The sequence below is a fragment of the Abramis brama genome, assembly GCF_963993115.1.
Source record: "Abramis brama genome assembly, chromosome: 13".
NCBI lineage: Eukaryota > Metazoa > Chordata > Actinopteri > Cypriniformes > Leuciscidae > Abramis > Abramis brama.
In genome coordinates, this window is record NC_139975.1 from 30,027,663 (window position 1) to 30,098,274 (window position 70,612).

General features: G+C 39.0%; 2 protein-coding genes across 4 annotated transcripts; one reads left to right on the forward strand and one right to left on the reverse strand.

The window, feature by feature from the left end:
* The first annotated feature begins 4,218 nt into the window (after nt 1-4,218).
* On the forward strand, nt 4,219-18,164 carry hdac3 (histone deacetylase 3). The gene is made up of 15 exons (XM_084133309.1): nt 4,219-4,429; nt 6,538-6,620; nt 6,722-6,864; nt 7,324-7,405; nt 8,047-8,103; nt 8,253-8,308; nt 8,913-9,046; nt 10,776-10,856; nt 11,172-11,245; nt 11,321-11,385; nt 11,486-11,575; nt 13,316-13,374; nt 15,639-15,718; nt 16,267-16,424; nt 17,718-18,164. The coding sequence occupies exons 1-15, from the start codon at nt 4,375-4,377 to the stop codon at nt 17,785-17,787; spliced, it is 1,287 nt and encodes a 428-aa protein (XP_083989435.1). The 5' UTR covers nt 4,219-4,374; the 3' UTR covers nt 17,788-18,164.
* Nucleotides 18,165-18,347: 183 nt separating this feature from the next.
* myot (myotilin) lies at nt 18,348-52,640 on the reverse strand. Of its 3 annotated transcripts, none has more exons than XM_084133308.1 (17): nt 52,502-52,640; nt 49,563-49,615; nt 47,838-47,985; nt 46,171-46,227; nt 45,937-46,078; nt 45,409-45,432; nt 45,175-45,294; nt 44,254-44,410; nt 30,841-31,584; nt 30,350-30,494; nt 30,161-30,253; nt 27,002-27,039; nt 25,599-25,728; nt 25,128-25,335; nt 24,342-24,507; nt 23,283-23,416; nt 18,348-19,053 (listed from the first exon to the last, which is right to left on the reverse strand). In XM_084133308.1, the coding sequence occupies exons 2-17, from the start codon at nt 49,568-49,570 to the stop codon at nt 18,932-18,934; spliced, it is 2,436 nt and encodes an 811-aa protein (XP_083989434.1). In that variant the 5' UTR covers nt 49,571-49,615; nt 52,502-52,640; the 3' UTR covers nt 18,348-18,931. The 3 variants fall into 3 exon arrangements, with proteins under 3 accessions (XP_083989434.1, XP_083989432.1, XP_083989433.1); XM_084133306.1 differs by having other exon boundaries at nt 30,161-30,256; XM_084133307.1 differs by having other exon boundaries at nt 30,161-30,256; nt 52,421-52,523.
* Nucleotides 52,641-70,612: the final 17,972 nt, after the last annotated feature.

Here is a 70,612-nt window from a genome sequence, read left to right on the forward strand (position 1 = left end):
TGCAGAGTCCTTGTAATCACTCTCTGAATCCCAAGAGAGTTATCATCAAAAGGCCTCTGGCTGTGAGCACAACCCAAGGGCACACTTTGGAATGCACCTACAAGAAAATGGTTAAACACTTACAGAGACTATATGGATACATGGATATACTTGATTATTGAACTTTTTAATAAGAATAAAGTAATCATTTAAAAGGATATATATATATATATATATATATATATATATATATATATATATATATATATATATATATATATTTAAATTGAAGAGGCAAGGGATTCTGACCCCAACCCTTCAACTCAAAATATTGTCTGTGTAATGATGCTTGTCTGAATGTACATTTATAGGAATTACGAAGCATGTTGAGAACATTTGCAAGTTGAAAGACTAATAAAATATGGAAGTGGATGCGCAGCATTAAAAACCACATATATTACTGCGGCATTTTCAATCACTGGGCCTGAAAGAATGGCTTAATGGACCTCGATTCTAATCCATGTCCAGGACAAACATACACATGAGGATCCAAATTTTCCAGCTTGTCTACATGCTCAAAGGAAAAGCAGAGACAGGAGCAAATGTCTAACTGCCGGTATGATATCTGGAAAAGGTTTGAGCTAATTATCAACATGAGTAAACAAAAGCTTTCAAGCTTTCCCCTTTTGTTGTCGGAAAATCCGAAGCACAAGCTGTAAAGGCCCCACCCTCTTCTGGAAAGGGGACGGGGAGCAGCAGCTCATTTGGATTTGAAGGGACACACACAAAAACGGCTTTTTGCTCACACCCAAATGGGGGCAAATTGGACATGCTATAATAAATGATCCGTGGGGTATTTTGAGCTGAAATTTCACAGACACATTCTTGGTACACCAGAGACTTCTATTACATCTTAGGTCCCCTTTAAGGCTTTAATGCTGGCTTTCAGAACTACCACTGGAACTGCATCTCCCTACCACAGTTCTCCCCTAAAAGTTTACACTCCCTCCTGCCTGCAAAGTTTACTGAATGAGCTGGAGGAGAGATGTCCTAGACAACGACAAACAGGATGAGGAGCAGGGATGAGGAGGAGGGAGGGTCGAGCTAGCCTCGTTTTGTTTGACAATGAACGTCAACAAGAAGTGACTTCACCCAACATCGCTTAAAGCACCTTTAACCACCCCACACACTAAAACCAATGCAATTACACACACACACACACACACACACACACACACACACACACAAACAAACAAATAAAAAAAATCTGCATTTCTTCTCTAGCTTGCTTACTTGTTGTATTTAAATGCAGCAGTATACATTCACAGGAGAATATAAAATGCAGGAGAGAAACAACCATTAACCCAAAGACAAGAAATGACAACTGAGAACACAAACTGAGGGCTATAAATACACTGACCAACCAAGGGAGAAAACTATAAAAAGGTGTGCAACTAAATCAGTAACCATGGTAAGAAAGTGGGGAAACAGGAACAGAACACAGGAAAACAAGTTGATGCAACCTAAAAGTCCAAGAAAACAGAACATAAACCTGAAATTACTCCCTTCATGTCTCAGTTTTCATCTCCTCTCCGCCTGCATGTAGCAACTCTAGCTGATCGGTTTCATCCAGCCGATGTCAAACCCACCTGAGGTCTTGATGTGGGCAAAGCCAGAGATACCAGAGGAAAGCCCAAACTGACCAATCAGCAGATTAAAGCTTCCCCCACCGTACTAAAGGTGTGACAAGCAGACCCTCGTTGTACACACATCTTGGCCTACAGGCCTGGATCACCTCTGTGCCTTTAAGAATAACAAATTCTTTCTTTCTTTCTTTCTTTCTTTCTTTCTTTCTTTCTTTCTTATTCTAGTTTAATACAACACAGGTTACCCAAAGTGCTTTACAATTACAAACATCAATACATAAAGAAGAGGAAAATAAATATATATATATATATGGGAGGCATGATTTGTAAAGACACACAGTGTCAGCTGAAAATGCATAGCAAAAATCAAACAATGAGAGCAAAAGAACCAGCATCAGAAACAGGATTGTGTTGAGGCACAGATCTCAGGAAGGCTACAAAAAACAAGAGTCCTAAGAGGCAAGTCAAGTCAAGTCACATTTATTTATATAGCGCTTTTTACAATACAGCTTAAGTAAGTTCAGTGATGTTTCATTTTTGTTGTAAAAAAGTTATTAATTTAGTTCATTTATATATATATAATTACTCCGCTCTGGAGTAAACCGTGATGTCATCGTCCAGCTCAGTTCAGTTCTCATATAACGGTGTCAATGCAGGCAGATCAATAATACTGTTGAATATTAAATTAAATGTTAAATTGAATGTCCCCAACTAAGCAAGCCAAAAGCCAATGGCAACAAAGGCGAAAAAGGCGACAGTGGCAAGGAACCAAAACTCCATCAGTGACAGAATGGAGAAAAAAAGTTCTCCTCTGGCCAACAGTGTATGATTATGATTCAGGCAGCGTTACAGGTCAGATGTCAGATTGGATGGGAACAATCAGAATATTATCCAGAGCATTAAGAGCACAGTGGCCTTTTTCTAATTCTTAAATGGAAGAAGTTTGGAAGAACCAGGGCCCTTCATAAAGCTGGTTGTCACTGTGGTTGACATCAAGAGATCATAAGTGGAAATGGGAGAAACTCAGGGCAACAAGTGATGATAATAAAATCACTTCTTCACAGATCTAAGGTTTCTGGCAGAGTTGCCAGACTCAAGCCTCTCCTCAGTAAAGACACACGAACACCTGCTGGAAATCTGAAGAAAAAGCACCTAAAAGACCCTCAGACTGTGATAAACAAGATTCTCTGGTCTGATGAACCTCATGTCTGGAGGAAACCAGAGACTGCTCATCACCAACGCTGACAGTCACCAGATTACGGTATGTCACTTCTCAGACATTCCACGACCTGACAAAGGGCAATTCAACATGTTCAATCAACGAAAACCAGAGCTGAACAATGCAGACATGTAGGGGTAACACACTGATTCAACAAAACCAAAAAGTATCTGTTGCCTTCTGTGGGTGTAGTTTGAATTGGCCTTAAAACATTAAAAAAGAGACGTTTTGAACATTCAGAGATAATGTTTCCATAACTTAACGGGAAAATTAGCTAAATGTTTTTAACCTATTTTTGTTAGTTGGGATCAGGGCTATCGATAGAGGAGAAACCTGAAAATGTCTGTCCACTGACGGGATCTGTAGAGAAGAATGGCAGAAAATCCCCACATCCTATTCAAATTATATTCTTTTTTTTTAACTAATCAGTTTGATCACTGAAAGAGGTTTTATTTGGTTCTTGTAAAGACTGAACCCAAGTGTGAAAATCCTTAAAAAGTATTTCCATTATCATTGCCATTGTCGTCAGAGTGTGGCCTCTTTTTGATTAAATGTATATCAAATAGCAACTGCAATTTATGACAAAACAGTCACAATATTTGGGGTGCCAAATCTTGCAGACATATAAATCAATAAAATAAAAACATCTAATAAAATCGAAATAAAGTGCAAATATTGGTAACACTTTACAATACGGTTTCATTAGTTAACATTAGTTAACATGAACTAAGAATTAACAATTCTTCTACGCCATTTATTAATCTTTGTTTATGTAAATTTCAACATTTACCAATACATTATCAAAATCAAAAGTTGTATTTGTTAACATTTGTTATTGCACTGTGAACTAACATGAACAAACAGAACAGCTGTATTTTTTATTATTAACTAATGTTAACAAAGATTAACAAATACAGCAACAAATGTATTGCTCACGATTTCATGTTAGTAAATACATTAACTAATGAAGCGTTAGCCTATAACCAAATTATTATTATTTTTAATTGAAAAATGTATTTACCTGCATGGCATAACCATTCCACAAGAAAACCATAAACATATGTTGTTAAATTATAGAAATGTTGACTTAAAGTCTCAGGAGTTGGCTACCTAAATAATTATGTGTTTAGGTAATTATGTATGTTTCGATACTGGACCGACTGGACCATTCTAGCCAGCCAAAACTTCACCCTTTGATCAATATTAATAAATAATAATAATGATAATGATAATAATAATAATTGTTATTATTGTTATTATTATTCACAGTTTTAAAATGTCCTTTGTTATGCTACTGCTAGTGCTACTGTAACGAAATTAAATGTGTATTTGCTTTACTAGTTGTCAGGTGGCGCTGTGCTCCGTAATCTCCTCATAGCAGCAGCGGCAGGAGCCACGAAGAAGACTGAGTGAGTTCTTCCGGTTCTGTAATGAAGATGGCGACAGTTAGGTGCAGAAAGTAAATAAATAATAAAAAAACAATATTCCATTGTGCTAGAAACCGGCTTTTTGTTTAGACTCTGCGACGAAATGTCGACCCGAACGGCATATTTCTACGACCCAGACGTGGGGAATTTTCACTATGGTAAGAGATGTATCTGTGTCTGTGTTAGCAGATGGCTAATCAATGCACACACTGCAAATGCTCACTGTTTACTTTTATAAGAGACGTTTGATAGATTTGATCTTAAACTGGTATGCCAGAAAATCACGCTATATATGTATTGCACATGTGTGCACTCTACAGAGTAGGAACCAAAAGTCTGGAAAAAAAGCTTTTATTGTGCATTTCATTCATTTAATACAGCATTAGAATTTGCATTAACGCGCATATGTCGCTGCAACACTAAATCTGACATTAAAAACCTGGTGATCCTGTTCAGATAATCTTGATCGGACAATATTCAAAAGTTTTCAAATATTCAAAACATCTTTGCGACATTAGTTTACAGTCATTGATAAGTAACGTTATAGTCATGGAGGACTTTTAGAAAAATTATATTAAGTTGAAATGCAGTTGTTCAAAGTAATGTAAGAAATATTGTATGTGATACTATTTGTGATTCATTGTTAAAGCCTGTTTTAAGCCTATAGTGTCTTGTAGGACATGTAATATATTGCTTATAAGAGGAATGTAAGAATTAATAACTATGATCTTTATCACAGAATTTGACAACAGTAAATCAAATCCGGTCTCACTTTATATTAGGTGTCTTTAACAACTATGTACTAACATTTGCCTGCGTGAAATTACAGCTGTAATTAATTTCTGTAATTACATCTATAATTGGGTGAAAATGGGTTTTCAAGCATCAATACCTCTTTAAATGTTATCTCTTTTTTTTCTGTAAATTAGAATGTGTTGAATAAAAAAATAAATAATATCTACCATACATTTTTTTACCACAGTTTACAGAAGACAGCCACAGAAATGTCATTCAGTTTAAAATAGTTTATTTACAAAATTTTTTTTTTTTTTTTTGCTAAAAAGAATTTAGAAAAACAATAATTTAAAGACATCACAAATACTAATTAATTGTATCACACTTTATTCTTTGCTAATATCCTTCAAACTACTAGGTTTTACCCATTTGTCAGCAAGAAGTTTAAGAGGGAATAAAAATCATGTAAAATCTAATTTAATTCAGTAGGTCCACATATTCTTAATTTATTATTTTACAAATAATTTAATAAGTACGGCTGAGAATAAGTGCGTTATTTAATTTTTACATAAATATCTCTGTTACACCGAATGATCATGGTTTGTTTCTCTGAATGACGTTTTGTCAAAACTCGTATTGTCATTGTTTCCATTATTGCAATGTTTTTAGTATTAAGTCTGTATCATTAAATCAGGTCTAATAATATTCCTTAGATTTTTTTTGACTGTCGAATGATCCGTTTTGTTAACACTTTATTTTAAGATGACGTAGTTACATGTTACTCCGTGTATTTACTATACTAATAATAGTAAATAATGCACAATTACGAGTAACTAACCATAACTCTATAATAGAGTTCGTGTTAGTTACTCGTAATTATGCATAATTTACTATTATTACTAGTAAATACATGTAATAATGTAGTTAGTTAATATTACTCAGTGCTTAGTACTCAGTAACTACGTCACCTTAAAATAAAGTGTAACCTCAGTTTTTTATAAATGGCTTCTTGATCCTGTTACTCTGAATAACCTCTGACAAACTGCATATTCGGGATAAAAGTCTCCTGGTTATTTCAATACTTAAGAAAAACAATAAGACGTAGTCCTTTTAATAAATCACAGCCAACACTTGTTTGAGCATGCAAAGAAAACATAGTTTTTTTTAACTTGGTATTTTGTCTGTTTATTTAAAGATGTAATGTAAAATCAAAGTTCGGACCGTTACACTAAATGACAATTTTGCAGTTTGGTACATTATTTCACCCATATTTTGGGATTTTAGTATAACAAAAGTTATTTGAAACATGGAAGTAGACACTTTACTTGTACTTTACATGTAATAGGTTAGCAGTTATTTATTTTCATGTAAAGGACACCAAATAAGATGAGTGTAAGTACAAAGTGAAAGCATGCTAATAGACAACACCATTGTGATGAATGTGATATTTAGGGGCAGAACAGAAGGTGAACTACAGAAAGCACTTTTTTATTATTCTCATCTCTGTTTTTTGTGTGTTTTTTTGCTCCAGGTGCAGGACACCCAATGAAGCCTCACCGCCTGTCCCTCACACACAGTCTTGTCCTGCATTATGGACTCTACAAGAAGATGATGGTATGATCAGTCTGTTCAGCACTTGTTTAGTCCAATCACATTTCTCTGATAAGAAGCGGTTCACATCAGATGCTCATGAGCAAAGCTCTCTCTCTGTACAGGTTTTCAAACCATACAAGGCATCCCAGCATGACATGTGCCGGTTCCACTCGGAAGATTACATCGACTTCCTGCAGAAGGTCAGTCCAAACAACATGCAGGGCTTCACCAAGAGTCTCAACGCCTTCAACGTAGGAGATGACTGGTGAGTTTTCCCATGTGAATATGCCTTTAAAATTAACTTTTTTTTTTTTTTTTTGTTAACAACTGTTTATTGAGTTTAAAAAAATTCAAAGTAAAAAGCAACTATACAAATCTAGAACCCACCCTTGGTAGACTTCAAGAAAATAAAAATAAAATACAAACATAGAATGTAGACCCCCCCAAAAAAATAAATAAATTACATAGATGTTAAAAAAGTTGACACAATATCAAAAGCAGCATGCCATAAATTCACAGTAAAATGAACTATTTTAAAATCATTTCATTGTTAAAGTCTTTATAAAAAGTTTGGCTTAAGATTTTAAAGTTTTAGGTTACGAACAAAATGTATTTTAATGAATGTGAAAGTAAGTAGCAACTCTGCTTGGTATAATATAGGTCTTCTTTTAAAAGTTTAATTAAATAAGACTTTTCTAATAATTTGTCCTTTTTTTGTTCTTAGTCCTGTCTTTCCAGGTCTGTTTGAGTTTTGTTCGAGATACACCGGAGCCTCCTTGCAAGGAGCGACTCAGTTAAACCACAAGGTCAGAAATGTTGCGCTTACACATGAATTGTACATTGGAAATCCTTCTTCTTCTTTTTTTTACCTGAAATGTTTGGAAATGGATTTTTCCTTCTGACACACTACATCAAAATAAATAAATAACTGGCTTAAAACCATTTTTTGTGTGAAAACATTAAAGATAAAATTAAGACTTTTGCACAGCACTATATATTTATATATTTATGTATTTATTCAATACATATAAATAATCATTTATAATTTTATTTCAGTCCTTTTCTTAAATATGGTTCTTAAAAAAAGGCTGAAATGTGAGGTTTATCATTTGATTAAACTTTGTTTTTGTCCACCCTGTATTTGAACTGTAAAGCGGTTTGTTTTTACAGTCATTTTATGGTTCAATATGTTACCATAGACGTTGCTCTACCCGCTTATACGGTATTCATTTTATTTCTGCAGGCCTTAAAAAGGTTTTGATTTCAAAACCCTGCAAATAACCTGTATTCAAAATCTAAAAAGAGTATTTTTACATTTAAAAATGTAACAAAACAAAAAAAGAAAGAAAAGAAAACATGATTCGTGGTTCAGATTAGTACAGATCTTGAACTCTTTGAATTCCTGCATTGTTTTTGATGAAGACTAATTCAGTTGTTCACTGTATAGATATGTGACATTGCCATAAACTGGGCTGGAGGTTTACATCATGCAAAAAAGTTTGAGGTAAGCATCTGATTTCTCTTCACATCTTTCATACAAAGATGAAGGGGGACATACATACATATTATATAAAACATACAATTACCTGCACCTTGGAAGAACATCATAAATGATTTTACATGATTCTACATGATTTTCTTTTCTTTTTCCAGGCGTCTGGATTTTGCTATGTGAATGACATTGTCATCAGTATTCTTGAACTCCTGAAGTAAGTGAGAGATGGGCAGGAAGTGACATCACACCAAATAACGAGATACTCCTGATGTTTTGCATTTTAATTAGATTATTTTTGCTGTTCACTTACACCCGCGATTAATTCTTATTTTAAAGATTCTGAGACTATTTATGAAAGTATAAGGCGAACTTTTAATCTCTCTTTAGGTTTTTTGAAATGAACTTAAATATGAAATAAATTCATAAAAATACAGATATCTCATGTAGTTTCTCAATTGTTTTGTAGCGAATAAAAATGAAGTGTAATTTCTGCACTTTTGGAGTATCAAACGAAACTGCAACCTGTTTGTTTTGTAGCGAATAGGGCAGACATAATAACATCGGCTCAACCAATGACATGAGTTTGAGGTTGAAGTGCCTGTGTGTTTGACCAGTGCTAGTGCCTGAAACTTATTACAATTATTTTTGGTGATGATAGTGGTGTGGAAATGACACACTTTTAATATGACCTTGTAAAAACTGCATCCGTAATGATAGAATTAGCTAAATGCTTTATGAAACAGTTAATATGGAGTAAAGCATGAACACGTGGGCTCCTGCTCATCTCTACACATCTTTCCTGTTTCTGTCTCTGATAGGTATCATCCACGTGTGCTCTACATTGACATTGATATTCATCATGGTGACGGTGTACAGGAAGCATTTTATCTCACAGACAGGGTCATGACTGTATCCTTCCACAAATATGGGAACTACTTTTTCCCAGGAACTGGTATGATGTTCTTTCTGATACAGTGTCGTGCTCATTGTTTTAGCCAGGGCTTAAAAACGGGGGAAGAAAATCAGTCGGTTCTCTCCGAGCAGAATCAGTATTTTAACGTTTCTGTCATTGAATTCCTAATTGAAATCCAAAACGATTTGCTTAGAATAAATACCCGGTGATAAAAATAAAATAACAATATTTTTGCCTATACTTTATAGAAGAGCTGGAATGTTAAAATGTTAATATAATGACACATGCAAGTGTCTGAGTAAAGACATAAAGTCATAATACTAATTTGTTTATTATTATTATTATTAGGGCTGCACGATTTGGGGAAAAAGTCATATTGCGATTGCGATATGCGATATAATAAACAAATGGTTTATGAGTCAACTTGCTTGGTTCTCAAGGAAAATAAATGCACACACAGATTAGTGATAATCTGCCTAAAGAAAAAAGTTCTTTAGTCAAGAGCAGTGAGTGTTTTTCTCTGTTCCCTTTGTTCTTTGATTAACTTTAGCGACAGATATAATTAGTGGCTGCTGTGTACCTTCCCTTTAAGAGCAGCCGCTGCTGTCAGAGACGCGGATCTCACACGCCTCATTCTCTCACGAGTCACAACTCTTCACGTTCATAATAAGACTACTCTTATGTTATGAAGATACTCGACAAAAAGACATTTTGGCATAATTGTGTGTGTTATTGTTCGTTCAAGCTTGAAAGAGAACTGTATTCTGGCATGCTGTTCTGTGCGCACGCACGATATTAGCGCGAGTCTTTCTGTGTGTCACAGTCAGGACATGTGTTGTTCGTTCTACAGCGAAAGAGAACTTGATACTGGCGGGCGTCTATCTGTGGGTCGTGTGTATATGTGTGTGTGTGTGTCAGAGGACATTCACTGACAGCGCGTTCTTTTTTGTCTTATCGCGCATGAATGATTTAAAAGCATTTGCATGAATAAGAGCGGGATCATAACACTAGCCAAAGGATGGCAAAAATTAACAGATGCGGCGTTATTTGCGTTAACAGCGCTAATTTGTTTATTTAATATAAAATCACAGCATTTTGCGTCAAATAATCGCGTAGGCTTGACATCGCGATTGCGATACGATTAATCGTGCAGCACTAATTATTATTATTATTATTATTATTATTATTTTTATTTCCTTAATACCAGCGGTTCTACACTAACCTGCAATTTTGGCTGGTTTCAAAGCACACCATGCTGGATGTAATCTGCCATTTATTTTCACTTTAATGTAATTGCTTCAACGGTTGGTGACATATCGTCGGAGAAACTCCTGAGATCCAAAAGCTAAAGCCAGCGACTTATCTATGATGACTTTTCACTCACAGTTCACTCACGTCTGTGTCAACGTCACATTTGCATAGGCCGTACTATTTGAATTCATGATTGGTTGACTGCCAAATTAAAATATTAAATAGAGCGATAAAATCACGTCATTGTATATAACCGGTTAATGGTCATTTCAAATAAGCATTTCTGTTCAGATTGATTAAACTTGATTGTTTTTGTTTATGTTCCTATTAAAATTTCGCTCGTCTCCGGTTTTTGTCTTCGTATCTTGAACCGGTTCAGAGCCCTGGTTTTAGCTGTTAATCACACACTCATATGGACAGATGAATTCATGCAAACAGCTTAATCTTCACAAACACACAGACTGCGATTGAATCACTGTACTAATAACACACTGTTTTTGTTGTTGTGTGTGTTAAGGTGATATGTATGAGGTGGGAGCTGAGAGCGGGCGCTACTACTGCCTCAATGTCCCACTGAGAGACGGTATTGATGACCAGAGTGAGTTGATTTATGCTCTAATATTCACATTTGAGTCTTTATACAATTAAACGTACAGGTCTGAAAAAGCGTAGTTTCACTCAGATCATGTAGTTGTAATAGCAAAGACTGCTGTTTTACTGGCTGATATATGGACAAAAGTATCATATATTCAACCACCTTCACAGACTGAATAAAGAAACTGTGTTTTGGGCAGGTAGTAAAGAAAAAGCAGCCGTATGTGTGAAAACACACTAGTTTGTGGGTAAAACGGCTACCTAATATTGATTTCATGCAAACATAGAGCAAGAAGATTTATTTCTTTTGTATTCTCAGGCTATAGACAGCTGTTTCAGCCAGTCATCAAGCAGGTGGTGGACTTCTATCAGCCGACCTGTATCGTTCTTCAGGTGAGAGCACGATCTCTGTCAGTCTTAATAGTGTGCTGTTGTATTGGTTGCTCATCTCTCTCGTCTCGTCTGCAGTGTGGAGCGGATTCTTTGGGATGTGATCGATTAGGATGCTTCAATCTCAGCATACGAGGCCATGGGTAAGAGACTCCATACCCTCACATCGAACTACACACAGTGTTTTGAAAGCTTGAACGTAAAACTCCTTGATAATCTCATTCAAAACGCTTGTATTTGTAGAGAATGTGTGGAGTTTGTGAAGGGCTTCAAAATCCCGCTGCTTGTGCTGGGTGGAGGAGGCTACACGGTGCGAAACGTTGCTAGATGTTGGTGCGTTCATTATTTTATTATTTCATCTACATTTAGTATAAATCATCAAAAGAGAAAAGAGAAAAAAGTTCATTTTAAAGGGGTCATATTATACTCACACTCTCTCTCTCTCTCTCTCTCTCTCTCTCTCTCTCTCTCTCTCTCTCTCTCTCTCTCTCTCTCTCTCTCTCTCTCTCTCTCTCTCTCTCTCTCTCTCTCTCTCTCTCTCTCTCTCTCTCTCTCTCTCGCTCGCTCGCTCGCTCGCGCTCTCTCTCTCTCTCTCATATTATACCAAAGTCTTTTTGCTGCTGCGTCTTTAAAATGTAAAAGTAAAAATAAATTGTACACACCTGATATAGTTTTACTATAATTGTTTCTCGCCACAAAAATAGCCACAGAAGCTGGCATGGCATTAAAAACAAACAAAAACAAGCACACAGGCTCTGGGTTTGCTGTCAAGTCCAATAACATTTTGAACTTCCTGTTTAATAATAGCATGATTGAAAAGTCTGAATAACCAAAGTGAAAATTCATTGCCATGGGCATATACATTTTATTACTTTGCATCACTTGCCACTGTTACCTCTAGTTTGCTCATATTAAAGTGTTGACTCTCTCCCTCTTTAAACTACTAGAGGTGGGCAAAATTAGTCATTTAGAAGATTTCGTAATTAGAAAATTAGTAATTTTTAAGCAAAATCTTTACCATGATATCAGTAATTTTCAATCACAGTAAGGAGCACCGTCACAATATAGTAATTCTGCATGGAACCAGAGATGATACTTATTAAATACGCTATTTCGCAATATCGTTGCTTAAATGACTGCAAATTTAATGTTGAAAACGTTAAACTCTCATCAGACTCTGACAACCAGCTATGTTTCACTTAAGACAACTGAATTGTATCTTCATTGATCTTTTCTGAGAATTGTTTACTCTCACTTACAACAAAACCGACCATTATCTAAATCCCTTAATTACTTGTTAACACTGTTAGCATCAGACTTCTCGCCTCAAACAGCGGTCATGTTTTTATCCACACTTTTTGATAATCGCTTACTCTCGCTTAGAACAAAACCAACCAATGTTTAAATCTCTAAATAGAACAATACTGACTAATTTTTAGATCTCTTAATTAGTGCTGTCAATCGATAAAAGAAAAATCAACTAATTAATTGCACATTTTCTGTAATTACTCATGATTAATCATACCTAACATTAACATTTTTTGATATATTTTCATATTGTAATAATTTCACATTTAATCTCCAAAATGAATGTAGAAACAACAGTAGCCTATATTTTAAATATTTGTTTAATGGCATGTTTTTATGAAAGAAGGCATCGCCAATACCAATACTGCTACTGCTACTCTCTTTGAAATAGATTTTTTTCCCCTCAATTTTTGCCATTAAATATATATAAAAATGTATCTTTTATTTCACTTATTGCATGTTAAAAAAAGTGTTTTAAAAACAGCCCAGAGAGCAAACGTTTCAGACATAGATTTCTCTGAAGAACGGCACGAGATGAAACGTCTGTTTTTAATTTTAACGTATAACTGAAACGTTTGCTCTTTTTTTTTTTTTTTTTTTTTTTTTTTTTTTTTACATTTTGTTTGATTTTTAGTTTTCATAGTACATAAAGGTTTTTCAATTAAAAAAATATGACCCCTTTAATCTCTTGAGTATATGATATCTTTGCTGACTGACTGTTATCTTCTGATATGTTCATTAATGCATCATAGCTTTCATTTTTAGGACATTTGAAACATCCTTGCTAGTTGACGAGTCCATAAGTGATGAACTACCATATAGTGGTAAGACAGCAACGCTGAAGAAAAGATATCTAGAATTATTCCATGTTTCTGTTCTTCTGTTACATATTATCTAGTGGTTGTGTGAATTAGTGTCCTCTAGGTCAGGGGTTCACAAACTTTTTGGGGCCCGGGATCCCTCAATGGGTGGACAATTTTTTATTTATTACAGAGTTCATAATTATAAGTTAATGTGGATGGGAGTTATGGAAACAATATGCTTGTTTTATTGGCGCAAAATCTGTAAATATGGACGTTTTAATAATACAGCAACACCAGGTCACACTTAAGTTGTTGAAAAAAAACCTTAAAAAAATAATGTAAAATACCTGTAAATAAAACTCGTTTACAAACATTATTATATACAAGTATTTTATTCCCTCATGTTTATTTTATAAAATAAACATAAATTATAGTGGCATTCATTAAGGTTATTTTATTCATTAAATTCAGCCTAAACTAATTTATTTAAACTGAAACTGGCGTTGGACTCCTCTCTCATTCAGCACAAATACAAATGTTTCCATATTCACATGTATTTGGAGGCTAAACTATTATTTATCATGGCAATAATAAGGGCTGGGTATTGACACAAATTTCAAAAGATTCAATTCGATTTCGATTCACAAGCTTGCGATCTGAAATAGGTTGTTTTGGATATATATCAGGGACAGTACATGGAAAATGTTCTCAAGGGAAAAAAATCTCTATAATGCTGTGAACTATACATGGAGTCAGTTGGTACTACATTACTATAATATTGAAGGTTAAAATTAACTGATTTGTATACAAACACTTCATACACTCAAGGAAGTTTTTATAATAATACTAGCATTACAATTACATAATTATATTTCTACTCCAATTCTTTTTTTGAAATATTAACATTTAAATGATGGCTGTCATAAAAAATGTATGGATTTATTCAAACATGCATTATTGAAGAACATTAAAAATTATAATGAATATGTAATATGGTTCATATATTTAGCAAAATGCTCGTCGAGAATACATTTTTCCAGCTGACTAATGAGTTTATGGTCACTGAATATGGTTTTTCTGAGGTAAAGTGACGTTATGTGACCAGCTGTCTTTCCGCATTTGAAACACTGGTTGAGCTGACATGAGACACATGGATTTTGATAAGTTATACTGTATCTTTTAACATACCTTCTGATGTTCATTAATGTTTGCTTGTTGCTGTAACTGGTATTAATGTGGAGGAGATGCTTCTCTTGAACCGAGGCGCTACAGCGATCTGTCACGGCACATTAAACAGCGCCAAAATGGTTCTTTTTTTGAATTTCGTAATAAAATGGACTTAATTTGAAATCTGAGACTTTGTTTCATATCAAAAGTGTAAAAACACAAAGCTTTTTGCAATTTTTTGGATGGGAGGTGCGCTTCATTCATCAACTGAAAACAGGAGAGACTAATCGATTCTTGGGATTAAAGAATCGATATTGGTTCATAAAAGTAAGAATCGATTGAAATGGAGAAATCAATATCTTTTACCCAGCCCTATAAATGATGCTTTGTACTTCACTCATGTTCCAATATCCCAATAAAACGCCATTCTTCACATGCGCAAAAAATATGTTTGAATAACACCAGTGCGACGGGAAAGTGGTTGTCACGCTGACAAATTGAGCCAAATTTATTTATATTTTTGGCTGACTGGATTTTTAGTTTGATGATGAATAGTTGATGATTTTTATTTATTTATTTTTTTAAAAAAAATACGTATAGCAGCAGAAAACATATTTATGAGCATTCAGAGAGTAATTCAAATCATTCATTATTCAAAACTGTAAAGGGTCTATTTTGTACTTTTAAAAATATGTACATTCAAAATAACAGAACATTTTGCTTTTGTAAAATAAAGAAAACAAAAGGATGCACTTTCTGCCGTTTCAGGCTCTTGGTCTCCTTGGACTGTTTAAAGGAGCGTGTCACAAAAACGAACCGAAACTCCGGGTATACTTGAGAATTACATCTGTAAAAACCTTTAAGTGTCTACGTTTTCCTACATTAAACGCATTAAATAAATCACTATGGGAATATAATTCGCAGCACGTTTCAGACGATAAAAAACGCAACCTATTGTCTGTAAAATACGGTTTCACGGACCGGCTATTGGTTGCGCACCCTGCTTTGAGAACCCCTGATCTAGGTTACGACGCACTGCTTTAAAACTGCCCCATGTTACTTTTGTTTGTTGATGTTTGTAAAATATGTTCTCATCTCTGTATTTGTCCTCTGCACAGAATACTTTGAATATTTTGCTCCAGACTTCACACTTCACCCAGATGTCAGCACAAGGATAGAAAACCAAAACTCTAGACAAGTATGCATTATTTTCCTCATTTGTATGTGTCTACAAACAAGTCTTTACATTTACATATGTCTTGACATATACAGTAGGGTCCGAAGGTCTCAGACTCTTTATAACCTGGAAATAAACAAGTTGAGGATCTTAATGTAAAACCAATAATAATGAAAGATCAATTAAAAATGTTTTGGATTCAGATGCAGCACAAGATGATGTTTGGAAGAGACTGTACTGCTGTCAATTAAGCAAAAAACCAAACCAAATACTAAACTATTCTCAATTTTTTTTAATTAAACTTTGAATTTTTGTATTAAATGATAGTAATGCATAACAGAAGCATTTCCGCAAGTTTACGTTAACATAAATCTGGCATTTGAATATTTTCAAGGCCAGGCTCACCCAAATGGGGTTTGTTTCTGATTTCATATGCAGAAATACTTCTAAAGGTTGGAGTATTTGTTTGAAACCTCAGGTGGTGCTTCAGGTGAACGTTTCATTGGTGTTCGGGAGACCGTCTTCAGCGCTGTGGCCACTAACCAGTACTTTATTACCTCTTTTTGCAGTATTTGGAGCAGATTCGTCAAACTGTGTTCGAGAACTTGAAGATGTTGAATCATGCACCAAGTGTTCAGATCCATGACGTTCCCTCTGATTTGCTGAGTTATGAGCGGCCGGATGAGGCGGATCCCGATGAGAGAGGATCAGAAGAGAACTTCTCTAGGTGATTATAAGACTAACACTATTCTTCTGAAGTCTTCTGCTCACCAAGGCTGCATTTATTTGAACAAAAATACAGTAAGAACAGTCATATTGTGAAATATTATTATTACAATTTAACTGAAAATAATTATTTTCTATTGTAATATATTTTAAAATGTAGTTCATCCTGTGATGGCATTAATCCTGTCATTACTCCAGTCTTTAGTGTCACATGATCCTTCAGAAATCATTCATTCAGAATTCTGAACAATTCTGTTTAATTGTTTTTGAAAGTATTAAATCCTTTTTTCAGGATTCTTTGATGAATAGAAAGTTACAACATAAAGATTATTTATTTAAAAATAGAATTTTATTTGAAATAAATGTACTTATTTGAAATAGATTTTTTGGGAACAATGTAAAAGTCTTTACTTTCAGTTTAATGCATTCTTGGTGAATTTTTTATTTTATTTAATTTTTTTATCAAAATAATAATAATAATTGACCCCAAACTTATACTATTGGATAAAAATATTGTAATTTTGATTATTTATTTGCAGAAAATGACAACTGTTTTTAGACCTTAAATAATGCAAAGAAAGCAAGTTTAAATCAATATTTGGTGGAATAACCCTGATTTCCAATCCCAGCTTTCATGTGTTGGCATGTTCTCCATCAGTCGCTCACATTGCTGACGGTTAGCCACATTTGCTGTATGCCACTCCTGGTGAAAAACATCACGCAGTTTGTCTTTAATGGCTGGTGAAGCTCTTGATCGCGTTCCTGAGGTGTTCAGTGGTTCAGGTCTGGAGATTGTGTTGGCCATGACAGGGTCTCGATCTGGTGCTCCTCCAACATCAGCTCGATTGTCCTGGCTGTGGATTGGAGCTTTGTCCTGCGGGAAAAACCAATCCTTCCAGTTGGGGAACATTGTCAGAGCAGAAGGAAGAAATTTTTTGACCGACTGATGGAGAACATGCCATGACACATCGGAAATCATGGTTATTCCACCAAATATTGATTTCTGAACTAGTATTGTGTTGTTTAAACATGAATATAAACTTGTTTTCTTTGCATTATTTGATTTTCTGCAAATAAATGCTCTAAATGACAATGTTTTTACTTGAAATTTGGAAGAAATGTTGTCAGTAGTGATTAAAATAAAACTTTTAAAAAATTTTTTTACTCAAACACATGGATATAAATAGTAAATCCAAAGAAACCTCTAATTTTGCATTGGTCTCTAATTTTGACAACTGTCAGCTGCTTGACTGCATATTGAAAATCCTGACCATCCACGTCTGTTTCCTCACAGGCCTGAAGCTGCGAATGAATTTTATGATGGTGACCATGATAATGATAAAGAAAGTGATGTGGAGATCTGATGAAGAATGGACCTGACTTGGGTCTTTAGCTATGAAGATGTCCATTCCTTGCCATATCTATAGTACTTAACTGCATTGTGATGAGTGTGTGAAAGCCAATTCAAATTGTTTTTCTTCATACGCACTGTAATTGTAGTTTTTCCTGTGTAGAACTTTTTATTGTCACAACAGTATTTCCTTTTTATCAAAGTTTAGCTATAAAAGGGAACTTCACACTGAGTCCTGTACGACAGATACTGTATTTGTATTGAAAAGGATCAGAAATCATGTGATGAATGAGTGTATATCCAAGTGCTTATGATTAACTGAATATTTTTGTCTTGGCTTTTTCATAATTTGTTTATAGAATGTTTCTGTAATAAATCTGTTGGAAAAGAGCCTTTCTAACTTCTTCAACGTCCATCTACTCAGTCTAACCTGAACAACTGCCCATAAGTGTGCTAGATCCTCCTCAATGACAGTAGTTCAGTTGATTATGTTGTTTTTGTATTGTATTATCTCATCATCGTTGCAGTTTTTTGACGTGATAGTCATAAAAAAAACACCTCAGAGATAAATTTATAGTATTCTCACAAAGAAGTTTACTCAAATGATCATGTCACATGTATAACACAAATTATATCTGTGTTCTGGACTGTAATCAATATATTTTATCATATCCTTTGTTCTAGTAGCAAAAATTTCCTTTTCAAAACATATAACATCATAGTGTAGGTCAGAGTGTATCAGTGACGACGCTGCACACATACTATATTCAGCTTCCACGGCTGAGAAACATTACATCAACAACACACATTACAGATGATAAAGAAATCAAGGCATTATTCTAATTTATGTAAAACTGAAACAAAAAAAATTATGAGATACATGTTTCCTTGTATGGGGGTTCATAAATATGTAGCTTTACATAAAACTGGTCATCATCCATTTTTCTAACCAGGCAAACAGAACTAGTGTGGCAGTATGTGTTGGGATGAGGCTATTGATTCCACTGGAATAGTAAACTTTTTCCAATCATTCCTTGGGAAAACATCAGAGGCACTGGCTAAAGTGAATTTGACTGATTGAAGGAGCAACTACACTAACTGGGTCATTTACAGAGAAATATCCCACATAATGTCTCCAGATGCCCATCTGCACGAGTCTACAGTTCCTCACTCTCGTACAGAGGGGCGGTGTGGCGAGGACGCGGCTCGGTGCTCAACCTGGAGAACTGGCTTACGATGGGAAACGATCTGGCAGGAGGGGTAGTCTTGTTCATTCGAGCTAGAGGAAAATAGGCATTGCTATTTAGGGCTGAGAGACAAAGCAATAAACTGGCAAATTCAGGTTAAAAGAAAATAATTCAATATTTGAGTAGATAACATGCTATTCAGTGATATCACTGTCCTGCGGTATGCATCTAAAAATATTTGAAACAACATTTTACTCATTTTAAACATGCAATCTTATGAGATCACATTAAAGGTGCAGTAAGCGATTTCTGAGAGGTGCTGTAAAAAAACTGAAATCAACACTCAATTTTTTTTGCTAGATGTCTGTTCTGTGTGTGTGCTGAAAAAATATTGTGTTTGTACACAGACCTGGCTGTGTAAATAATAGGAGAAAAACCAGTGGCTTGGACCGAGTACCAAAACAATATTGTAGCCTATCAGCAGTAGGGGGTGTGTACACACGATGGGGGAGGAGAGAGAGTGAGCCAATCTGCAGTAGGGGCTCATGATGGAGGAGAGAAAGTGAGCCAATCAGCAGTAGGGGCTCATGATGGAGGAGAGAAAGTGAGCCAATCAGCAGTAGGGGCTCATGATGGAGGAGAGAAAGTGAGCCAGAAAGTGAGCCAATCAGCTAACTAAAGCTAGCTCTCCTCATGATGGAGGAGAGAAAGTGAGCCAATCAGCAGTAGGGGCTCATGATGGAGGAAAGAAAGTGAGCCAATCAGCAGTAGGGGGCTCATGATGGATGAGAGAAAGTGAGCCAATCAGCAGTAGGGGCTCATGATGGAGGAGAGAAAGTGAGCCAATCAGCAGTAGGGGCTCATGATGGAGGAAAGAAAGTGAGCCAATCAGCAGTAGGGGGCTCATGATGGATGAGAGAAAGTGAGCCAATCTGCAGTAGGGGCTCATGATGGAGGAAAGAAAGTGAGCCAATCAGCAGTAGGGGGCTCATGATGGATGAGAGAAAGTGAGCCAATCTGCAGTAGGGGCTCATGATGGAGGAGAGAAAGTGAGCCAATCTGCAGTAGGGGCTCATGATGGAGGAGAGAAAGGGAGCCAATCTGCAGTAGGGGCTCATGATGGAGGAGAGAAAGGGAGCCAATCTGCAGTAGGGGCTCATGATGGAGGAGAGAAAGTGAGCCAATCAGCAGTAGGGGCTCATGATGGAGGAGAGAAAGTGAGCCAATCAGCAGTAGGGGCTCATGATGCAGGAGAGAAAGTGAGCCAGAAAGTGAGCCAATCAGCTAACTAAAGCTAGCTCTCCTCATGATGGAGGAGAGAAAGTGAGCCAATCAGCAGTAGGGGCTCATGATGGAGGAGAGAAAGTGAGCCAATCAGCAGTAGGGGCTCATGATGCAGGAGAGAAAGTGAGCCAGAAAGTGAGCCAATCAGCTAACTAAAGCTAGCTCTCCTCATGATGGAGGAGAGAAAGTGAGCCAATCAGCAGTAGGGGCTCATGATGGAGGAGAGAAAGTGAGCCAATCTGCAGTAGGGGCTCATGATGGAGGAGAGAAAGTGAGCCAATCAGCAGTAGGGGCTCATGATGCAGGAGAGAAAGTAAGCCAGAAAGTGAGCCAATCAGCTAACTAAAGCTAGCTCTCCTCATGATGGAGGAGAGAAAGTGAGCCAATCAGCAGTAGGGGCTCATGATGGAGGAGAGAAAGTGAGCCAATCAGCAGTAGGGGCTCATGATGGAGGAGAGAAAGTGAGCCAGTCTGCAGTAGGGGCTCATGATGGATGAGAGAAAGTGAGCCAATCTGCAGTAGGGGCTCATGATGGAGGAGAGAAAGTGAGCCAATCTGCAGTAGGGGCTCATGATGGAGGAGAGAAAGTGAGCCAATCAGCAGTAGGGGCTCATGATGGAGGAGAGAAAGTGAGCCAATCAGAAGTAGGGGGTCATGATGGAGGAGAGAAAGTGAGCCAATCTGCAGTAGGGGCTCATGATGGAGGAGAGAAAGTGAGCCAATCAGCAGTAGAGGGTGTGTCCAATGATGGGGGAGGAGAGAGAGTGAGCAAGCGGGACATTTGTAGAAAGACTGTTGAAAGATCGCTGAGATATTACCAAAAAGGAATAGGTCAGAGAAAAATAATTGTTATGAGGCAAGAACTAGAACCTGCATTAATATTGGAAAAGATACCAAATATTGAAAGAGACCTAAGCGGGAAGGCCTGCAAACGGACGCCAAAGTTGCTCTGGTTCTGCTTGATACGTGAGTAACTTTGGTTTTGCTACGTTTCACATCAACCAAGATATGCTGTTGTTGTTGTTGTTGTTGCACTGCAAAACTCTGTCTCCTCTCAGTGCTGCTGACAGCGCTAAAATGCCTCCGCCTGGAGACAGGGAAAGCTGAAGGTCAGAGTAATGGGCGTGCAGAAAGGTGAATTACTACAACAGAAACGGACCCCTAACCCTTCCCCACACCCTGACAGACAGCTTTCCCCAATGATAAAGACCTTTCGCCATCTTTTTCAGCACGCCCCAAACTTTGTGAACTCCGAAACAGGATTCCCGTTTATATCTTGGTTAGATGGTGAGGAACCAGAGCTTCAAATTTGGGGGGACGAGAGGTCCCTTCGGCCCTGTCCGAACGCCACCGGCCACATGCTCCAGGACCCCACTCTCACTGAGCTATTGCCCTCCTAAAGATGAAAGTTTGATCGGTTATATGTCGATAAAAAATTTAAATATTTTTATTTATACCAGCATATTTATTTATATATCATGTTTTATAACAGTATTTAACATATGCCTAAATTTTACGTAGGATTAATCTTTCAGCAAAAAACAGTGTTTAATTTATGGACTTTTATTTTGAAATGTAATTTCATTCGGTGGAAGTGAAAGTCTTTGCATATGGAGACTCTGGCCCTTTTTCGAGTTGACGCCCTGTTGGTCCGTGCACATAATTTATGTCAGTTTTTGTCATCAGGTGTGTTGTGGATGTCCACACACACCATCCGCATGCAGCCCAATTTTTGTGTTCTCGCGAATAGTGCGCTTACAACAGCACATGTGCGAGTGACTTGAGCACTTGAAAACAAAGTCCACTAGATAGTGTCCACTAGATAAGAACTGTGCGTGTAAACCTCACTCCCCTGATCTCAAGAGGCGCACCAGCAACTGACGCTAGAGGTTGCGGTCTTTAGCCTCCTTGATAGAGCGCCCGCCTCCCACGACAGAGTCCACAGTTCGAATCCCGCTCGGAGCGGTTGAGTAAGAACGGTTACACGCACACGCCTAACACGTTTTTCGAGAGGCTGTTCACTACAGAGCCAATGGGTGTCACTTGATGTCCAGCTCCCCCTTGCTGGACGTAATGGGTGGAGCTACATGGTCCCACCATTTTTTAACCCTACCCATAACCCTATCGCTAAACATAATTCCACCCATTAGATCCACAGAGACAGAGCTGGACTAGGTCAAGCTCCAACCATTACATATTGAGAGGGGGACTGGATGTCATTTGGCTCTGCAGTGAACACCACACGTCTTTCCACACTCACGGCCAAAGAAGTTCACTTTTAAAAGGAGGGGAATGCAGAAAATGAAGTATACTCCGGCCTTTGTTGATCGCTGCTTGTGTTGCATAGCATGTTCGTTATTTCAGGGCCGGAGCAATGAAGGGAGGGGTGTGTTTCTTATGGGTAGGGGTATGTTTATTTGGGTGTCGATTTCAAATGAAGGTTTATGTAACAAAGTTCGGGAGGAGCACGGCCAGATAATCAACCAATCAGCACAAGAGGATGCCGGTATAAATATAGCCTTCCCTCACGATGTCCCATGACAGTTTCACAGCATCCCGCCACCACCCCATCACCTCACTCTTGGCTGGTTTTCTATCCCAGTCAAGGAGGGGGAGCACTCGGTTCGGGCCAAATTTCCGCCGGACAGCACGCCAAATAAGCATAAATTTACTATATCTGATTTCATGTACGTGTGAACTCAATATCAAATATCATAGTGTTTCTCAGAAATCACTTACTGCGCCTTTAATTGAAAGACAACTTGGAATGTTTGTACTTTTATAAATTCATTTGTCAACAGGGCTATAATATAAAATGTGATTAAAAATGGAAAAGAAATGGTGACCATTTACAGCACCTTCCTACACAATTTACAAATCCTTATGCATTCATTTACTTTTTAACTTTATCAATAAAAAATGCCAATGCCAATGCAAAGCGTCTAAGCAAAAGTTCAGAAAAAAGCTAAATAATACTCACTCACAAACTTTCGCACAAGTCTCAAGATAAAAAGGTAAATAGAGGACGTGCACTTACTGGCCACATCCAGCCTGGCATTGCATATGGACATTCCCGCTTCATTAATGGCGGATACAGTGTACCAGCCTGCGTCAGACTTTATCACCGGATCGATGATCAGGCACTGCTTTCCTGAACTGTCCTGAGAAAGACTGACATACCAAACATGCAAATGTCAACAGAGACTGCTTTCATCTAAACTATCATTTCCTGTACAGACAATTAGGCTAAATTCTCATGGAAGAATCTCTAACATCTGCAATTAAAATCTATGGGAATATCTTTTAAAAGTTCAGAATCAGGTCATTGTCTTGATTTCTGTCTGATTTCAGTAAATGCTTTCTGAATATATATATTTTTTGCACTAGACTGGAGGAAAATTCAAGAAAGATCATAATTATATTACATAAAATAAGTAATTTTGCTGCATATATTGAGTACCATTCAGTGTAGGTGAATGGAGATGGTCAGCTCTAAGACATTATTAACAGATTAAGCATTCATGTGACAGATGAGTGGATGTGAATGCAAATGAGATTTGAGAGGAGGAGGAGGGGACGATTGTTAGTGAATACGGATTTAAATGTTGTCCTGTTCCTCACACAAAGCTTTAAACTTTAAAATACTGGGAACGTAGCACTTGAGTCAGATGGACTTAATTTATGGTGCTTTTGTTTTGTCTTTGTACAGTTAAATAACTTTATAAAATAGCGTTTGTGTTCACAATGTGAAAGAAAGTCATAGGTGTGTAATGACTCTTTTTCATTCTTTGTGTGAATGTTTTCTTTAAGCAGTTGTCCCAAAAGCACACAAAAATGGATCAAAAATAGTCATTTAAGTGTATAAAACTGTGTCAGACTGTAATGTGTAGTAGCTGAAAAAGGGTCTCAGAAAGAACAGTATTTAATCACAGTTCTCAGGAAATTAATCAACGACCACACAAATGACAGGTGCAAATATTGTAGGAACAAATGAGGACATATTCAGAAACGAAGGAAACAGGGCAGGGATACTGCATATGAACTAAGGAAAACAAAACAGAATGTCAAAATAAGTGTCCATAATGGTGACACAGACCTCATTCTCATAGGGTCAATCCGCAACATTTCCTTGTCTTTCTTCCAGTACAGCTGAGGGGTTGGAGACGCAGTCACCTTACACTCGAACCTGACGCCGTCTCCCTCCAGAGCTCGAGAGTTCCTCATCTTCACCACAAACGTGGGAGGACACAACTGTTCGTGAGCTGAGGAGAGACAGTCAACAGTTACATGTATTTTCACAATCATCGTGTCATATAATGTCTGTGGAACGGTGGCCACTAATGTATTGTGTTGCATGTAATTATGTTGTATTAGGTAAGACAGCGGTTATTGTTTAATATGCAGGGTAGTTACCAATGCACAAATGCAGTGGAAAAACAAATCATGATCAAAATGATCAAACATTCCACCATCTGATAAAATGACTGGAAACTGTTTGCCTTGCAAAGTATTTTTTCCCCTTGTTTTTTCCACATTTTTCTTCTATAATGCTTTAAATGTAATTATTTTTATTTTTTTTTACATCAAACTACAGTCTATAACCCAAAATGACAAAGCAAAAATCTGATTTGTGATAACATTGCAAATTCAGTAAAAAATAAAATATTGCATAAGCATTCAAACCCTTTTCTGTGGCACTTGAAACGTCACAACATGATTGGACATGATTTGGAAAGACAGTGTTTGCTATTTAATGAATCTATGATGTATGCATATTTATGTGAAATAAATAAAGAAATAAAAAAAATGACAACACAAGCACACTATTAGAGAAGATATAACTTTACTCTTAATGTTATACAGGTGAGAAAAGACGGCTCACCAATCACATCCAAGCGCACGGTGAAGTGGCTTTCTCCAGCACGGTTCTTTGCTACACATTCATAAACACCAGCATGATGAATGGTCACTATCTCAATAATGAAGGAGTGGACACTTTTCTCACACACCAGCATCTTATGGTAATCATCAGGTCGGATGGGTTTCCCATCCAGATACCAAGAAATATCTGGGGTTGGCAAACCAACAACCTGCAGGAAAAAAGAAGGAAAAGCTAAATGTTGGTGTACAAATGCTGCGTTCACACCATGTTGTAATGACCGTGGTCTCGAGATGACAATACGTAACGTTCTGTTCAGAGCCGTTCATGGTGCAAGCAGGAGATCTCAGAAAATTCCCATTTTACAAGCTGTAATTATAATCTCTATGAGGACGTGAACGCTTTTTTACAAGATGAAATCACATGAAATTTTTTTATCATGGTTTATCGCCACACCGGTAACTGCATCCCTACCTTAAAATCAATCCTGCAGAATCGTCCCTCTTCAACAGTAAAATCTTGTGGCACTTGTATAAAACGAGGAGCAAAACACTTCTCTTGGGTGGTCTCTGTACTGTCCCCTCCAGAACGATTTCTTCTGGACCTGCACAAAAAATGGTGGAAATTTAGGGAGCCCCTAAAGGGACATAGTGAAAAATATGAGATGGGAGGGAAAAGAATAAGAATTTTGCGTTCGCTCGCAAAACCTTTGCGTTTACTCGAGAAACTTTGCATTCACTCGCAAAATGTTTCGAGCTCTTTGCGAGCGAACGCAAAGTTTCTCGAAGGAATGCAATATATTTGTGAGAGAAAGCAAAAGCATTGACAAATAATTTTACCAATAATTTTTTTCAATCCAACTGTCTCCATTGACTTTGTATTGCATGAAGCTGCCTCCTTTATAACAAAAAACAAACAAACCCAGAACTAAGTTTTTATCAGCTGTCGACACAAGCGTTTAAGGACACAAAAGTGGATACAGGCAATAAGACGTGAAGCATCAGCTGGAACGAATGGGTACATTGTGGGATCCTGACACTCAGTATGCACTAAAAATACACTACGTGTGCAGTAAACATTTTGTCACTGGTAAGCCAAATATTCAAAAGTCAGTTTTATTTATTATATTTCTGTAAGCTAAGCTATCCCTGTCGCCGATTACGTTCCCCTCCAGTAGGCGTAAGTTAGTTCTCAGAGTAATATGACACCTTGCGCCCCGTTGCAATTGCCTGTATCCACTTTTGTCAGAAAGTCAGAAATGACAAGAAGGCAGCTTCACGCAACACAAAGTCAATGGAGGTTGGACTGATCCATATAAATATAGGAGATCTTAAATATATAAATATAAAAAGACATTCACACATTGCAAAGTTAAGTTTATCTGGAAAAACAACAGTAGCATAGTAACACAGTCTGCGCATGTCTCGGCTTGTGTCAGAAAAGTCATTCAGGTTACTCTTTGATCATTTTGATGGTCCCCATAAGACATTCTGTAATGTTGCTCCACATGTAAACTAACTCTCATTAGAGTATTAGTAGACTGTTAGATTAGGGTTAGTAAAATAAGTTGACATGATGTACTTGCAAAGTTACTTGTAGTCAGCAGAATGTCTTAAGGGGAGCATCAAAATAAATTTATAGCAGATATTAAGCAGACCGTCTACTGATAATCTAGTGAGAGTTAGTTGACTTATAGGTACTTCTAGTCAACAGAATGTCTAAAGGGAACCATCAAGTGTTACTGCCATTCAATATTTATTGCATTCACAAATGTCAGCCAGTATTCATTCAGGTGTCAGAACTGTTAGGTGTACATGCACTCATGAACTTCAGATGCAAACTCCAAACTGATACTCCTAATGCAAAATGACATTTACCATATTCCTCCAGGGTGGTGATCTTCTGGAGACCCTGGCTGTTAGAATAGTGCATATAATAATATATTTTGAATAACATTAAACATAAGATAGACAGACAAACTAAGGGAATTGAGGCCTTATAGTGTATGTACACGTGTGGTATTATAATAATAGCATCATGATGAACAGGATAGCTGAAGAGAACATGGATTGTACACATGCTATTTTTGGCCCACGAGAGGCTGTTATCTATTTGCTCTGGCTTAGAAAATTCCTGCTTTAGACAACTAGAGTGATGGTAACAAATGGTAACAAAGTATAGCTGCATAAACTGCCACTCTTGAGTACCAGGTGTTTTAGCTTTGCTTGTGGCATTATTTAAGTATACTGTAAGATTAATAATGTAACATGGATTCTATATAAGACACAAGATCATGAGCACTGAGGATATAAAGCCATTGTCACTGCATAGCATTTCGTCTTTTGAAGGCACATGTTACAGTGTTGTTTGGATTGATCTGCTTGTCTTTAAGTCTTTACTGAGTCTTTGAGTCCTAGAATATTGCGTTGATTATTGGATTGAGTTTGGACTTAGTTCTATTTATGAATGTAATAAACTTTGCAAATGGTTCCAAAAACGGTTTACGACACTGACTCTTTACTGTGCGCATCCATCCATTCTCAGTCAATTGAGTATGAAAGCAGCGCAAATTATTGAACATGAAAAATGAAATAAACCCAGGCCTTTATACTTTATACTTTGCCTTAATCCTGCCCACTTTAATCAGGTGATTGATCTGTTTTCCTGGTCTCCTTTCAATGAGGAAGCCAAAGTAGAGGTCAATCGGCCAACACCGAGAGAGGTTAAGTCACAATGACTATGTTTACATGTGCACAAATAATGCAATTATTCTCAATAATCAGAGTAAGGACTTAATAGCAGTAAGATAGAGCAAACCTCTTCACTCTCATATACATGCATTTTTCATTATTCTGATTATGCTAAGAATTGGAAGGTCCTTCAGGGTGTCGTGGAGGGGTGAGGTGTCCAAGTCGCAACATCTAGCTATTTGTGTGCCTCAGGGCTCAGTGCTTGGACCACTTCTCTTCATCTACATGTCATCACTAGGATCTGTCATTCGCTGTCAAGTATGGCTGCCGTTGCATCATTCAGGTGGTGCTGCACATTGGTGGTGGTTGAGGAGATTCCCCCCTTCTATGTAAAGCGCTTTGAGTGCCCCCTATAAAGCACTTTGAGTGCTGAGAAAAGCACTATATAAATGTAATGAATTATTACTATTATTATTATTATTCAGAAACATGGATTTTCCTATATGCTGTTGACACACAACTCTACCTCTCATTCCAACCAGAGGATCCAACGGTAGCTGATCGTATCTCAGCCTGCCTGACAGACATTTCTGGCTGTATGAAGGACCACCACCTTTCAACTAAACCTTGCGAAGACAGAGTTGCTTGTGGTCTCAGCCAACCCAACACTACATCACAACTTCTCCATTCAGCTAGGTTTATCAACCATAACTCCATACAGGACATCCAGGAACCCTGGAGTTGTGATTGATGGTCAGTTAAACTTCACAGACCACATTGCAAGAACTGCCCTGTCCTGCAGTTTTACCATATACAACATTAGGAAGATCAGACCCTTCCTATCAGAGCATATGTTTCACAACTTCTTGTCCAAGCGCTTGTTCTATCCAGACTGGACTATTGTATTGCTCTCCTGGCTGGTCTTCCAGCTTGCACTGTCAAACCTCTGCAACTGATCCAGAATGCTGCAGCTAGAGTGGTCTTTAACGAGTCGAAGAGAGACACACATCACACCTCTCCTTACAAAATTGCACTGGTTGCCAGTTGCCGCTCGCATCAAATTCAAGGCACTGACATTTGTCTACAGAACAACCACTGGCTCTGCACCCCTATAGCTAAACTCATAACTTCAGACCTACGTGCCATCCAGAAACTTGAGTTCTGCAAGTGAACGGCGCCTTGTGATGTCAATCCAAAGAGGCACAAAATCACTTTCACAAAATGAACTTTACCCAGACTGTTCCCTGCTGGTGGAGTGACCTGCCTAACTCAACCCGAGCTGCCATTTTCAAGAAAATGCTGAAGACATATCTTTTTCGTCAACACTTGTCTGATTAATCCCAACATTTACTATTCAGTGTCTTTTTTTTTTTAACTCGCTACATGTACTGTGCTAGACTGACTGGGACTAGTCACAGTACTTGTACTGTATATTGTTGCCCTATTGTTGGTTCAATTGCTTCTATTGCTCTCCTCAGTTGTAAGTCGCCTTGGATAAAAGCGTCTGCTAAATGATTAAATGTATGTGTGGTCATTTTTACTGCCATTATTTGCATACCCCACAGCACCAATGATGCATACAGTAGTTATCTTACTGGTCAATGTTTTCATCAAATGCAAAGCACTTTTCTATGGACGTTTTGGATATTATTCAGAGCTGTGATGAACATAGCAATGCCCCTGTAACTGGAAATGTCTATGCTGTCGTCACATTTTTCGCACAATCTCTGGGTGAAGATAAGGAGCAGGGACTGCGCAGCCAGTTGTGTTCAGTGATTCGGAGCAGAGGGAAAACTTCAGAATAATGTCACAGAGTTCACTCATGAAGATGTGAACAACACATGGCATTCATGTGCATCTGAGCACATGCGCGCCTTGGTCAGAGTGGTAATAATGCAATTAATTAAAATTGGCGTACGCCACTTAGTTTACTGCGATTATGGTTACTAGGATTACGAGCTTAATCGTAGTAGTTCGATTGGTGTATTTTGTTTACATGAGGTAAAGTTACAATATGATACATTTACATTATGAGTGTACATGTAAACATACTCAATGACATATATTGAAAGAAAAAAATAGCTGTAAAGTTGCAGGTCCATTCATAAAGAATTGATCAAATTAACTGAAAAGACTCTTGAAGACTTGAGGGAGTCTCTTCAGTTATATGATGTGGTTGTCAATCTCTTTCCTAATCCAACTGTCTGTGTATAAACACAGTACTAATAATGATACAAACATGATGCTGTGTGAATATAGCCATAGCCATAGAGCAGTCATCTTGGATTGCACAGAGACTTAGTTTGGCAATTACATTAAACATCCAATAACTGAAAACGACAATACCTCTGCAGGCTGTGAGTTTTCAAGATCAAATACTGAGGCAGCACTATCTGCACCCAACAATCTTCTAGCCATCCGTTCCTCATAAGACATCTTCTGCTGTGGGGACAAAAATGCACTTATTCTTAGATTTTCAGTGCAGCACTTTTTTACCAATAGACAGATCAGAAACTCAGGAAAATCTTTAGATACCTGACTGTTCCTTTGTTGAGGAACTTTGTTTCGTAGCTTCTTTTCAAGGTCTTGGATAAGAGCATCTTTTGAGCCCTGAATGTCTTCATCTGTGGCACGAGACGCTGGTCGGGAAACAGTCTTCTTCAAGATCGGCTTTGGCAAGCTATGAAAAAACAACACATGGGAAATTTGCATTGCTTAAAGTCTGCTCTTTTAAAGCTCTGAGATTTTAGTTATATTTCCTATTTCAAAGTATCAACTTTATCAAAATTTCTCAGATGTTTCTCTTAAAGCCCTTTAAGTAAAATAAAAACAAATTTTGACAGAGAGCTACAAATTGTATGTGGATTACATCACTCAGACAATTTGGTCTTGAAAGTTCTGGATGAGAATTGTTTGAATTTTGATTACATATCTTGGCATATCTGAGCACATTTTGAAATATAGTTAAACTTTCAAAAATCCTCAATGCAATTCAAATTTCAGAGAATTTCTGTGATAACACTTACATGTTGGGTGTGTAGGTAATCTGAGACACAGGTGGGGGCTGTTGAGGTGGAGCAGGTGCTTTCAGGGAATTTGGAGATATCCGAGGCTGGACAGTTGAAGGAGCGGGATTCAGTGACCGACTTAAAGGAGACAGGGGTTGTTCCTGGGCCTTTGGCGATGGGCTGTGTGATCGAGGGGAACGCCTGGGAGAGGGCGATTGAGGTATGGAAATGCATTTTGCCTGGGAGCTCGGCAGTGAAGGCAGGACAGATGACAGGAAAGCTGCTGGCGACAGATTCTCACTGTTCGGAGTAGCCCGTGCTTTAGGAATCAAAGTCATGCTGGAGCACATTGATGTGCGAGTGGCTGCAGGCGGAGTCGGGCTCACCGACGGCGCAGTGGTTGAAGCTGGGCAGCTGAAATTGTTCGGCTTGTTGATCTCATTGTCGGGTGTGTGATAACTGGGCAGGGACTGGATGAAATGACGAGGACGCTCATAATTAAAGGCGCTGGGGGGGTAAAGTGATGGCGAGAAGGTGGGCAGGTCAGCCACATTCATGGCACTGGCTCTGGGTTCCACTGGTTTACTCAGCTTGCTGGTGGAAAGGAATGGATGTGGAACACTGTTTTTAACCCCTGTCGGTGGAGGATCAAGTTTGATCATTGAGGAGAGCTGTGTAGCTTCAGTCACCTGACTGGCAGAACTCTGTTTGCCTTCTGTGTCTGCAGGAGACTCAACCTTTTCGATGACAGACTCCAGTACCCTGTTTGGAATTAAATATTTGACGGGTTACTCAGGAAAAAAAAAAATGGACACACACATACTGATGATTTGCAGCCTAATTCAAACAAAAGTGACATGAGCGACATTAGACCATGGTATAGCAAAGTTTAGTATAGTTTAACTTTATGTAAATGAACAGTGTTGCCATGTAGGGATATTCACACATATGAAATTATTACTGAATTAATGTTACCATGGAATCAAAATGGACAATCCTTGTTTTTTTTTGTTTTTTTGTGGGACATGTATTTTTTATAATTATTATTTTATCTGTGCACATCATGATTTTTTTTTTTTTTTTAATTCATGTGCACTCATAATCTTTAATAAAAAAAAGACTGGATGACCTGTCACTCACACGTGATCGACCAATAGCAAACCACAACCATCCAATCAATTCACCATGGAAAAAATGAAGCCCCACCCTACATTTGTTCTTGTTCCAGCCATTTTACACGGATATACCTTACAATAGGGAAAAAAAGACGATCGCAACTTCCATTTAATGCTGAGTTTAACCTAAACTACAAATAAAAATAAATATAATTTACATTATATAATCTTTTTTACCCTTGAATGAACATGACAGTGGTTCATAACATTGTATTCTGCTGGTGCTGGTGTGTCCCTGTGAGGAAGCCATGTGGCTAAAAAAAGTGTTATGAGGCAGCGACTGACAGACATGGCAGGTGCAGTTCATTTACAGCTACACTGGCACTCAGTTACCCTGTTTGGAGGTCATTGTGAATAAGGGTCTAAGTGCACTAAATGACATTTACTAATAATTTAGAACAATGTATAAATGTGACATGGTGAAATCACTGCTCAATTTAAAAGCAGGTTTATATTCATATTATTTTATTTCCAAGGAAGGTTTAAATATATAATAATAATCAAGCAAAATATTTATTAAATAAAATAGACATTTTAACGTTAACAGCTGTACCATTCTGATCAACAATGAACGTGTTTCATTGTGGTTACTGTCCATAATGTTAGTACATTCCAAAATGAATTAAATAATCAGCATAGCAACTTGAATGTAACCATGAATTTGAGAATGTCTTAGTATCAGCCATGTCCCTTTTGCTTTACTGACAGCAGCACTCAAGCTGACATGAACCAGTCCTGATGATCATGTTATCCAGCATGATTTGAGAATATTCAGAAGAGCATCTTGAGTTAAAATTTAAAAACATTTGAGCGTCTGTACAAAGAAGTTTTGAGTCAGTCTCACAAATGTACTTGTTTTATTAGTGAAGAAAGAAGTGCAGAAATCTTAATAGAATCTAAAATGTTTCTTTGCTGTACAAATCAAACATTTTTATTTAGTTATTTTAATAATTTGCATGTTTACATACAAATTTTTAGCCTTGTACATAATGACAAAAAAACTTTCTTTATCACAACACCAGAAGCAAATGCTTAACATAATATATTAAATACTTTCTAAACTAACAGTGCATCCTATATGACACAAACACACAGCAATGAGTTAAAGGTCAAAAAGCTTCAGCGATGAAGTCATCATTTTGTATGACCAACAGGGGTCAAACTTACAGTTTATAAAGCAAAGAAGATGTGTTATTTTATGTACTGAAAAAGGAAAGCAAAATAAGGACTGGTTATGCTTTAAAAAGAATGATTACATTGACATTTTGGATAAATAAAGTTTTTAAAACATATATATTGATTTTCTAGTCATTCTGACAGCAAGAAAGTGTAAAAGATTATAATTCAGATGAGAAATCTTGTGCTTACCTGCTCTTTGAAATTATTTTGCTAGCCAGTAAAGTTGGTTTGAAAGGTGAAGTGCGATTCTTTGGCATCTGTTCACTCAATGAGATACTGGTGGGCTGTTTATCTATAGAAAACTATGTGAGCAGCAGACATACGCCCCCTCCATTCCTGAGCAACCACCCATTCAACACACGGATAATCCACACTGTGGACATAGAATAATGAGTAAATCTGCTCACTTGATTTATTCTTGTTGTGAAGTGTTAGGGTTAGCTGCAGTAATCCACGATACAACTGACTTTTACTGAACACCAGTAAAAACCAAGAACTACACGCTATAAAATAACGTTAACACTAGACAAGTAACTAAGGAAATCTCAGGGCTTAAATACACAAGGAGGCTAATCAACAGAACTAGAGAGGTGCAAAACATAATCAGTAACCATAGAAACAAACAAGTATGGGGACACAGGCTAACAGGAACAGAACCAAAACAAAGCACAAAGAAACTAACATACTTGTAACATTACACCCCCTCCCGAAAGATGCGTACTCAGACTGTAACTAAATAGCAAAGTCCAACACAGAAGGGAGGGTGGGGGCTCTGGAAGAGGACGTGGAGCTGGAGAGGGTTGTGACCAAGGAAGATGATGGAGGGAGGATCCAGATGATGACCAAGAGCACAGCCAGGATAAAGGACCACAGCGAAACCGATGGTGCCGGAGGACTGAGGCGCAGCCGGTGGGACCGAGGACCAAGGAGGAGCCAGATGGAGCCGAGGAGGTGGAGGGACGAGGCTCAGCCGAAGGCCCGGAAGCCCATGGTGTAGGGAGGGTGGCGATTGACAAATGCAGAGCCGGAAGGACGAGGGAGCCCAGTGGAGGTGTGAGGACAGCGCTCTCAGGTGGAGCCGATGGAGGTAGAAGCCAAGATGGAGCCGACTGTTTGACGGGCCGAGATGGAGTAACAGGCTTGGCAGAGACAGGGGGTCCACGTGCCAAGGCGGAGCTGGTCACAGGAAGACCCAAGGCGGATCCTCGCAGCAGAGTGGAGTAAACAGAGGAGGAGCCGAGGAACTGAAGAGAGCAGTGGCACCATCAGAGACGCAGGAGACTTGTAGATGGATGGGACCAGCAAAGACACAGAAGACTTGGAGCTAGGCGGGACCAGCATCAACAGGAGACTGAGGAATCATATTGTCCAATCTATCAATCATTAATGTAGAAACCTGGCACAGCTAACCCTCAGCAGCAGGAGTATGGTCGGGGCTCCACTCCATGCCCTCATACTCCACTAATATGTCCACCTCGACGGACGATGGTGCTCACACACCTAGTTAGCATTTCTGATGGACATGGGCTCTGGGACGAAGATGGCCTCAGTAGTCTCTGGCACATTTCGTCATGGAGTCTGCAGTCTACCAGGCTGCAGTGGGCTTAGGGTCCGTGGTGAGTGTGGCTGAAGTCTGGCTGGGATCTGGGTTTGGAGCAAGTGTGCTGCACAAGTCTGAAAAGTGAAGCCAAAATGTTTTGATCGCCCCCAGGTGGCTGGGTCCAGTATAGGTCATAAACCCGCCCTCTCCATGTAATCCAATGGGATGTGAGACAAACTAAATCAAATTACACTTAAAATATTTTTTTTTGTTTCCAAAGATGATTTCTGTCATTTTAGGTAGCTTTTTTATCACACTGATGTAAGTTCAAGTGCTTGTTTTTTAAACTTTCCGGGATATATAAAGGAGGAGATTTAACTTTAATTTCTACATTTCCATAACTGTTTATTTCACACCAACATAATGAGTTGTTCTGCAGTAAACTGTACTAACCGATTCTGTGGGAATGTGGGCAGGGCCTTGATACCACGGCTCCACTTCACGCTCACTTGATATCAGCGCCATATTGGGACATTGGCGACTTCACTTTTCTACAATGGAAGAGAGTGAAGTTGCGTTGTGCATCTTTTTTTACAGTCTATGGTTTGGAGTGGGGCTGGCATTGACCTCATCCATGAGGCAGATGGTGAATGGAGAGTCATTTTGCTCCAGCACCCACTCTTGGCACAGACACGTCCAGGGGCACACGTGCCTTGATAGTGGGTGACGCATGCCAGATCTAAAACTGACTTTTAATGGACACCAGGAAAAACCAAGCACTACATGCTATAACATAAAGTTAACACTAGGCAAGGAACAAAGGAAAAGTCAGAGCTTAAATACACAAGGAGACTAATCAACAGAACTAGAGACAGGTGCGTAACATAATCAGTAACCATGGAAACAAACAAGGATTGAGAACACAGGGAACAAAACAGAACCAAACCAAAACACAAAGAAACCAACATACTCGTGAAATGAAGTCTGCTGTCTAGCTAGTACCTCCACTCTTTGATGGTAGCCTCATAGCCAACTGTTAATTGCCACATGATAGTTTTGATAAGCCTTTGACTTTCAATACAAACAGAACAGAGAAATCTTGAAAAATAAACCATCTATTATCGTAGCTTGTATTATATTCACCTTTTCCCTAACAGCCTACTGCATTTTAGATTATTGGAGGCACTTCCAGTTTGGGAAAGTTCTACTCAAAAAGACTGAAGCAAATAATTTCAAAGGTTGAGCTATAAATAATCTTTATTGGTCAGTTTGACTGAATGAGCTGTAAAATTTCCTTATTGTTCTATTATCAGACAAGAATATCTATGCTAAGAGTTGTTGTTTTTTGCTGATGCTTTAACATTTTTACATTTTCTTGTTAATGTTCGATGGTTGAAGGGTGAGTAGAATAATGTCATCTCATTGTACCTCATGGTACCCAGTTTTTGATAATGCTTATTATTGCGTTCATAGAGCGAACCTTTCTCTGACTGTTTACAGTTTAATGGAAGTTGCATAATTTGTGAAAAGCGTCATGGAGTGTTGAAAAAAGGTGGATAACTCAAACAAAAGAGTGACATTACAACTCCAGGTGAATAAATTTAACATATTTTTATCTCCTGCTACAATCTTTTCTATAATTTAACTTGACTTTTGAACTTTTGACTTGAAATTTTGGAACTTTTTTCTATATTTCTGATCTCTAACACTGTTGAGGAACTTGTTACAACTATCTCTAATTATATTTAGGTATTCTTGCCATTAGAAAGTTTGAAAACCCCTGATATAGACAATATTACATTTAATTTTGATGGTGTTATGTTCTCTGTAGCCAACAACTGACCATACAAAACACACACACACACACACACACACACACACACACACACAAAATAAATCCAAAATAAATGTCAAGAAACATTATGTAATATAAACTTAAACTTAAAAAAAAAAATCACTGTCAGGACAGATCATAAAACAAAATGCTAGCAAGAACTTTATATTTAAAAATCTCTTTGTGAAAAGTCACTGAGGGACTGATTTGAAAAGTTAGTAATAAAATTAACAAAAAAGGTCATTTTGCATTTACACTTCTCACTTTGTTCAAGTCTGAACAAAAACTTTTGAAAAAAGAATCTTGAAGATTCTTTTGTTAAACACCCAATCAAATTACATGTTCAAAGGCCTGATTGAACAAAGCGTCATAAAGAAATTCCCTCCAAAGGGAACAACTTCTTATTGGCTCACAACCCTCCAGAGGGTGTGGCATCTTCACGCTTTAAAAAATCTCTGATCACAAGATCACCTTTCTTAGTCTTTTAGTCTCTTAGTCTTTTAGTTCCTTTCTGAAATCCTGATGTGAAGATGATGCTGAACTACAAGTTCCCGAGACACTGCGTCAGAACGCTATGGGGAACGCCTCCGTGTGAACCGGTGTCTGAAATGCTTATCTAATCACGGAAATCCTATTGGCCGACGACAGCCTATGGCATCATCACTAGTGCGACCCGGAAATATATAAGGGGAGCCTGGAGAACATGTCAACAACTTTTTCGTCTGCAGGGACTGTTTTGTTTGTACGCTTCAGCCTGAAAACTTCAAAAAGGTAATCATGGCTTGTGAAAAACGCTTCAGGACGTGTGTGTATCCATATCAAGATATTGACACTTGATGACACACAACTTGTGTGTTTATTGTTTGGGCTCAGAGCATGCACGATCAGTTCCAGAGGGATCTCTGTGATTTTTTTCCCTGAGAAAACTCCACTCTTGTCTGCTCTCTTCTCGAGGGAAGAGGGACAGACATCTGTACCAGGCAGAGACTGGAATCGTGGGTTTTTTTCAGAAGGAGCTCGCTGAGGAGGTTGAGAGAGTTGTTAATCTCTCACACCTTTCAGAGGCTCGCAAGAGTGAGCTGCAAGATGAGGATGTGTTGTTACTAACATCCTCTGAAATCCTGTGTTACTAACATCCTCTGATCCAGCAGCGAGTGCTCTGTTGTGTACAAAAACAACCAGCCCAAGAGAGCACGAGATGACTGATGAGGGTGAAGAGGATATTCAACCCAAACCCTCACAGCCACCCTGCACCGCGTATGTTAAGCTGTTGAGTGTTATGGAACGCGCTTCAACGAGGCTTCTGCTGTCGTTGGAGCGCGTGAGGGAAGAGACCGCTCGTAACAGACTTCACGAATGGTTTCTTTCCAGCCATAAAGCTCCAGCTCTCGTGAGCCTTCCATTCCTGCCGGATCTACACAAAGAGATCAGAAAGGCATGGAAGAACCCGTATACAGGCCTCCATTTTGTGAATGTAGTTTAGGTCATCGCTCTATGGGCAGCAGGTTGAACTCTGTAGGTCTTCTCCCTTTACGTGAGTTTTTAGTAAGGTTGAATAATAGGCCACAGTACCCTGTTAGGAAGTATTAAGAGGGTGTTAAATATGGTTTTCATAGGATGGTGAAATTAAGGCCCTGAAGTTCCCATATATAGGTAGGCTATGCATACCCTTCCCATAGGCCTCCTCATATGTTAGAGTTGTCAGGCTTATATAACGGGTAGTGCAAATCTGTAGTAGTGAACAGGTTGGCAGTATGGAAAATTCTCTAGTGAGGCCACCGTTCATCCGAGCACCAAATAGACATTTTTTATGTGAGATGGCTTCCTCCCTATCGGGAGTTATTCTACTGAGGCCACAGGTCTGTCAAGCTCCAGATAGAACTACAAAGTCAAGCATTGGCCCTCTTCGGGCCACCTTTACAGCCACCTTATACTAGAGCAGCAGTTCTCCTCTCACTTTAGAAAGTCGTTGAGATTATAGCTCTGAACTTCAGTCACTTTATATTCATGTGTCGGCCCTCACGGGGCCGCCTCGATTTCTGGCTTAGGCTTAGTAACGAGGAAATTGGTGGCGGTTTGCTAAGCATTCTTGCCTCAAGCCTCTCAGTATCTGAGTGTAGGCTCCTTAGAGCTAGAGTATATCAGGATAAATTATTCCTGTAAATCTAGTTGTTCCTAGTACTGGCCTCCTCTTACTACAAGAGTCGGATGTGTGAGTGACTCCACAAGTGAGGCAAAATATATTAGAGACTCTGTTTAAGAAACAGACAGGTTGTTGGCAAGACTAGGTCATTAAATTAGACTAGGACAGCCTCCCTGGTGGCATGTGGGGTTGACTTCAGGAAGTGACTGGACGGGACTCCTTTGGACCCCCTGGTCATATTCCCTTAAAGGAACCCCCCAGTCAGGCTGTGGTATCCATGCCCTTGAGCTGGCTCTAGGTCAAGTCCTTCGTGTGAAAGCACAAAGTTACGTCCTCGCTTAGCATCAAGCTCAGGCAGTGGCCATAGGGAATACTGTCACTGACAGCCTGTATGTGACCCGAAGGGGGAGTGTATTTGGCATTTCATTGAAACTGCCGGGTTTTTTTTTTAGACGTTTTTTGTCACAGCCATAATTTGGCATGCACTCCCCTCAGCATGGCGTGGGTAGATCGTTCCCCATAGCGTTCTGACGCAGTGTGAGTTCCCTTTCGAAAGGGAACGTCTCAGGTTACGACTGTAACCTATGTTCCCTGAGAACAGGGAACGAGACACTGGGTCTTTCCGCCATGCCTCGGGGATGCCTGCTGAACAGTCCCCTCAGACGATAAGTTGTTGATATGTTCTCCAGGCTCCCCTTATATACTTCCGGGTCGCACTAGTGATGATGTCATAGGCTGTCGCTGGCCAATAGGATTGCCGTGATTAGATAAGCATTTCAGGTTTGGGGGGGTAGGCAGTTGCCTTCAGAAGAAAAGAGTAAGAACAGTTCTTCCTGCATGTTTGGCAGGTTTGTTCCCTTGAATAGTTTTCTGTGTTTTATTTTGATTTTATTTAATTTTTGTTTGAAGCTCAGATTTCCTATGGGTTCCCTTACAGGAATATATTCTAATTTCATCTGTATTATGTTTGCACTGATTGTTTGTGCAATATTGAATGTCTAGGGTGCTTAGGATTTGCACTTGGAATATTCGAGGTATCCATAATCCTATAAAGCGGAGAAAGATAATTGCTTTTTTGAAAAAAGGAGATATCGATATTGCTCTTTTACAAGAGACTCATCTAAGTGATGCAGAACATTTAAAATTACAACAGGGTGGTTTTGGGCAGATATATTTTTCTTCTTTTACATCTAGAAGTAGAGGTGTTGCCATTCTCATTAAACATACTTTACCGTTCAAAATTGTAAACTGTATTAAAGATAGAGGCGGTCGTTATGTTATTGTTGAAGGCTTGTTGCAGGGTAAAACTGTTCTTATACTAAACATGTACTATCCTCCAGCTCATCCATCTGACTTTATTACTAAAGTGTTTTTGGACTTGAGTGCCAGGTCAGCAGATTTAACAATTGTGGGTGGAGATTTTAATTGTGTAATGAATCCTCTTGTAGATAGACACCCACATAGCTCTGCGTCTCTAACCGCTCAGGCGAGATCCCTTCAGAATATTTGTAAAGATCTTGGTTTTGTAGATGTCTGGAGAACTCTTCACCCTGCTGATAAGGAATACACATTTTTTTCTACCTCCTATAATTGTCAGTCCAGATTAGACTACTTTTTTATGCCAAAAACAGATTTGCACTTAGTACTATCTTGTAATATTGAAAGCATTTTACTGTCAGATCATGCCAGTGTCACTATGGAGCTTCAATTCAGGAATACAGCTGACTGTTCTATACAGTGGAGACTTAATATTGCAACACTTAGAGACAGTGCATTTTCAGTTTACTTCTCTTCTGAATTTAAATCCTTTCTATCTATTAATTCTCTATCTACAGATAATCCATCCTTATTGTGGGAAACTTGTAAAGCTTATGCAAGGGGGCAAATTATTTCATATACTTCCTCTAGAAAGCGTCAAAGAATGATAAATTACAGGGCTTTGGAGGCTCAGTTATTGGTTAAGGAAAAAATGTATAATAGATCCCCATCAGCAGATCTATTGAAAGAGTTACAAGCAGTTAGAGCATCTTTAGACTGCCTCCTTACTGTGGAAGTAGAGAAGAAAATAAGATACTCAAAACAAAGATTTTATGAGCATGGAGACAAACCTGGGAAATTTCTAGCATATATTGCCAAACAACGTGCTGCATCTCAGTTTATCACTACTATTGCTGTCTCAGATGATAATATTTTCCACGATAATAAGAATATTAATAATTCGTTTAAAGATTTTTATATGAATCTATATTCTTCTGAGAAAACAGATGACCATCTCAAACAAATGATTGACTTTTTCTCTGAGATTAATCTACCAACAATTTCAGCTACACAAAAAGACTCCCTTAATGGACCTATTACTAGACAGGAGGTTATTAATGCTATTAATGTTCTTAAGAATGGGAAATCACCTGGATCAGATGGGTTTTGTGCAGAGTTTTTTAAGGAGTTTCAAGAGCTGCTTGTAGACCCATTGCTTAATATGTTTAATCATTCGTTTGCCGTTAAAGAATTACCAAAGACCCTTAGAGAAGCTCATATCACGCTTATATTAAAGAAAGGTAAAAGTCCTGATGTATGTTCTTCTTACAGGCCAATAGCATTACTAAATGTGGACCGGAAATTGCTTTCTAAAATTTTAGCAATGCGCCTTGAAAAAATTCTTCCTACAATAATTGGGATCGATCAAACAGGATTTATACAGGGTAGGAATTCATCTGATAATATAAGGCGCCTTTTAAACATTATCTATGCCTTTAAAGGGAAATCCATAGATGGACTAGTGCTGTCCTTGGATGCAGAGAAGGCGTTTGACCGTATTGAGTGGTCCTACCTTTTCTTTGTTTTGGAAAAATTTGGCCTAGGTGAAAATTTTGTGCAATGGATTAGAGTGCTGTACACGGACCCATGCTCTGCCGTATTGACAAATGGCTTAAGATCTGATTATTTTCCTATACATAGAGGCACCATGCAGGGTTGCCCCCTGTCACCACTTTTGTTTGCGATGGCCATAGAGCCTCTAGCTGAAGCAATCAGATCGGCAACATCTATTTCGGGTTTGCAGATAGGACATAAACATCACAAGATTGTGCTTTATGCTGACGATGTATTACTTTTTTTATCTGAGCCCGAGAAGTCAGTTCCCGCTCTGATCGAGTTGGTCAACAAGTATAGTACCTTTTCTGGTTATAAAATTAATTTAGCTAAATCTGAAGCTATGCCTTTAAGTACTCTCACTTCCATACCTAATATTACACCCTGTTTTCCTTTTAAGTGGTCACCTCTAGGTTTAATTTATCTAGGTATTTCTATCTCTTCGTCCCTGAAGCGGATGTATGAATCTAATTTTGTTCCTTTATTTGAGAAAATGCGAATCTTCCTTTTCACAATTTCCTTTAAGAGCCCTTCTTTTTATTAAGAGTTTTCAAAAAATAAAAGAGATATATGACAATCCAATTATAGTAAATACTCTGAAAGCATGGAGATCAGTATGTAGGTTTGAAGGTAGATCTAATCTGACTTCTTTCTTTACCCCAATATTAAACAATCCTGATTTCACTCCAGGAATTTTGGATGATGGTTTTAAACGATGGTGTTGTTTGGGTCTTAGTAAGCTTGGGGATATTTTTTCAGACAATAAATTAATGTCATTTGAGGAGTTAACTCAGAAGTATAATTTGTCCAAATTAGATTTTTTTCGTTTCCTCCAATTGAGACATTATATTACTAATAACACAACACTTGTTAGAAATTGTGAAATTTCTTCTACTGAAAGGTTATTATTTTTATCATCAGGGAAAATGCCTCTGGGTAGGATTTATCGTTCGGTGTGCTCAATCTCTTCTACTGATACACAGAGTATTAAAACTAAATGGGAAGAAGAGTTAGCTACTGACATTGACGATGAAACATGGGAAGCCATTTGGTCTAATGCTAAAAAAATATCTGTTTGTACACGAATGAGAGAAATACAATTAAAAATCATTCATAGACTCCATATTTCCCCTAACCGCAGGCATTTTTTTTAACTCCTCTTTATCTCCTATGTGTTTAAAATGCAAAATTGAAAGAGGTACCTTAACACATTGTCTGTGGTCATGTAACAGACTGCAAAGGTATTGGTTTATTTAATATCTTTAATATTCAGCTAGATTTTGACCCAGTCTCACTGTTGTTGGGTATACCTAATAGATGCATTACTTCGTCTGCTAATAAGAAATTGTATAATATTCTATCCTTTGCTGCCAGGAAAAATATTTTACTTAATTGGATCAGTGATAAATCTCCATCCCTTAAAGGCTGGCACAAGATCATTTTTGAGTTGATTCCCCTGGAGCGCCTTACTTATGTGTTACATGGAAAAACGGGCCAATTTTACAAAGTCTGGACCCCATATCTGGACGCTTTGGAACCTTGTCTTCGCCCTATTATATTACAAGGAACAATGTAACTGTAACTTTCTGGACATTTAACCTTATTTTTTTTTGTCATCCTCTTCATCTTTTGGAAATGTTATTTTATACATGCTATAATGTTGTTGTCATTTTCTTTGCACAAATCTGCCTTATTGTATGGTCCTGTTTTATATAAAAATCTGAGTGTTTTTTTTTTTTTGGTGGGTGGGTGGGTGGGGGGGGGGGGGGTTGATGTCTTGTTATATTTGTATTTTAAGAAAAAATCAATAAACATAATTATATATAAAAAAAAAAGATAAGCATTTCAGACAGCAGTTCACGCGGAGGTATTCCCCATAGCGTTCTGACGCAGTGTCTCATTCCCTGTTCTCAGGGAACATAGGTTACATTCGTAACCTGAGACGTTTTCTAAGGACCCCCAAGCTTGTGCCAGGCTGCAGCCTTGTCTTTCCATTCACCAAAGATCCTCTGACTCCCACTGATTCTCTCTCATCAAGACCACATCAGCAAAGATCAACTGGAGCCTCAACAAATTGCATCAGGACAGTTTAATTCAAATGGGCGAGACATGCAAGTATCAAACTTAGTCTCATTATTTGATACATTAAGTATCCTTACCCCTTTTAAAGAAGGGCGTGTTAGAACTAAACTGATGGTTTGCTCAAGGCTGTTGATCTGCTGAATATCAAACAATGCTATAACTTATTGCTTTTCTGTATTCTGCTTCAGCTCTCTTTCCCTTGGTAAACTGTATGCATGTATGTATGTGTATGTTAGAGTAGTTTAAATGTTTAGTCTAGTTAATAAAGTCTTGTTCATATCATGTCACACGTAAAGTTGTTCGTGTCTCAAGCTAATTTACTGGAGTCCCTAATCATAGATTTTGACTACAGGCTCTGAATAGTACTGTACAGTAAGAAAGACATTTCCCATACCCCGGAAATGAACAATTCTTAGAATTAATAAACAATTAACACTGAGAGTTCACGGCACAAACAGGTTAATTGATTGTAATATTAATTTTCCTACATGAAGTTCATTCTATTAACTGATCCAAATATTCATAATCAATTATAACAAGTTATTATTGATTATTAATATTTCTTAGAGCTAATTTGCTACACCTCAGATGCTGGAAAGTATCCTACCGTGCAGCAGGGGTGGCAGTCTCTTCCTCAGAACTGTCAGGCCATTCTGGAGGAGGAATTAGTGTTTCTTGTAGTAACAAGGGATGCTCATCTTGCTCTAGTCCAGCTGAGCTTATAGAGGAAGGCTCATCCTCATCTCCCAAAACCTCCTCTAGGTCTTGAAAGAACACAATTATATTATTAAAGGATTAGTTCACTTCAAAATGAAAATTCTGTCTGCATTTACTCAAGTTGTTCCAAACCTGTATGAGTTTCTTTCTTCTACACATTCTTCAAAATATTTTGAAGAATGTCGGTAACCAAACAGTTGATGGGCTCCATTGACTTCCATAGTATTTTTTTCCCACTATGGAAGTCAATGGGGTCCATCAACTGTCTGGTTACTGACATTCTACAAAATATTTTGAAGAATGTGTAGAAGAAAGAAACTCATACAGGTTTGGAACAACTTGAGGGTGAGTAAATGATGAAAAGTGAACTATTTCTTTAAACATTGAATGTAGTATGTTTCTTCACTTGTCATTTTAGATAAATAGATCAATTATATACATATGGATCAGTAAAATAGATCAATTCATTAGTAGGCCCAAATGGAATCTGCTGCCTTGTTTTTCTGCCAAATTCCCATGGATTGGATTTAAACTTGGTACAATGTATTAAACAGTGTGGAGAGGAATGTAGAATTTAATGAATAACAGGTGTTCTAGTTATGCATACTCTTTCTGAGGTTCAGATTGTGTGGGACCATCGGGATACATGAGCTTTTGTGTCTGTTTTGTGTACAGGAGTCATCACATGTTGTGTGTTTTTCCATTCATGTGTTATAATGTACTTCTGTAAAATAATAATATAATTATATATACATCATACATTCATTTAGATTTATTTGTAAGCATGCATTGAATCAAACAATCAAGTTACCTGTATATATTTCAAGCATGGCACTACATGTTGCTGTTCCAAACTGATTTGATGCTGTGCATTTAAATATTCCAGAATCTTCTGGATAAGCCTCTGTGATCACTAGGGTGCACAATTCCTCTGCAATAAAACAAACATATTCATCAGGCTTTTAACTCTTGTTTGTTTATCTCTCAAAAGACGAATAAGTCCATCCCTTTATGCACCATCCATTTGAGAGATATGTCTACTCACCAGGAACAGAAGCTGAACTTGCCTCTGACAAGGACAAAAATAAAATAAGAGACAGTTTTAGTTTATTGACTTGTATGGAAGGTGATTTATACCTATTATTATCTTTAAAGCAATAGTTCAAAAGAAATTTCTTGAAAAATTAAACCTATAGAATATGCTGGTATTTTCCATCCTTTGTATTCAGGTTAAAAATAGTGCACAAATGCCAAAGTGGCACTGATACCAAAAATTTTTTTGTGTGCATATTTTTGAATAGTGAATAAAAAAAACAAAAAAAAAACCACTCAAATTTTGGTCTTCACACAAAGCTACCGTACTTGGAATATAGTACACAAGTCATATGGACTACTTTTATGGTGCTTTTTTCTTTTCTTTTCTTTTTAGAGCTTCCCAGACATGGTCACTATGATTTGTTATTATATGAAAAGAGCTGTGTAAAGATTACTTTTATTGACCGCATTTTCATTTTGGAGTGAGCCATTCCTTTAAACAGAGAACATGTCAAATAATGCTACATCTTCCACTCACTCTTTCTAAGAATACGGAAGTCTGCCGAATCAAGGATTTGCTCATTCTCTCTGAACCAGAAGATTTGCAGTGGAGGAGTTCCTCTGATCCTGCACTCCAGAACCACCAGCTGCCCCTTCACGGTGCTCACGTCATGGAGACGCTGTCAGGACACAACCACATCAGAGCTCACAGCGTCAAATCACAACCTGATACTGATCCAGTCAACTTCAGGTTTATGTTATTGTTTATTACCTTGACAAATGTTGGAGAAACTCCAGCATTTCCTGAACCATGATTTGTGTTCTGAACCTGAACCATGACAAAAACACAGATCAACAATCTGTTTAGGCTGGAAGTATAGTTATATGTGTATACAGTACTGTGCAAAAGTCTTAGGCATGTTAGGGTTTTCTTCAAGCATCTCGGAGACGTTCCCGCAGTTCTTCTGGATTTAGTTTGTCTCAGCTTTTTCTGTTTCTTCATGTAATCACAGACGGACTCGATGATGGTGAGATCAGATCATACCGGCTGTTGTCAGACTCCTTGTGCATACACAAATCTCACTGGATTATTACAATTAATGCCAAAAAGAATGTTTGGAAATGTAAACTGAGGGGGGGGATCAAAACGATCACCATTCACATGGAACCGTGAAAATGATTAAAAGTGATGTATTCTGTAAACACTATAGACTGAACACGTAATAAGCATTTGCATGACGTCATCGTCTTCAGATATTCACGTTTTTGTAGTTTACACGGAAACCTTTTCAAAAGTTTGCATTTTCAGGCACCCAAAACGCCATTGTCGCGTAAACGAATGGCAAAAACACATAAAAGGTTTTACGTTTTTAGTTGAAAACGGTGTTGTGTAAACAGCCCTTAAGACTGAAGGACTTGATTAGCTGGATCAGGTGTATTTGATTAGGGTTGACGCTAAAATCTGCAGGGCTGTGGCACTCCAGGAACTGGCCGTTTACATGACGTTTTTATTTTATTTTATGTGTTTTGGCCTTTCATTTACACGACAGCGGCATTTTGGAGGCCTGAAAACGCAAACTTTTGAAAACGGGTTTCAAAGTGCACGTTTTTGAAACGATACCGTTATTGTCTCCATGTAAACTACATGGATTTGTGGAAACGGTTACATAATGAGCATGTGTGTTCAGTTTATAGGCGCGTAGTTTTCCTGACAAAGTGACATCGCCAACTACTGGCCTGACAGCAGAATGCAGCTTTTCAATTGTTTTTGCAGATCCGTGTGAACGGAGATCGTTTTGACAACGTTTTCACCTGTACGTGAAAAACACGATTTTTTTACATCGATATCCTGTAAACGACGTACCCTGAGTTTGTGTCTAAACGAGGACGTTATCTGTGTTAATGTTAATGACGACAGGTTGCATGTAACTATGCTACAACATGGTTTGTGGTTTCAAGATAGTAGTAGTAGGATACGTCATAACATACTCTTCTGCTACAATTGAAATATGAACTTTTTCTTCATGAAAAGTATACATAATTTTACATCATTAAATAAAGCAGGCAAAATGAGATTCAGAACCAGGTTAGATTTTTTTTAGCTTTGCAGGACAGTGGACATATACAGAACCTTTCTGGCAGAGGGGAAAGACATCTCAAATCAAACGTTTAGTGCAGCATTAGCAAGCAAGCAATTCATTTATAAATCACAAAGCATTACATAAAAGAGCAAACCCTGAGAAGGATGGTTTCTATGAATATTAAAGAAAGCTAATAATTTTCAGATTAAAGAAGTCGATCCTAAAATGGCAGATTGGTTTAAGTCAACTGTCCACAGTCCTTGACAAACTGTCAAGGCTTCACTTCATTCAAGTTCCTTCAACAACTCTGATTACCTATAAAAACCAGAAATTATTTGATCTATATTTATGTTCTTACCATTTGAGGACTGATGCAGAGAGGCTGTACTAAAGTGGAGTGTCTCTGCTGAAGCACTGTTGAGGAAGATGATGATGAAGAGGAGGAGGATGTTTCACGGGAACATGATGATATAGTTAGGGACATAGTTGATGTTTTTTTCGGAACCCTGAAGAGTTAGAAAAGAGCGTTGTAAAGTTTATGACAAAACAAGTATGACATAATGGTTCTAAGACGTCCATAAGTATATAAACATTTAAAATGCACATATAACCATTAAAGCTTTAAGATGGAGAAATCTACAGAACTAATTGTTAAAGTCCTCCTGTAGTCAATAATTTTAGCACTTAAAACTCATCTTTCATCACCAAAATTACATATTTAAATGTTTTTTTTCCTGTGACAAAATTTCTTCATGCCTTAAAGTAGCTTTCTGTAACTCGACACCCTTGCTAGGATCTATGAATATGCTAATTAGCCCAGCTTCCACTTATTCACACCAGCTCACAGATTCACTCGGTCAACTTACTGAGGTAAAAACGCTGCACAATGGGATCGCTCCTTACAGCGTCGGTAATTAATATGATTAGCCTTTTGCTTTACTATGTTATAAAACAGCTAATAGTGTTTGCCAGTGTTACATGAACCATGTTCCCGTTCGCCATCTCAGAGTCAGACCGCTGCCTCAGTATCCTAGAACAGCTCGGAACGGAGAAAGGTATATAGTTCATCATAACATCGTAATATACATCATACACCCGCTATATTGCTAAATCTACCTGATTTTTCATATCAACAGAAAAATATACCAGGATAACCTGGCTTCTCTTGAGACTCCCCTGCTTCAGAGCAGTTAATGACATGCTAAAGCCCGCTAGGAGGTACTTGATTGGTTACAAGGTAGTTTGTGACGTCAGAAACACCAGCGATTTCAAACGCGATCGATTTCAGCGATCACTGCAGTTTTAAAGAGAAAATGCTCAGAAATGTTATTGACTTAATTTGCACATGGTTTGTCTTCAAGCATATTTAAAAACACCAGACATATAAACAACATTAAAAATTTGATTTTCATCACAGGGGAACTTAAATCAAATTTATAATAAATGACATTGCATTGTGAGGAACTGCACATTTACGTGTCATTTCATACATGTGTACTATTACAGAAGTTCTGGTCTATAACTGAAACTGTGCTGGTCACTTTTTTTTCTCTCAAAACAATAAAAAACAAACACCATAAAAGTATATGAATGTGGAATCACACAACTTGTGCACTATACAGTATTTCGGTTACACTTTCCATCTTTCCACTTTCCATTTAATGCATCCCTGTTACAGTGTAATTATACATTTAAGTACTGATAAATATTAATTAACTACATGTACTTATTATAGGTTTATAGGATTAGGGTTTGATTTAGGGTTAGCGGCATGTAATTATGCATGTAACGTGTAACAAGGACACATTAAAATAAAATGTTACCAGTATTTTTTAAGTCTTAAACAGTTGTTAAATGCAAGGGACACACTGAAACTACTTCTGGTGCTATGAAACCTTGATTACTTGTTCATTGTAACTGCATGAAAAAGGTAACCTGCACATTTTTTTATTATTATTATTTTTAGTCCACAGAAGAAAGCAAGCCTGACAGGTTTTAAATGTGAGTAAATATAGACAGAGTTGACATTTTTTGGGTAAACTATTATCTTTAAAGAGCATGTTTTTATCTGTCTGTCTCTTACTGTGCCATGTTTCCAGTATCTCCAGCGCGTGTTGATGAGCCCAGTAGGAGACACTTGAAAATTCAAGAAAAGAGAAATACTGAGTTAATCAGGGCATGAGGGGTTTATTATGTTTATTAGTATGCATACATTTGTTGAAAGGAATATTTTATCTTAATGCACAATTATAATTTGCACTAGTGGTGGAATTTGTAATGTTCTTGAGAAAGACTCACACGTCACCTTTAATACACATCCAATACACAAAAACCTGTGGCATAAAGTAGACCCTAAACAACAATACCAAGAAGGGTCATCCTCTAGTGTGGTGTAAAGTTGCAAATGAGCACGACTAAAAAATAAAAACAATTCTTGTTTGAGAAAAATCTTTCTCTCTTTTCTGCACTCTCAATGTCTTCACACTTCAAAGTATGCATAAGCAAGTTTGGTAAACAGATCATTGACTTTATCCTTTGCAATGCTCTGAGCCTAACCCCTTTACTGTCATTTCACTGGTACTCAATAGAGTGAAGCAACGAAACCTGAGCAGCTCCTGGGCTAATTTTGTTGTGCCTTCTGTGTGTTGCATTTAGAAACACATGGTGTAGGATAAATCTTTCACCCTGGTTTGGATTTGAAAGTGCCATCTCACTCAAAAATGCTTGTTGGTCTAAGTTAATAAAATTATGACACACATTTCCACACAATTGAATAGATTGATTTGAACTTAAACTTGAACTTAAATTTGAACTTAGGGTGGTTGTACTGATATGTAAAATTAATCTTAATTCAATGAGATCACACCAATTCATTTGACGTATTCTGTGAGCATTATGGCTTATTGAGTACAGTATCTTTGTATTGTATGTATTCTATCGCCCTACTATCATGCTCTTTAAGATCACAAAACTCTGGGCTTCTGGTTGTACCTTTGATATCTAAGACCTCTAAAGGAGGGAGAGCGTTTTCGCATTTGGCTCCTAAACTCTGGAATAGCCTTCCTGATAATGTCCAGGGCTCAGACTCGCTCTCCCAGTTTAAATCTAGATTAAAGACGCATCTCTTTAGCCAGTCATTCACATAATGCATCTCCTAACCCTGTACTCCGTTTATATCAAATCAAAAGCACATGATTATCTTTGCTTGAAATGTTATGAACAGCAGCTACTCTAATTTCTTTCCATTTGCTTTCTGTTTTATCTCGGGATGCCCATTCTGAGGTAACTAGAGAGTGTCAACTCCAGTTTTTGATCTAGTCTCTTACAAAAACTTTATATGCCCAACACCTGTGAAGAGACGACTCCAACTCCTGAACAGACACCAATGAAAACTTTTCTATATTGTGATCATCATGTTCACAACTTAATATATGATGTTAACTGTGTGATTTGTATATGAACATTTCTGAAATACATTATTCACCTCTGATAACAGATCACTCTAAATTGTAATGTGGACTCATGCATTTTCTGTAAAGGTGCTTTAGACCGATATCTATTGTGAAAAGCGAAAAACAAATAAATGTGAATTGAATTGAACTGGATTGAATGTAGCCACCCTCAGCCTAAACATAAGCTTTATTCTTCAGCACAATGGTAACCAAAAAATCACCAGAAACTCTTTTAAATGTCAAACATAACTGAACATTAAACATTAACAGGTCTTTTCCCTTCACTCAAAACACATTAGCACTTAATTTAAAAATGTACACTCCTTATCCAGCCCTATGCAAAGCATACTGGGAACTAGAAATCCACTGCCCAGTTTCAGTCAATGCAATAAAAATGATTCATGCAGTCCCAATACTGCTTGTATTAAGGACTGCATGAAGTATTAAGTTAACTTAACATTTGACAAATTTTGTTTTATTTGGCGGAATAAAATTGAGTGCAAATGACAATTAAGTAAAAAATGTAAAAATTTGTGTTGCTTTAGCTCATTTTAGTTAAGTAAACTGAGCAAACAGCTAAAAAAGAGGATTTATTAAATAAATAATCAGAAAATGTATTCTCCATGTCAGTTTCAGGTGATACTAATAAGAATTATCTTGTAATAATTATCATTATTGTTTCCACAAATTACCTTGTGAATACGATTTTTATAGTGCCTTCATTCAAAAGTGAGGTACACCTTAAAAAACAAAAGGGTCCATTTACAATAAAAGGATTTACAGTCTGGAGGGGGGATTCCATAAGGAAATACATTCCATGGAAATTCCATAAAGAACTTTTTAGAGAAAGAACTAGTTATTTTGAAAATCGGACTGGTGCCTTAAATCACACGAAATCTAATATGCTGTTGGAGAACCTAAAATGAAACATCAAGAACTCCAAAGAACCAAATAGAAACTCCAGATCCCATACATAAAGATAAGAACAGGGTTCTGCAAAGTGCTGAAAAGATTCACTGAATTTTTTTTATGTCAATTGAAGTATCATGAAGGGATAATAAATAATATTAAATTAAATTACATTTCCTTTTGGTTGATCAAAAAATATGTAGCCCTACATCAAAGACTGCATTCTAATACACTTGTATTGTCTGCTTACTACTTTAACCAACTGGATTATTGTTTTGCAAATATTTCCTCACAAAATAATCTGGATAGCCTTTTGAATAGTGGAGTTTAAGCCCTTACAGATGTTTCAGTTTCAGCGCTGAAGCCAGATATAGTTTTTGCACAACCATATAATGTCTGTCTGTCAAACATGAGCAAATCATCTTGGAGCAAATCATCTTGGAGCAAATCACCATATATGTTTAATTACACAAATATCCATTCCATCAAAGCAACTTATTAGCCACCTCTCATGCTAAGAAAAAAACATTTCTTTGCACGTGTCCCACCAGCGTACCTACTTCACAACCTGGAGCCTTACCAGTGTATCCTGTTAGCGTGGGCTAAATTCCAGTGGGCTGACAAAACCAAAGCTAAAGGATGTTAAAAGACAAAAACCCACCTTGTTGCCCTCTTACCCTCTCAAAGAGAGTACACAGCAAATCTTTCTTGCCCCCCTCTTTGAAAGGATGTCTTCTACACGGTAAAAGAAATGGAGACAGGCACTAGACTGGGCTATTGGTAAAGAGATTCAATAGCTTGACTGCAGGTTGTCTGGGTAGGTATAAGGTGCAGTAAAGTGAGGAAGTACGTGTAATCTCACGTTACAGTCTGTCCATCTGACACAGCTGACTCCACAGTAAACGGGTGAACCAAACACTTCGGTGTCAAATATAGATCACACTCATGCACTAGGCCTCAGGGATAGAAATAACATATGCAAGAAGCTCTTCTATTAATGATTGTCCAGCCCACTTCTAGGGGGATTGTAAAGTTGATTACTTACCACTATCACCAATCATGAAAGTAATATAAAATATAATATGATAATCAGAACCATCAAGCCCCATTATGATCCTCTTTTTAGCATTTAACGTGAATTCTTTGGGTGTATTCCAACCATCCATACACCTGTACATCAGTTCACTCATTTTTCATCGTGCACAACCTTAGTACTACACAAGTTTTTAGTCTTCAATATTGTATGTATATGTTCCTCTTATAATCCTACTGTTACACCTGCACTGGGCTAATTTCACTCTTTGCCCACTCTCCATGAACTGCAGATCATACACACCTGTTTCTCATCACTTGCTAATCAAGTACTGCACATATACTCACCACAAACTCTCTCCCTAAAGACTCACTTTTCCCTGGCACTCGCTTCCTCAATCTCCCTTGAGGTTATAGTCTCCCGTCTTCTTCATTCCTCCTGCATCTTAATTAAGAGACTCCACTGTTGGATGGATCTCTGATCAGGTTAAGCTCAAAAACCTGTTCACTACCTGTTTCTCACTACTGTCAATAAAGATCCTGCAGCTGGGTTCAGCCTCTTCCTTTGTGTGTTTACTCCTGTACAGACGATGAAACAACTCCAGAGGTCTGGAGAAGATCTCTGTGAACTGTGCTATTTACAGTGAGAGAGGTTCAAAGGCGGCCGTTGTCACAGTCTTGCGACCAAAGATAGCCTGTGATCATTTTCTGACAGTTAAGAAATTTAGCATGATCGTCTCACAGTGTGTTTGCTGCCACGACCTACATCTTCTGACTAGCCAATACAAATGCTGCATGAAATGGCGTATTGATCAATACATCATGGCGCTAAAACTTAAAACTACTTACCTCAAACTCATTTGCAAAATTGACATGCCAAATTGGCCTCTTTTCCCTAGCCATGACCGCATCCATATTCTCCTCTTTCACTTTCTCCTCTTTTTTTCAACGCATATATAAACCACAATTGCCGAAGTGTGATTAATCTTGCTCTATTTGTTTATCAATACCACATGCTGATGAAGTTTTATTCTTTATACTATCTTGCGTCATAGCCTACAATACAATAGGTGTCATCATCGTAGAGTCTACATACATGTTGTACCCAAGTTTATTAGATCCATGTTGTACAGTGTGATTTCAGTCAGGACCACTTTTGAGAATAAGACAATTTCTTGACAATTCTTGGATTTGGCGAAAGGCTTAGGCTACAAGGGGCTCAGCAGCCATACTAGACAGTTTGAGATACATTTTTGAGGCATAAATCCCCCTACACAATAATGTAGTTCAAAGTCATTGAGTTGGGATTAACCCCTTAAAATCAACCTCAAGAGGGTAGGGAACGTGGTTCCCTGAGCTAGTCTTCAGAGTCTGATCATGCATGAATAGATGAACTGTAGAAGAAAGACTGTACTTAAATACGTAGGTTAACTCTGAAATATCATCAATACCCCAAAAAACGAAGTGGTACATTAGGATGGATTAGCGAGTTGTGGGCGAATGTAGCATTGGAAAGCAGATGTCCATCGTCCCATTCTTTTGAGCATAGGAAAAGGGATGGTAGAAGATGCTGTTGTGGCTGCTCCGATGCGGAAGGAGTGCGCTGTGTAGAGGTTAGAGATTAGCGAGACCACAATATTGGCAAAGGAGATGTAGGTGATGTGTGCATCTTGTCATGATGTCTTGTCAACAGTGGCTCGTTGGAATGTGAATGAGTGCGGTAGTTCAGGTGTTGGACCATGGAAGAGAGGGGACAAAATTCTGAATTAGTATGAGATATGGATAGGAGTGTTAAAGGTAATCGTTTATCATTAATCGCTGGATTTTCCTTTTTAAGGCCATTCACGAGGAGGCCGATGGAGGGATCTTTGAGGAGGCTTTGCGTCTCAGGAACCAAGCATCTTAGATGGAATTTAATTCCTTATTCTAGTGCTTTAATGGATGAAGGCTGCAATTTTTTAGACTCAAAACAATGGACGATGAAGGCACATACTGTATGGATTGTAACTGAACCAAGCATCTTAGATGGAATTTAATTCCTTATTCTAGTGCTTTAATGGATGAAGGCTGCAATTTTTTAGACTCAAAACAATGGACGATGAAGGCACATACTGTATGGATTGTAACTGGAACAGTAGAAACTGCATGTGCAACACAGAATGAAGAATAGTAAGACCAGGCAAAATCACAGGTTTTAATGTTTGTTTTCCAGTCCTAATCTCATGAATTGATTAGCTGAGGAGATCAGGTGCTCTAGAGAGTCATTTAGTCGAGGACAGTTCGTCTGAAGGGAGGGCAGCAGAGGCTTGTTGGGGAAGCACCTGGGCATAACCATCTGAATTCCTGGAAATTTGATGAAAATAATGAGTCAGCAATTTTATTATCTAACCCTGGTAGGTTCACTGCTCGCATAGTGAAATTACCCAGTATTGATGACCAGGGAAGACGTCTGATGAGTGTATTACTGAAAGGAACAGAAGAGCGTCCTTTATTAATAATGTTCACAGTAGCTTTGTTATCACAAAACACTACGATTTGCTTTCTGCACCACCGTTTTCCCCAAATAATAGCTGCGACTACTATTAGAGTATAATTCTAGCAGTGGATTAGAGATCAGATGGCAACTTTAGAATTTCGATTGGCCAGGAATGAGCAAACCACTGGTCCTAAAAAATTACTGACTGATTTTGAAAAGTCTAGATATAAATGAGCAACCCTGTGGAATAATCCTCATAGCAAAATTAAGGTGCCCTAAGAGAGAGCTGCTCTCCTTTGGTGCCTGACGCATCGGTTATATCAGATTTACTTAATTAAGCATCTCTGTCGGCAGTTTTAATTAATTTCTTGAGTTCACTTGCGTTGATAGAAGAAGATGGCACAGCCTTTATTGTAGAAACAACTGTTTCTTCGAGGGCACACACTCTTTGGGTGGCTGTTGCCACAATAGCTGCAAACATGAATAAATTTGCAGTTAGAGCGATTACAAATTTTTTTTATTATGGCGAAAACAGAGGGGTGTAAAAACTGCCGGTTTCACCACCTGAGAGCTTTTGCCAACATCTGGCTTGGAAGTAGAGCCAGCCGAGATAGATACTTTAGGATACAAGTAAGACGTGTGAGAAAATGAACTACATAGTGAACATGAAAGGGTTTGGTGATCAGTGAAGTGTCTGCTGATTAAAGCTAAATCGACAACTGACCAGTCCAGTCTCTGGTTGAAATGCTGAATATAAATGGCAGCTTTGGCAGAGAAAGACTTGTTATATTCGTAAAACAGCAAGCCACTAAGGTGCAGATGTCTATGCGACAGACTGAAGAGCATACGTTTGAATAGACTTAAATATTGTAGTTGATTAGAGTAGGTGGATTAACTGATCAGCTGAGCGTCAGCTGATGTTGTTTAGCGATCAGCGGACTGCCTGAACTATGCTTGAATTCCAGTCGATCACTCAAGCTCTATTTGTAATGAAATCGCACAGTCTGTTGCAGGCATAAGACAATAAAACTCAGACAGAGGGAAGAGGGTCAGGGCAAAGATTGCCCATGGCAGATAGGGAAGACAACAAGAGCTTTGGTGGAGAATGGGGAGAAGTCAGAGGAATCAAAGACCAGGTCGGAGCTCTGGAGCAGGTGACCCAGGCTCAGCCAGAGGACTTGAAGACCAGAGCGGAGGCAGTGGAGTCCAGGGCAGAGCTGGTGGAAGAGGTGACCCCAGAAAGATGAAGTTCTCAAGGTGAACGCATACCTTGACGCTAGGGGGTCAAACAACTAAAAATCAAGTCAGGAATCTCGGTGTGATTCTGGAGTCAGACCTTAGTTTCAGTAGTCATGTCAAAGCAATAACTAAATCTGCATACTATCTCATCAAAAATATTGCAAGAATTAGATGCTTTTTTTTCCAGTCAAGAAAATATGAACACATCACACCAGTCCTCAGGTCTTTACACTGGCTCCCAGTTACATTTAGGATTGATTTTAAAGTATTATTACTAGTATATAAATCACTAAATGGCCTAGGACCTCAATACATTGCAGATATGCTCACTGAATATAAACCTAACAGATCACTCAGATAAGCTCTGTGCCACTGTTCGTCCAACTGTTTGTACTGTATTTTATTTCCTTTTTATTCTAAACTGTTCATATTTCTTTTGATTATTTTAATTACTTCTATGTGAAGCACTTTGAATTACCATTGTGTATGAAATGTGCTATATAAATAAACTTGCCTTGCCTTGCCCAGGAGGAACCAGAGGAACTGAAGACCAGAGCACCACAGGGAACCAGCAGGTGGACCCACAGGGATTTTCAGTGGATCAGGGGACCCTGCAGTGGATGGCTCTGCCTGAAGAGAAGCTGCAGTGGATACAGCCAGGAACACTGGGGTAGTCTTCGGGCCAGAGACTGACTCGGGGCAAAGCTTTCAATCCTGGATGAACCAGTTGGATTTTTAAGACAGATGGGACCGGTGAGGGATGAGGGTCACATATCCTGGATGGAGGCTGGAGAGGTCTCAGGAATGGGCTCCAGGGCTGGAGTGAACTGGTTCTGGGGTAAGAGTGACTCTAGAGAAACTGGATTGGCGGGGTTAACTTAAGATCCTCTTTAGATTCTTCCACCATGAAAGATGAACTGATCCAGGGTGCAATTTACCACGGAATCCATTAATAAATAGGTTTGTTTAAAATCTGTGTAAAGGCAATTCAGAGATTTGTTTCTGATGAATCAGAAAAAGAAAAGAAAATATTTCTTGCTTATGCTTTATCATTTGCTTATGTTTTTATCATTTAATCAAATGTCATCATCATATTTTAAGAAATCATTATTATCATGTTGATGTGTTTCTCATTACTATCATTTTGATGGTGTTTACCATTATTAAACATACATTATCATTTGAAATGTATGTTTAATACTTTTCTTTTATTAATCTTTATGCCTCAAATGTAGCTGATTGACTTAGAGTGAACTTTTGTACTTGCTGTTTAGATGAGGGCAAAAGTCTATAAGTTTCCGATAGACAGACCATGCCTGATGAAGGTCGTGAGACCAAAACATTGCTAATAAAATTTTGACACTCATTTGCAGGTATTGATAGTGTGCGGGAGTTCCTTTTTTTTTTTTTTTTTTTTTTTTTTGACCCACCCTATTGGTCTTTTTCCCCACGCACCTATCACCTGCAGGTGTGCGATGGTGATTGCCAATCGATAGACAGACCACAAATGCTCTAATGTCTCAGAATAAAAGTGTTAATTTAATGTTATCTTAGCTAAACATCTAGCAGTGTACGGGCTAACACCTCAGAGTGTAAAAACATGAAAATGATATGTTTGTGTCTTTCAAAGAGAGATCACTCAGCCAACTATAATTATCTTTAAGCTAAGAACATTATAGGGTGTTTTAATTACTTAGAAATATTAGAAGTGATTTTAACTGTTCATTTATGTTTCTTAATTAAACTTTTAATCCTAATTATGGATGAATTAATTTTACTCTTCATTTATTATTTGGATGTCTGCTGTTAAGTAAGAACATTTTACTTTATCATCTGACTGGATCTCCTCCCTGCATCAGTTTCTAAACACATTATAAATGTTAAAAATGTATTGCTGAAAACACTTTACAAAGACTGTGAACTATGTAGTACTGTGGAGTTAGACTGTTAAACAGTTTTTAACCATTTTTGTGTTCAGTATTTTTTGGGCAGGCATGAAATCATGGCTCGATGATGCACTGGAACCACTGAGTACGGCCCCTCCCCTAACACTATAATAACTAGAGCGCATTAGCATCAGTGGTTCGCCTACTCAATTGTGAGTTACTGTCATTACCATTAGTTACAACAGCCTACAGTTTGCTAGCTAGTTATGCCTTTCGTCAGATAAGTGCATATTATCTGGTTGCGATCATTTACAAAAGTCAAGTCAAGTCACATTTATTTATATAGCGCTTTTTACAATAGTAAGTTTCAAGAGTGTTTCAAAGCAGCTTTACAGAGATAACAGGAAAATAATGCAAAAAAGTTTGTTTCCAGAAGAAAATAGCATCACAGTCCAGCTTAAGTAAGTTCAGTGATGTTTCATTTTTGTTTTAAAAAAGTTATTAATTTAGTTATTTTATATATATCCACTCTGGAGTAAACCGTGATGTCATCGTCCAGCTCAGTTCAGTTCTTGTATATAGTGTCAATGCAGGCAGATCAATATTATTGTTGAATATTAAATTAAATGTTAAATTTAATGTCCCCAACTAAGCAAAAGAGCTCTGTCTTCCTATTTGAATCTCCTAAAATGATGATATCAAAGAAGAGGAGAGCTGAGGATCACCACCAACATCCGCCTCTGCAGTGAACATTTTACACCGGATAGTTTTACAAACTTTCATCTGAGACAACTGGGATTCACTGAATCCATTGTTACTGGTATATGGGGCCGAACCTACTATCTCCCGCCCCGGCCTTGATCCTCCTGTCCTGCCAACAACTGGTGATGGGGCCGGACTGACTATCTATCTAGAGCAGAGAATACTACTTTTTTTTTTTTCAAGATTTTGATAACTTATTTTATTTACTTTTTTTTTTTTTTTTTTTCAAATTTGGCTGGGTGGTTAACATATTTTTTCTGTGGTGTGACAAACTCAGAACACATATTTAATATAGCTTTACATGGACTTTACACCCACATGGTTCTGTTTTGCAGGCTGAGTTCTCTGGTTCTTATTCAATCGAGAATGGCATGGATCTCAATGAGTTTACATTTACATTTATGCATTTAGCAGACACTTTTATGCATACGTGGCTTACAAAAGAGGAACAAAAGCAATTAAACAAACAATATTTGTATTAACCCTTGTGTGGTGTTCATATTTTTGTTACTCAGCCAGTGTTCGTGGGTCTGGTGGACCCGCTGCATTTTTGGGTTTTTAATTCAACACAATCAAAAATGTTATGTTAAAATACTCAACAGATGTTTACTTCATCCCAATTAGAAGCAATATAAACAGCATATATGGTTAATATTTTCTCTTTACCTTTGTTAGATCACATTTAAGAATTGCAACCTCGTGTGGGAATGACAGGAGTAGAAACACAAAACTTACTCTTGCACTCTTTCACACTTACACACAATATCTCTCTCACACGCACGCACACACACACTCATGCACACACCCACAACACACACACCCACACAGACACACACAAAACACACACCCCCACACACACACACACACACACATACACATGCACACACACACACTCACTTGGATATGTGGTGTACGGTCACTCTCCATAGGCATAATGGTTTTTCTAATGTACAAACTGTATAATCTATCCCCCTACACTAACCCTACCCCTAAACCTACCAATCACAGAAAACTTTTGTCATTTTTTGAATTTCAAAAAACACCATTTAGTATGTTTTAGTATGAGGACACAGATGTCGTCATAAACCATGTTTACGTTGTAATACCCATGTCATTATACACATTTGTGTCCTCATAAACCATATACAAGAACATACACACACTAACAGCAGGCCCTGACAGGAGGAGGACAGAGTAAAGGCACACAGGACCTACAATTTCCACACTTTTATTAGCCCCGGGTCCAGTGGACCCGAACATCCTGTGTGTAATATAAATGTGTAGGGGGGGTGTACAGTGTGTTTTCATTGAAAATGTGTTCTGATATATATTCCTCACAGAAAATGAGCCAAGGCCAATGAGTCTCAGTTTGAAAAAATAATTAATTGTATCATTTTTCTTTTGATAAAAAATGAAAATGGGTCCAACAGACCCGAACACCATACAAGGGTTAAACAAAGCCAGGTTTATAGACAACTAAATTAGGAAGCAAGCAAGAGAAGAAGAGAAATGCAGAGATTAAACAGAAGTAACTGTCTGTGTGTGTGTGTGTGTGTGTGTGTGTGTGTGTGTGTGTGTGTGTGTGTGTGTGTGTGTGTGTGTGTGTGTGTGTGCAAATGCATAGGTTTAAAGGTATATTACTCACCCTCATGTCGTTCCAAACCCATAAAACTTTCGTTCATCTTTGGAACACAAATGAAGATCTTTTTGATGAAATCTGAGAGATTTCTGTCCGTCCATTGACAGCAACGCAACTACCACTTTGACACTTCAAAAAGTTCATAAAGTGATTGTAAAACTAATCCATATAAATGAAGTGTTTTAGTCCAAATATTCTGAAGAGACACAATCACTTTATATGATGAACAGATTGAATTTAGGCTTTTATTCACACATAAACATTGATCAACTCACACATCAGTTGTTGTAAACAGAAGCTCAAGCATGTTTGTTTGACGTGCAAGGTTTATTCTCATGTTTTACAAACGACATGTTGGTGAGTAACTAATGACAGAATTTACATTTTTTGGGGAACTATCCCTTTAAGGGTGTGGAGTGATAAAGTGTTTAGCTGCTTCTTAAAAGATGTGATGTCGCAGATCGGGTGGAGGTTAGCAGCTCATTTGACCAGTGAGGGTGAAAGCTTTGGAGAGTTACTTTGTACCTTGTGAAGGAATCAGATCAGGAGAAGTGTGAAGAAGTTTCTGTTTGGCTGATTGACGAGCAGATGTGCTGCTGCGTTCTGGATCATCTGCAGGGGCTTAGTCGCTCTGGATAGAAAACCTGCCAGTAGAGCATTGTAGTAGTCCAGTTGGAAGCATCATTTGAGACCCTGGACCACAAAACCAGTCACATGGGTCAATTTTTGGAAATGGAGATTCATACATCATCTGAAAGCTGAATAAATAAGTTTTCCATTGATGTATTGTTTGTTAGGATAGGACCATATTTGGTTGAGATACAACTATTGAAAATCTGGAATCTGAGGGTGCAAAAACATCAAAACATTGAGAAAATCTCCTTTAAAGTTGTCCATTTATGTTCGCGATTGTGCTGCATTCACTCACAAAAATAAATGTTTTATATATTTACGGTAGGAAAAGTACAAAATATCTTCATGGAACATGATATTTACTTAATATCCTCATCATTTTTTAAATAAAAGAGAAATCGATAATTTTGACCCATTCAATGTATTGTTGGCTATTGCCCAAATATAAACCTTATGACTGGTTTTGTGATCCAGGGTCACATTTGGATAGCCTTGACCTAGTGTTTAAATGGTTGGCAAACGCTTCACTAACATTGAAGCTGGCAAAATGTGAAGTTGCGAAAGCAGTGGTCACTTATTTATGTAAGCAAATTGATCTGGTAAAACCAGTTGTTGAGTTTCCACACCTCAACTAAGAAGCATGAATTGCAACGTTTTCTGGGTATAGCTTGGTTACTACCATAGTTTTGCAAAAAGTGTGCTGCCATTGATGAGCCAGTCATCTACTGCTGGCTAAACTGTGACTCTACCTGCATGATTCAACCTGCTGAACATCATCTGATTCCACCGTGGCTTATTCTGATCTCCTGATATTCTGAATGCAAAATTTGGAATAATATCAGTCCACAAAAAGTCTGACTGAAATCTGAAATCATAATGTGTTCATTATTTTTGGCCATAGGAGAACTGTCATAACTATCAGAGGGTACAAGATGGCACTGTGGATAGTTGGTCCAGTCAGAACCGCACCCAGCAGAATGAGTATCCATGTTGGCATCGCTTCGTCAGCAGGGCCGGGATGTGCGGTCCTTCGCCTGGACTATGGCCAAGGGCCTGGAGTACCATGATGCGGCCCTTAAAGAGGCTTTCAGCCTCTGTCTGGACGATCCCCTGCCTCAATAGGAGACTTTTAAACAGGATCTTGGACTTTTGGAACTTCTATTACCTGCACCACCGCAAGGATTGGCAGATTTTTACACCTCCAGAGTCTGTCTGCACAGACCACCCTGCTGTCCCTCCCTCGTTGAGTCAAGTTCCTGATCCTCTTCTGACTCCAACGATAAAAGAAAGGTTGAGAAGGAAGAGGACGGCCAAGACCACTGCATCCGTCTCTGAGTTTGCCAAGTCAGCTCCAGTCATCCCAAAGCCACTCAAGTCAGCTCCTGTCATCCTAGAGTCCATCAAATTAGTTCCAGTCATCCCAAAGCCAGCCAGGTCAGTTCCAGTTGAGACCATTCCAGTCACCCCAGTCTTCCAGGACCGTTATTCCTGGGCCAGTCAAGTCAGTTCCAGTCACTCCAGAGTCTGCTGAGACAGTTCCAGTCACCCTAGAGTCTGCCGAGGCAGTTATCCCAGGGGCCGAGTGGTTAAGGCGATGGACTGCTAATCCATTGTGCTCTGCACGCGTGGGTTCGAATCCCATCCTCGTCGTTTGATGTCTTTAGTGTTCAAGAGAGCCAAGCGCGCCTTGCAAAGCCCTTTGCTGCCAACTATAACGTCATCATACTAAAAATAGCTACGTAAAAACACCACTGGAAGGAGAGTGGCTGAGTGGTTAAGGTGATGGACAGCTAATCCATTGTGCTCTATGCACATGGGTTTGAGTCCCATCTTTGGTGTTCAGTTTCACTGAGAGCCTAGTATACAGGTCAGCGGCTCAGGGTGAGCTTTAGCTGAATTGAATTTTAATTATAGCTGCAGAAAAAGCTCACGTTCATTTCTGAAAACATTGGATCAATATAAGAAGCCCGCTGGAGCATGGATATGACCATTAGAAATACAAAAACACGTTCTAAAGGAAGGTCCAAATCATGGCTACACCAGCCTTCTTCAAGCTCATGCTTTCGCCACCACAGCGAAAGCAGCACGTAAAAGAAGCAAAAGCACAAGTCCTTATTCCAACAAGTCACAAAGCCTCCTAAAAAACTGACAAAATTTGCCAAAGCATCCTTACCCAGCTTTGCCCAGACATGTAGGAGAGTGACGAGGTGGCCGAGTGGTTAAGGCGATGGACTGCTAATCCATTGTGCTCTGCACGCGTGGGTTCGAATCCCATCCTCGTCGTTTGTTGTCTTTAGTGTTCAAGAGAGCCAAGCGCCCCTGCAAATCCCTTTGCTGCCAACCATAACGTCATCATACTAAAAATAGCTGCGGAAAAATACCACTGGAAGGAGATTGGCTGAGTGGTTAAGGCGATGGACTGCTAATCTTTTGTGCTCTGCGCCCATGGGTTCAAGTCCCATCCTTGGTGTTAAGTTTCACAGAGAGCCTAGTATTCGGCTCAGGGTGAGCTTTAGCTGAATTGCATTTTAATTATAGGTGCAGAAAAAGCTCATGCTCATTTCTGAAAACATTGTTGAGGTCAGGATCAATAGAAGAAGCCCCCTGGTGCATGTATATGACCATTAGAAATACAAAAACACGTTCTAAAGGAAGGTCCAAATCCTATCTACACCAGCCTTCTTCAAACTCACGCTTTCGCCATCACAGCGAAAAAAAAGCACAAGTCATTTTTCCAACAAGTCACAAAGCCTCCTAAGAGACCGACAAAAATTGCCAAGATTGACTGTATTACAAGTCATCCCAGCGGGGTATTGGGTAAAGTTTTCAATCAGCAAATATCACGTCTCGGATGAGCCTCATAGACTATGATATTGCCTCTGCGAAAAAATTCCGGCAAAGGTAGCGTCGTCTCCTGTGCTTTTATCTGGACATGGAACGACAGGGTGGTATCAGTCTTTAAACTGCCATGTAATCAGCCTTTTGGCACTGACGGCTGCATGGTGTGTCTATGAAACAGGCAAGTGATATGCACAAAAAGGTTTATTCATTGTTCTCTCTTCACGCAAAGAACAAAAAGTGCGCTGCTTTCGAAATTTTGTTGGGAGAGAATTATGGGTATCCTGGTAGCAAAGGGGTGGAGTCATAAAGCTCAAACTCCAAGAACATGTTTGAGTTCGGGATCGATTCGACAAGCTTTCTACGAGGTTGGGTAGGATAATGAAGAGTGTAAGGACACTGCAAACATCTTCTGAGAGAGGTCCAATGCAAGCTATGCTGCCTTTTTCTTGACTCAGGTGTTCTCTCTAGGTTCTTTCCACACAAATGTTGTAGAACACAAATGAACAGGGCTTTCTATCGTACTACTGCGGTCGCGGAGAGGACGCTGGCGCTGGCTGTTCGCCGCTTCTCTGCAAATTCGCGCAAATCCGCCCTACCGTACTATTCTTACTGTAGTTACTGAAATCGCTTTTTGCACTCAGTAGCCAACTGATTGCTACGTGAAGTGTTACCTGGCACATACCTGTTACTAAGCTGAATCCGGCAAAGTCAGAGTGTATTTTCCACTCTTTGGCTTCAAATCCCTGAGCCCTGGAACCAACTTCGGGTTCTGCATCGCCTCTGCCTTCAAGCGGATGTCTGCACGTGGAATACCGTCCCTGTGGAAGCTGTGGATTACCTTGGTTTGTGTCGCTGTCTTTCACCGGTACTCGCCTGGATATCGGCTAGCCGCTAACACATCACGCATCATGTTGTGGTCCGACACCTCGATGCAAAATCGCCGAGCTCTCAATAACAACAACCGAGCTCCCCTGCAGCAACTGGATCTTCCGTACCGACCTCGATATATCCATTGGGGATCAAGGCGCCGATTTGTTGTGTCTAAATCCGGTGACCACAGCTCCATCTCATTCCTCTGGTCGGCATTGCGTCCCGTTGCGCAACTGACACGTCACCGTTTGCGTCATCAGAGTACCGCCACTCCTGGCATAGATAGTGCTGGGTGTAAACGGTGCACTGTAAAACCTGGAGTGGATCGCAGGGTTCTCCGCCCTGTCAATAAACTGGATTTTAGAGCTCAAATGACATTTGAGCTGCTGAATGTGCAGTCCCTGTCAAACAAATCTGGACTTATATACGACCACATCCTGGATAAGGGGATAGACATTCTCTGTCTTACAGAGACATGGCAGCAGCCTGGAATATACTCATCCCTAAATGAGGCCTGCCCACTCGGGTACAACTACCTCGATAAGGCTCGTACAACTGGCCGTGGTGGGGGCCTAGCTGTTTTACATCGCAGCAACATTGAACTATCCCCCGTGTCTGTGCCCAGTACTGGCTCATTTGAAAGTCTGGTTTTCAGTTGCAAAAAAGCTTTTTCAGCAACAATAGCCCTCGTCTATCGCCCTCCCAAACCACAACCAACTTTCATATCGGACATTCATGATTTTCTAATCTCCCTCTGCACAGCTCACTCAAATATTCTGGTTATTGGTGATTTCAACATACACGTGGACTCCCATAACTGTAAACTGGCCTCAAATTTCAAACAAACTCTGGATTGTCTTAACCTCCAACAGCTTGTGGATGCCCCCACACACAATAGGGGGCATACACTGGACCTTGTCATTACAGACTCCCTCTCAGTTTCAGGCCTTCAGGTGTATGACGTGGGTGTCTCCGATCACCTGGCGGTTACATTTGAAGTCCCAATATTAGTTCCTCCCACCAAACCAAAACGCCATATTACCTTCAGAAACATCAAGAACTTGGACGCCACCTCCCTCAGTCAACATCTCCAGCATCTCTCCCCCTCTCCTCACTCATCAGCTGACGACTTAATGGACTACTACAACACCAGCCTCACCTCTATTCTGGATTGTCTTGCTCCATTAAAAACCCGGACAGTCACGTTTACCCGCTCTGCCCCCTGGTTTACAAACGAGCTGAGAGGGATGAAGAGGTCTGGCCGTGTCCTGGAGCGTGCCTGCAAAACATCTGACCTGACGGTGCATAAGTTGGCCTACCGGGAACATCGTAGGGCTTATGCCAAAGCACTCTCCAGGGCTAGGACAGAACACTACTCAACACTTATAAACAACAACCCAGGTAACTCCAAAAAATTGTTCTCCACAATAAATCACATCATCAAACCACAGATCTCCTCATTCTACAGTCCAACCGATATAAATTGCAACCGGTTTCTTGATTTTTTTACATCAAAAATTGACATTATTCGCTCCTCATTTCTCACTAGACCTGCCCGCAACACCCATCGCTCAAACCCTATCACAACTGTCCCCCACAACGCAGCAGGAGGTCGAGAACATCATTCGTAAATCCAAAACATCCACTTGCCGCCTTGATCCCCTCCCATCTCCTCTGCTTAAAACTCACACTAACTCTATCAGTTCCCTCATAACCAAAATAATAAACATGTCCGTAGAGACAGGCTTCCCACCTCCCTCAAAACTGCTCTCATCAAACCCCTCCTCAAAAAACCCACCCTGGACCCTACACCACTGTCGAATTACAGACCAATTTCTAATCTCCCATTCATCTCCAAACTCCTGGAAAAAGTTGTTTCCACCCAGCTCCATAATCATCTCAAATCCAACAGGCTATATGAGAAATTTCAATCTGGTTTTCGTCCCTCCCACAGCACAGAAACAGCTCTTATCAGAGTCACCAGCGATTTGCTGATGGCTTCTGATTCCGGTTCCACATCCCTCCTCATTTTTCTCGACCTCTCTGCTGCGTTTGACACTGTAGACCATCATATTCTCCTGCACCGACTTCAGCACTACACAGGTCTCTCTGGTACTGCCCTGAAATGGTTTCACTCCTATCTCACTGATAGAACCAAGTATGTAGCTCTGGGGGATGTAAAATCTAGACCCCACACTGTCACCTGTGGGGTCCCCCAGGGCTCCGTACTCGGTCCAACCCTCTTCACCATTTACATGCTCCCCTTGGGTCGTGTCGTCAGCAGGCATGGAGTTAATTTCCATTGCTATGCTGACGACACACAACTCTACCTTCAAGTCACTCCCTCTAGCTCCCCTTCTGCTACGGCTGCCCGCCTTAGCTCCTGCCTGGAGGAGATAGAGGCATGGATGAGTCAAAACTTCCTGCAGCTGAATGGCTCCAAAACAGAGGCCATTCAAACTGGAACCGTTCATCAACTCCGCTCCTCTCCAATCACCACTGTTTCACTCTTTGGACACACCACTCCCCTCTCTTCCTCTGTTACTAACTTAGGGGTAAAATTTGACCCCCACCTTTCCTTCGACAGTCATGTCACCTCCATCTGCAAAACTGCATTCTTTCACCTCCGCAATATTTCCAAACTGCGCCTCTCCCTCTCCCTTTCTGCTGCAGAGAAGCTCGTCCATGCTTTTGTCTCCTCCAGGCTGGACTACTGTAATGCACTGCTCATCGGGATTCCTGGCAGGAGCCTTCAAAAGCTCCAGTATGTTCAGAACAGCGCTGCCAGGGTCCTGATGAGGGTGCGAAAACATGAGCACATCACCCCCATCCTCCGTTCACTGCACTGGCTCCCCATTCAGTCCCGCATAGAATATAAGGTCCTCCTTCACACCCATCACTGTCTGCACGGTGCGGCCCCCACTTACCTCACTGAGTTGCTCACACCAAATTCATCAACCAGAACCCGGTCAGGCCAACAGCACCGTCTGGTCATGCCCAGGACACGGCTCAAAACAATGGGCGACAGGGCCTTTCAAGTCGCTGCTCCCTGCCTGTGGAACGCCCTCCCAGACCACCTCAGGGCCCCGCAGACAGTGGTCACATTCAAAAAAGGACTAAAAACCCACCTTTTTACACAGGCAATTTTAACAGCTAATGCTTGTTTTTAGTCCCGTCTTTTAACATGTTGTGTTTTTAGTGTATACTGTATTGTTTTTAATTATGTTGTACTGTAGCACTTTGAGATTTGGTGTCAAATGTAAAGTGCTTTACAAATAAAATGTATTATTATTATTTCCAACAAAGCAGAAGCAGCACACAAAAGAAACATAAGCACATCTCCCTCTATCAACACGGTTGTGAGTCTCCTAACCCATAGAACCCAATGCTCCTTGCAGGTCAGTCGAAGGGTTACCTCTCTCATCAGCCCAACCTTTTACAACACATTATGGTAAACTTTATCTCTGTCATTTCAATGAGAGCGGTTGAAAAGCACAAAAATACCACAAAAATACCACTTCCGACAGCTGAATTGGTGTGGTGTGGTGTGGTGTGGTGTGGTGTGGTGTGGTGTGGTGTGGTGTGGTGTGGTGTGGTGTGGTGTGGTGTGGTGTGGTGTGGTGTGGTGTGGTGTGGTGTGGTGTGGTGTGGTGTGGTGTGGTGTGGTGTGGTGTGGTGTGGTGTGGTGTGGTGTGGTGTGGTGTGGTGTGGTGTGGTGTGGTGTGGTGTGGTGTGGTGTGGTGTGGTGTGGTGTGGTGTGGGGGCTGAGTGGTTAAGGTGATGTACTGTTAGTTCGTTGTGCTCTGCACGTGTGGGTTCAAATCCCGTTCTCATTGTTTGATGACTTTAGTTTTTCGAGAGGGCCAAGTGCGCCTGGCAAAGCCGTTCAAAGTACCTTGCTGCCGACTCTAACGACATCATCCTTAAAAAAGCTGTAGAAACACACCGCAGCCATGAAGGCAAGTGACAAGGTGGCCGAGTGGTTAAGGCGATGGACTGCTAATCCATTGTGCTCTGCGCACATGGGTTTGAGTCCCATTCTTGGTGTTAAAGGGATACTTCAGGATTTAGCATTAAGCTTTGTATTAGTAGAAAACCTGTAGTATTTTCGAATTACCATGCTTTCCACCCTCATATCCCCCTGAGACAAGAGATTTATGTATTTTTTGTCTGGAAAAAATCCTCCGATGACGCAAAAATCGTCATTTTGCGTCATCGGAGGATTTTCTGGCCAGAGGCTAAAGACTACAGCCAGTAGATGGCGTTGTTCCGCATGTTTTCAGCCCGCCCATAGAGGGTGGGATCTCACTCACAGAATAGTACACACAGTCAGCCGTCTTTCTTTGGAAGCTAAGCTAGCAGGCTCTTGTAATGTGGAGAAAGCTGAGTAGTAGGAAAGCTGAGTAAGTAGGGGTTACCATCCTCCTTTTCCCGGACTTGTCCGGCGGGCGAGATCGTTAAAAATGTACGGGATTCAGCTTTTGCGTTCTGCGGTCGCCATTCATTGTTTACATGCACACCTTTTGTTTCAATCTAACTGAATTCATTCCGATTGGTGAATCTGAATGTAGTGTTTACATGAACGCTAAACAAGTGATCGGTTGATGTGCGTTTTACCATTGCTAAGAAAATTCCCGCTCCTCCGTGAGAGATGCGAGACCCGGCGCGTCTCAGTAATGACGCCACCGGCCTCGCGCCGTTCTCCCGCGGCCGTCGGCCTCGTCCTGCTCGCCACAGTAAACATGATGAACGGCGACTGTAGAACGCAAAAGCCGAATCCCGGACATTTTGGGCGATCTCTAAATCCCTGGCAAACTCATCACGTAGGCTAGCCTTGTTGTTTGTTTTCAACTGCGCACTCTTACCGGTAGGCGTGGCCTCCTAAGGCAGCGAAGCAAGTGCATTCTGGGAGTTGTTGTCTTTCATCCACATAAGCCAAAAATACATTTTCTGGCTTTTCTCAGTCTAGAAAGCTCCAAATTCAAAAATTTCTTCACATTTCTTCTACTTAAATGACCTATTTTAAATACACATTCATCTTCCCAGAGGTGAAGTATCCCTTTAAGTTTCACAGAGAGCCTAGTATGCAGGTCAACCACAAGGGTGCAGCTCATGGTGAGATTTAGCTGAATTGCATTTTAATTACAGCTGCAGAAAAATCTCATGCTCATTTCTGATACCATTGCTGAGGTCAGGATCAATACAAGAAGCCACCTGGTGCATAGATATGACCATTAGAAATATTAAAACATGTTCTAGGGGAGGTCCAAATCCTGACTACACCAGCCTTCTTCAAACTCATGTGTTGGCCACCACAGCAAAAGCAGCAAGTAAAAAAAAAAAAAAGTAAAAGCACAAATTCTTTTTCCAACAAGTCACAAAGCCTCCTAAGAG

Excerpts from the sequence above, each read along its gene's own strand:
- myot (XM_084133306.1), bottom strand. Across the intron at positions 45,433-45,936 it reads CTTCCGTATTCTTAGAAAGA|AGGCAAGTTCAGCTTCTGTT; the intron begins GTGAGTGGAAGA and ends TGTCCTTGTCAG. Across the intron at positions 44,411-45,174 it reads CATGCTTGAAATATATACAG|ACCTAGAGGAGGTTTTGGGA; the intron begins GTAACTTGATTG and ends TGTTCTTTCAAG.
- hdac3 (XM_084133309.1), top strand. The coding sequence starts at position 4,375 with ATGTCGACCCGAACGGCATATTTCTACGACCCAGACGTGGGGAATTTT. Across the intron at positions 4,430-6,537 it reads CGTGGGGAATTTTCACTATG|GTGCAGGACACCCAATGAAG; the intron begins GTAAGAGATGTA and ends TTTTTGCTCCAG. Across the intron at positions 11,386-11,485 it reads CTCAGCATACGAGGCCATGG|AGAATGTGTGGAGTTTGTGA; the intron begins GTAAGAGACTCC and ends TTGTATTTGTAG.